We start from the raw sequence: 72,089 nt of genomic DNA, 5'->3' as shown, positions 1-72,089 counted from the left end.
CAGGATGGGGCGACAGGAAAAGGAGAAGTTTTCTGGGTGCTTCTGTTCAGACTTCTCGTCCCAAACTGATCGTGTTTATTCCTTACCTCCCTGGCTTGAGTTAATCTGAGGGAGTTGAAAAGACAAACAGGATGTCTGTGGGAGGACAGATGGGGGGCTAAATCTAACAAGGAAGTTTGTGTGTGTGCGTGAGTGTGTGTTTTAATCCCAGGAAGGACTTCCTCTGAGTCTTAGCTGCCTGGGAGTTCTGTGGGAGTTCCAGACGTCGACACGGGAAAAATGAGGAGGAAAGTGAAGAAAGAAAATCAAGGGGAAAAATCGAAGGAGAGGTACAAAAGATCAAAAAAGGATCAAGGGCAGTGCCACCGCGTCTTAAACGCCCAAGCTGAGCGGAAAACCACCCACGCTGAAAGGTTGCAGGAACAGCAGCAGGACTGCCATCATTATGAGCTGATGACGATGAACACAGCCTGAACTCACTCAGATGGTTTGCCTCAATCAAAGCTGCTCCAGGCCTTTGACTGAACAAACATGCCGTCTGACCCCAGCCGAGCAGCGAGCGCAATTAGGCCTCAGTGTTTGTTTTTATCATCTGTGTGTGCCAAAGGGGTGGAGGTCGGGCTCAGTGAGAGGTTTAGAGATTAGAAAAGCGGTTCTATTTGTTGCCAATAGAGTGACTAAGAATTATAGTGGTGTTGACATGAATGAAGCCCAGAGGAACAGCACCGAGTTCAACCTGAAAGGTAAAAAATGCCATTAGGAGAATGAAATCCAGCTAAGAACCACTGTTTCCTTTGTGCTGGAAGTGCCTCAAACAAGGCCTCCACGAGAACTTCAGGTCTCCAAACACATCTTAACACAAACATGAAAAAATCAAGACATTGGGGTGAACTCACTGAATAGTGGACCTGTGTTAGTGATCCAGGTTGTTATAGCCTCTCCCAAACAGAAAACACATGGCACGCGTGCTAACAGAAACACAGTCTGCTGCTAAGAGAAAAGCCTTATGCTTTTGTGGTTCCCTATTCTATAAAGGGGTACATAACATAGACAAAGGAAAAATGAAATCAGAAGATGACAATAACAGATGTTGCCTTACATTGTTCCCTATAGGAAAAAAGTAGAAGTACTCAGATGTGGTTTTCCACTTCTCATACTTTTGTGCAGTAAACTGCATTTCTTTTAGCTAGTTCTACTTGATTTGGCTCGACTCAGTGTTCTCAGCTCATTCTGATTTGTGTTTTCCACCACTTCATTTGGAGGAGTGCAGGAAGCTCAACCGCCTCCAGACACCATCTGGGCCACGATGCGGTACGTAGAGAACACACCTCAAACTGAGTGAAGCCCGACTGAAGAGGAAGCTGAAGCCGTGGTCACATGCACTTGAACGAGTGTTTGACCCTTACAGATGCTGCAGGTTTTTAGTTGTCCAGGTTGGTGGAGGGACATGTGGCTGCATCTTAATGAAAGCACTGGTGTGTCTTGCAGTTCCCCCAAGGCCTTTTTGGGAACGGAACATACAATTAGGGGTGATGCTGTCGTACGGTGCCCATACACAACACTCAAGTTGATAGTAAGGTGCACGCACAGGGTGTGCAGGTGATACGTAGGATGCTCATAGCTTGTCCACACAAACCCTCTGATTGTTTATTTCCCTCATTTCTAACAGTCAGGCTGCAACGTAACCAGAACTCACTTTTCACTTGAACAGCACTAAAGGCCCTTACACACCTGGACGAATATTCGCCAGTCGTTATTCGCCAGCGTTTTTCGCCACGTTTTTTGTGTTCACACCCAGGCGATTTTCGCTGACGATGAGCCGAGCGAACATGCAATTTCATTCCCTGACATTAGATGGCGCTTAATGTAAAACAGAAATACTCCTGTACACAAGGTGGCGCTGCGCAACTTTACGCTTCTTAGAGTCGCTTTTCCCTCAGAAGAACAGAGCAAGTATTTACGCGCTTGTCAGAATCATACAAAGCAAACATGAATATTTCAAGCACCAGTAGCTCCAACTGGTGCTTGGTTCGGGGATATTTTAGAATGGCCGTCATTATTTCTTCGCGACAGTGTAGATGCAACTCGTCTATCTTCTTCGCTGGTATGTGTGCTCAGCACGGCAGTTTTGTGTTTGAGCGCCCCCAAGTTGTGTTTTACTGTAACTTCAGAAGCTCCAGACACGTGTACAAAAGCGCCAAAAAAAAGCGTCAAAAAAAAATAAACGAACCCGAGGCGGGTTTTTTTTTGACGCTTTGACGCGTGGCGTTTTTTCGCGTCGGTGTGCACACTCTCATTGGTGCCCTTTGTTTAGTCACGAGGCGTTAAACGTCGGCGAAAATCGCGCGCGAAATTCGTCCCGGTGTGTACGGGCCTTTACAGGCACACTGCAGATTGCAAAGGGTTGAATTCTGTGCTTCACGTACAGATTTGATATTCTTTAAAAGTGCCACATAGTTTTGCTAATCCATCAGCAGAGTGTAAAGTCAAGCTTCACCGTCATCCTCAAAGGAGGGCATCAAACATGTCAAAGTCTGACAGAAAGCACTAAAAATGCGTACAGGGACAATTTCTATCAACTATCCAGTGTGGTATATGTGTCCTAACATAACTTCTAAATGAGGTATTCATCATCCCAGCATTTCTGTGAAACCCCCAGCAGACCTGAAGAGCACCCCCCCCCCCCCCCCCCGTGGTTCAATCATCCATTAACTAACTGCCAGTTATGATCTTACTGTTTTTTTTGTTTTTGTTTTTTTTTTAAATTGTCCTGTCCAACAGCTGGGCAGACAGATGAGAGCTGAGGGCCTGGACATATTTTACTCTTACAAGAGGGGTTGTTAATCTTCAGACAAACCAAAGGTATGTCTGAATAAACCCCTTTTGTAATTGAGGCCAAACTTTATTGATTTCAATCATGTCTGAAAATCTTTGGTGTTGGACCGGACGGAAAAGGAAAGAGGGGAAGAAGAGAGAGGGACGTTAGAGAGAGGGGGGGTAGGGGGTGATAATAGGAGGGGAAGGGGGGTAAGACCATGAAGCAGCATAAAGCAACAAGTTTACTGGTTGTTAATCATTATGGTAAGGTTCAAATGTAGTACAAAAAGGGCGGGGCCTGTCCACACACACACTCAAATGTTATAAACACACCTGCTAGCTGCAAAAATGTCCACCTGTCGACATGTACACAAAACAGATAGTGTTCACACGCATACTTATGCCTTAAAACCAACTAGTGTGAAATATTTCAGTCATTCAGTCATGCAAACTGTTAGTGCAAAGGTGAGCTAACACCAGTGCTCAGGTGAGTGTTTATGTTCTTCTAAAATGGATGGTGGAACGTGAAAAGAAGGAGGGAGAGTGCCCAGCCATCCCCACCCCAAGACCCCCACCGCAGCAGCAGCGGCAGCCGGAATCCCCCCCAACGCCACACGGGAACCGGCAGGGAACAACCGCCGCCCGGGCGACCAAGCCCGCCACCCAGGCCAGGGCCAGCAGGGCCGCCGCAAGGCCCCCAGAGCCAGAGGCCAGGGAGGCACGGAGGGAAAGAGAGGGCCGCCCCAGCCCAACCAGGAGAGCAGCCCCCCCGCCGCGCCGGGAGAACCCAACGCAGGGCCCCACCGGAGAAGGACGCCCACAGCCCCAAACGAGCACCCCACCACCACCCAGGAGTTCCGGGCATCCCCCCGCCCCAACCCCAGGTACGAGCCAGGACCCCCCAAGGGAGACCCGCCCCGCACTCCAGGCAGCCACCCGCCCGGCCCACGGTTGGTCCAGGGAGGAGCGAGGCAGGGGGCCCGCCGCCCCCGCCCAGGAGGGGGGAACCCCGGGGAAAAAAAGAGGGCCCACAAGGGGTGTTGTAAATATGGCCCGACCAGGCTCGGCCACAGTTGGAAATTTGGCGGGGCCCAGCACCCAGGAGCAAGGACCAGAACCCACCCCCCAGGGACCAGACACCCCCGGCTCAGATGTAGTGTGAACCCCCCCACCGCGCGGAGAGAGCACCGCCAGGCCCAGGAAGCCGGCACCCCGGGGACACGGCCGCCGTTGCAAAGGGGCCCGTACCCCCCACCAGGGAAGAGGCAGGGGACAGATGGACCCAGGTCCCACCTTCCTTGCAACATGTGTGTGCATGTATGTGTGTTTGAGAAGGTGTGTGTGTGCATGTGTGTGTGTTTATGTTGGGATGTATATATTACGGGGGGAGGGGTGTGTGTACTAAGGGGGGTGCAGTTAAAATTGGCGGGTAGGGCACTAAGGAGACATCTCCTGATTACTCACAGTGACGTCCCCTCACCCTCCCCACCAAGGGGCCCTAAATGTCTAAGGTGCGGTTAAAATTGGCGGGTAGGGTGCTAGGAGGACATCCGCTGCTTGCTGGCAGTGATGTCCAAGCACCCCCCCTACCAAGGGCCCTACATGTCTAAGGTGCAAATAAAACCGAAAGAGGGGGGGCCCACTCCATACGGCAACCATAGGAGGGGGGCCACTGCCTAGTAAACCCCCCCCCCAAGGCTCATCGCAGGCTAAGCCCCCCACCCCCTCACCCTATTATGAGGTTATATGAGGAAGGGGGTAAGTTGGGGACAGCTGATAGACTGTCCCCTGGTGGTCAAACAGCTGTCCCCCCCCCCCCCCCAGCAAGGGGGCCAGGCCCACCCAGCCCAGGGGCCCCACCCCCGGAGGCGCCGACACCCCAGGCCCAGCACCACCCCCCCACACAGAGAGAGAGGAGCCAGAAAGCGCCGCCCCCCCCCCCCCCCCCCCCGGAGCAAGCCAAGGCCCCCACCCCCAAACGCCGGCCCTAGAAGAGCTCTGGTCAGGCCTCGACGGGACCGAGGCAGCCAACCGGCCGGGGAAACCACCGATGGCCTCAGCGGAGACCCCGACCCGTCAACCCCCCCTGCCCTGTACCAATAGTGCCCCCCCCCCTCCCCCAGAATGCCCCCCCAAAGGACAGGGCCGACAAAACCCCCCACCCCACCCCACCCCAGACCCCGCAGCCGAAGCGGATGACACCCAGAGCGACCGGGGGCCCCAAGAGGGTTGTCCCGTCCCGCCCCAGAGCCAGGGAAGGGCCGATCCCAGCCCCAGGTGTAGATGGGAAGCCCATCCAGCGCCGCTGGGCCCCCCCCCCCGAGCAGCGCCCCCCGCCAACCCCCCCCAGCACAGGCAAAGGGACCACCCCCCCAAGCCAAGCCAGACCGCCACCCCCCCCCCACCACGCACCCCCACACCCAAGCCCAGAGGACCACGCAGCGCCCCAGCCCGCCCCACCCAGGCGCCGGACCCGACCCCCCGACCAACGGAGCCCCCACCACCCCCCGCCAGGCACCGGAGGCCCCGACCCCCACCCCGGCCCACGGCAGAAGGGCAAGGAGCAGCGACGACCAGGCCCCCCCCACCCCCTAAGTCATGGAGTTAGCTATGGGAGACCAGAGAGACCGAATTCTTTCAAAGTTACTTGAGCTTTGGGCTGACATTTTTTCCAAGCTGATATGATCAAGCAGCAGATTTCTGTGTTGACTTATATTTATATTTTTTTTGCTTTTCCAATTTATTAAAATAGTTTTTTTAGCAATGCAAAGAGTTATGAAAATGATAGAGCCTAATCCTCCTTCTACATCGATGGCACTCATGTCACCAAGCACACAAAGTGACGGTGAAGCTGTGATTGAAACCTTAAGCCAGACTGATAGATCGGCACATACCTGCTGCCAGAGAGCCTGGACAGGCGTGCAGAACCATAGTGCATGCATGTAACTGTCGGGTAGATTACTGTCACAGTGCTGACAAATGTCTGAGTTACTGAGACCCATCTTGAACATCCTCTGTCCAGTGTAGTAAATTCTGTGAAGAGTTTTGAAATGGATTAGCTGCAGATTTGGACTTTTTGTCATTTTAAAGGTGTTTCGACAAAGTTCTGACCAAAAACTTTCATCTGTGCTGATGCTCAAATCCGCATCCCATTTTGTTGTCGGAAGTGAAATATTGTTATCTAAATTACATAAAAGTTTGATCAATTTCTCAATGAATACAACTCTCTCCAAAATATACAGAGTGGTAACTACATCTGGTAGCTTTAAATCGTTGTCTCTGTATTTAAACTTTTTAGTAATAATTGATTTAAGTTGCTGATATTCCAAGAAGTTATATATTCCATGTTTGTCTTGAAGTTCCTGGGGAGTTATGAATCTTCTATCAATAATTATGTGCTCTAGTTGTTTTATGCCCCCTGCTTGCCAAGCTGGGAAGTGGATAATTTTTTTGTTTATGAGGATGTCTGGGTTGTTCCAGATGGGTGTCATTTTGCACGGATGAATTGATGATTTTGATATTTTGAGAAATTCCCACCACGCTGTTAAAGTGGGATTTATATTTATACTTTTGAAACAATCCTGTTTTTTAACTATTTGGCTAATAAATGGAAGATCTGACAGGTTGATCTTTCCACATAACGCCTGTTCCAAGTCTAACCACGAGTTGGTTTCTGGATTATTTTTTAACCATTTTAAGATGTATTGTAATCTATTTGCAAGAAAGTAATTGTGGAAGTTAGGTAATTCTAATCCTCCACAGCTTTTTGCAGATTTTAAAGTTTTTAGACTAATTCTTGCAGGTTTATTGTTCCATAGAAAGCTTGATATGGATGAGTCTAATGTTTTGAACCATTTTAATGGCGGTTGTGTGGCAATCATTGAGAAGAGATAATTAACTTTGGGTAAGATTTTCATTTTTACCGTGGCTACCTTGCCCATAAGGGACAAAGGCAGGTTGGTCCAGCGTGTTAGATCGTCCTGTATGTTTTTCAGTAATGGGGTGTGGTTTAGCTGCACCAGTTCTGATATTTTGGGGGAAAAATAAATACCTATATATTTTATATTGCCTGATTTAACTGGTATTGTGAGTCCTTGCTCCGCATTACTGTTCAGTGGTAATAAAACAGATTTATTCCAATTAATGGAATAGTCTGATATAGAAGAGAATTCATTAATGATTGTTGCCGTTTCATTTACAGAATGTATATTACTTAAAAACAGTAATATGTCATCTGCATAGAGACTAATTTTATGATGGCTGTGTTTGGTTTTAATTCCTTTAATACTATCATTCTGTCTTATTGCTGCAGTTAGAGGCTCGATAAATATTGCAAAAAGAGAGGGGGAGAGTGGGCAACCCTGTCTAGTTCCTCTTCCAAGAAAAAACCTGTTGGAAGTCTGTTTATTAGTTCTAACTGATGCATTGGGGTTGTGATATAATATTTTGATCCAATTGATGAATGATTCTCCAAACCCAAACTTATGGAGGTTAGCAATGAGGAACTTCCAATTTACTCTATCAAAGGCTTTTTCAGCATCCAGTGATAGTACCGTCATTTCCTGGTTTTTGATGGTGGCAAAGTCTATTATGTTAACGAGTCTGCGGACATTGTCATCCGAGTGTCTGCCTTTGATGAATCCAGTTTGATCAAAGTCAATTATGTGAGGAGTGACTTTTTCTATTCTCTGTGCTAGTGCTTTGCAGATAATTTTTACATCTGCATTAATTAAAGAAATGGGGCGATAGCTTGAAGGACTAGTGGGATCTTTGTCTGGTTTTAGAAGAAGGATAATGTTGGCAGAGTTCATGTTAGGTGGTAGAGATTGGCTTTCATTGATAAATGTTACCGTTTTATAAAACGTTGGTGCCAGTTGTTCCCAGAATTCCTTATAAAACTCTGCAGGAAAGCCGTCAGGCCCTGGTGCTTTACCATTAGGCATAAGTAACAGAGCTTCATGAAGCTCAGACAACGAGAGCGGAGAGTCTAAATTTGTGATTTGATCTTCGTTTAACTTGGGCAGGTTTATATTGTTGAGAAATGAGTTGATGCTTTGTTCTGATGGATTGATCTGTGGAGTGTATAAGTTTTGATAAAAGTCTTTAAACGCATTATTAATTTTTACCGGGTCATGGGTGACATTCCCTGTTTGGTCCATAATAGAAGTGATTGTTGATTTTTCTTTATTAATTTTAAGCTGATTAGCTAGAAATTTGGCAGATTTATTTGAGTTTTCGTATCTTTCCAGTCGAAGCCTTTGTATCTGGAATTGTGTTTGTTTATTGATGATGTCATTTAACTGCAGCTTTAAATTTTTCAGGTCGCCCAGTATGTGTTCCTGTGCAGAAGCAGCATAAGCAGTCTCCAGGGTTTTGGTTTTGATTTTATTTTCTAGTTCTAATAAATCTGCTTTCTCTTTGCGTTTTTTATGCGTTGAATAAGAGATGATTTTCCCTCTCATGACTGCTTTTGCTGCTTCCCAAAGAACACTTGGTGATATTTCAGAAGTATTGTTGAATTCTAAGAAGGTTGCCCACTCTTTTTTAAAGAATTCAATAAATTCCTGGTCTTTTAGCAGAGATGTATTAAACCTCCAGGTTGAACCCGAGGGTCTGGGTACTTCCCTTGAAATAGTAACAGAAACTGGTGCATGGTCACTGATAATAATTGGATGAATGTTGGAACTTTTAATTTCTTTCAAAAGGGAGTTACTGATTAATAAATAGTCTAAACGGGAGTGTGAATGGTGAACTGGAGAAAAAAAGGTGAACCCCTTAGTGCTTGGATGACATGAGCGCCAAGCGTCGCAGAGACCCAGATCATTCATGTGCTGCTTTAGAATACTTGCAGACTGCCATGTACGCTGGTTTGCTGCTGTGCTGAGTCTGTCAAGTTCAGGGTCCAAAACAAGGTTGACGTCTCCTCCTATAAAGATTGTGGAGTCAGAGTGAACTGAGAGTGAGGTGAAGAATCTGTGAAAGAAGGAAGAGTCGTCAACATTAGGGCCATAAACACTCGCTATACAAAAGTCCTTATTCTGAATGGATATATTAATGATTACAAATCTGCTTTCTGGGTCAGTAACTGTATCCTTATGAGTAAATGTAACATTTTTATTAATCAAAACTGCAACCCCTCTTTGTTTGGAGTTGAAACTGGCAGAATACATAGCTGGATACTGGGAACAGCACAGGAGATGACCAGCTGATAAAGATAAATGGGTTTCCTGCAGTAAAGCTATATCTGCTTTAAGATCATCCAGGTGATTTAACACTTTCAATCTCTTTGGCCCAGAACCAAGTCCACGCACATTCCAGCTAACGATGTTAAGACTGTTCTTAGCTGTTCTAACCGGGAGAGTGCAAGGCTAAATAGTGCGTGTGCCCGTCCGTGTGCGCGTGCCCGCTGTGCGTACCTGCTACACTGACAAGCGCTATGCGTTGTGGGTGAACGTGTCTTGGCTATGAGCTGCATGTTACGTGCGTCCTGTGTGAGCCTAAGTGAGGTTTTTGCAGTTTATCAACGTGTGTGTGCGGGATCGCGTGTGCATGCTCTTATGCACGCTAGTATGCGCGCGCGCCCGTTCCGTGCATAAATAAATACTCACCGTGGTTGCGTTGACTTTACCTGATTCACATATGAGGACATGGGAAGGGGGGGGGACAAGAGAAAAGAGAGAGGGAAAGAGAAAGAACAAAAAACAAAAACAACGAAACAACAACAGAAACATGAATGTGAGAGAAAGAAAAAACACTTTTCCTGAGAGGTGTGGATTATTGATGATCCGATTATTTCCTATTCAATTAAAAAAGTTTGTGGGTTTCTTCTGGGCGGCGCAGATGTCAGTGCGCCTCTGAACAGCACAGCCAGGGTGTTACATCTGGGTCCCGGAACAGCTTGCCGTTCACAAAAAGTTTATCAACGGCAACCACCGCGCGGGCTCCAGCAGACAGGTGCTTCCTCCTCAGCGGGAAGAGGATTTTCCGCCGGCGGAGGATCTCGCCTGGAAACTGGTCATTCACGCTGTAATGTGTGCCTTTCAGCTCTCGTCCTCTGCTTTTTACCTGCTCCTTTTGTTTATAATGTTCAAATTTAGCAACAATAGGACGGGGACGCTGATTGTCCGGCCTCTTTCCTCCGAGCCGGTGAACCCTGTGGAAGGAGATCTTCTGGACTTCTTCCTTGGGGAGCTTCAGGTGGACCTCTATGAAGGACTTAACAATGTTCTCCGGGACTTCTCCTGCCTCTTCTGGAATCCCTGCGAACACTAGATTGTCCCTCATGCTCCTCGCCTGAAGATCCAGGAGGGTTTCTTTGATGGATCGGTTTTCCTCAGAAAGACGGGCGGTGTCGTTGCTCAGGGTCTTCACGGTCTCTCTGAGGGCCTGGTTCTCCGCTGCGAGCTCCTGCACCTGCTGTTGGCTGAACTCCAGAGACTCTCGCAGACCTTGGAATTCCTTATGGAGGATCTCCAGCAGATTTAAACGGCAATCAAGGCTGGAGAGCTTTTTATCAATTGAATCCAGGATATCACTCATGTTGCTGCCTGGGGAGGAGGCAGCCCCCGGGGAGTCTTCGGGACGGTTGCGTTTGGTGGACGGAGTGGCGGTGTTGGATTTCCTCATGAGGCAGGTATTGAAACACTCGTCGATGTAATTCTCCAGATCCTCCAGGTCCTCCAGGTCATCCAGGCTGGCAAATGCTTGAAAAACTTTTTCAGATTTTTATTTTTTAACTTTCTGGATTATTTAAATATGGCGGTGTAATGAAATAAATCAAAAATGTTTGTTCACAACTTACGCGCCGCCAAGTAAACTCACCACACTCCTCTCGTCGGCTCTCGCGATACTACAGCATCACGTGTGAACAAATAGTTTCTGACATGATCTTACTGTTGACCTCAGATGCGGCACAGTCATTGTGCAAGCTCATACTCATGATTCACCTAGGTGCTGTATTATCATGCAGACAGTTGAGTCAGTGTGAGGTTTATGGACTGCAGCTTAACATGACAGGGCGATGCACAAAAGTCTGCAGACAGTCACTGAGAAACTGTAAAAGAGAGAGAATGGCACATTTCTCAGGTTTCTGGGACCTCTTGACTGAAATGATCTTAGATGCGTTTACATTGTGATGAAATGCTCTGATGTTGCGTCTACTCAGATGTTAGTCAGAGGAACCAGCAGCTCTGCACAAACATGCCTGTTCAATTCCTCTGTAATACACGTATCTGCAGGCTCTTTCCATGAATATCCGGACTCTGTGTCATAGTGGCCTGTCAGACTCCTCCCCCTCCCAGCTCTGCTCCTGACTCAGAGCTGTTTCTTCTCATCTCATCATCTCACCTGCCATTTAAGGAGGACCTCCACAAGCAGTCTTTGCCAGTTCGTTAAACCCGATGGTGCTTACCTCACCTCATGCCACGTCTGGCCCTCTATGCCAAGTTTTTGCCTCACTTACCTTGTTTTTGCTGTGCTTCAGGTCTGCCTTTTTCCACGAGAGAAACCCGAGTCCGCATTCCACCTCGAGCAGAAGCTGAAACCCTCCACGCTCCTCAAGAACTCCAGCCACGCCACCGCCAAGAACTCCTGCCACGCCTCAGCCTTTTACTCCAGCCACGTCGCGGTCTAAGGCACTCCATTCACGCCGCAGTCAAGAGCTCCAGTCACGCCACAGTAAAGTTCCCGCACTCACCGTTAGTCGAGGAATCCTCGTCAAGCTCCACGCCCCGTCCTGTTCCTGGATCCGCTGGCTCTTTCAAAATAAAACCAATTCCTTACCATTCACCTAACTGCCTCTTCCTTCTGGGTTGCAGCATCTGGGTCCGCCCTGTTCAGATCATGACAGAACGAACTGGCCCAAAACCCCGACCCAGCTGATCCAGAAGGTCTCCGTCTTGCTGTAAACCAACAGGGCATCATGCTAGGACGCCAAGCCGACGCCCTTTCTAAAATGGCTTCAGCTCAACAAGACCTTTTTTGCCGCCTCGATGGTATGACACAAACTTTATCAGAACTAACTGGACAATTTTCTGGTTCTACAGTGCCGGATCCTGCTCCACCTTCTGTTCACCTGGAAAACTACCGTCTCCAGCCAGAGCCATTTTTTGGGGATGTAGAAAATTGTGGGGGTTTTCTACTCCAATGCCAGCTTTTGTTCCAACAGGCTCCCAGATACTATCGCACGGATCATAGCAAAATTGCAATGGTTGTTAACTCCCTGAGGAATAAGGCGCTCCAGTGGGCTCAAGTCTTCCTTGCTGCTAACCCCATCTCCCACTTGCTGTTCGACCGCTTCATCGGTGAGTTCAGACTCGTTTTCGACCAACCACGTAAACAAGAAGAAGCCACCAGGCGACTTCTTAATCTGAAACAACGCAACCGTTCAGTCAGTGATCATGTGGTGGATTTTCGCATCCTGGCGGTGGAGGCAGGTTGGACAGATCCCGCTCTGCGAGGTGTTTTCTACCAGTCACTCAACGAAACTATAAAGGATCATTTATGTACTCAGCCTGAAGCCCCCTCTTTTGAGGAACTCGTGGCCGCTGCTCTACGCTCTGATATCAGACTAAGAGAACGCCAACATGAACGTCCACTCCCTATACGTAAAATCACCTTGACCAATTCTGCTCAACCATCCATACTGGAACCTCCACTACAGAATTTTCAACGTAAAAGCCTGGACGAGCCCATGCAGATTGGTCTCTCACGTCTATCTGCTGAAGAACGTTGCAAGCGTCGTAAGGAAGGACTATGTTTTTACTGTGGTGGTCAAGGACACCAAGTTTCTCAGTGTTCACTTCGTTTGAACTCCCGAACCCCGTTAAAAGACAGGCCGCGGGGGGGTCAGTCGGTCTTATCTACCCATAAAGACTTCTGTTATATTCCTGTCAAGCTATGTTTCCAGTCTAAGTGTTCCGATACCCATGCTCTTGTTGACTCTGGTGCCGAACAAAGCCTCATTGATCATTCTCTGGTTTCCCTTCTCTCTCTCCCCATAGAAACCCTCGACAATCCTATCAATGCCGCTGGATTGGGGGGTCAACATCTCTCTCTCATAACCCATCGCACTAAACCCCTGTTACTCATCACCTCTGGTAACCATCACGAGTTTATTCAGTTTTATGTCACCTCTTCTCCTCATAACCCTGTAGTTCTAGGTTACTCCTGGCTTAAGATCCACAACCCTCAGTTTGACTGGGCCAGGCAACGCATTACTAATTGGAGTGGGTTTTGTTTGGCCAATTGTCTTCAATCGGCTATTCCTCCTATTTCTCCTACTAATACTCCTATGCTTGAAAACATCGACCTATCTTCCGTCCCTTCTTGTTACCACGAGTTCAAAGCCGTCTTTAGTAAAAGTAAGGCTGGTTCTTTACCCCAGCATCGCCCCTACGATTGTGCCATAGAGCTCCTTCCTGGCGCTACGCTTCCCAAAGGCCACCTATACAACCTCTCCGGCCCTGAGAAGACCGCCATGGAGACTTATATTCAAGAGGCTCTTTCTTCCGGTCAAATTCGTCCTTCTTCGTCCCCTGTAGGCGCTGGCTTCTTTTTCGTTGAAAAGAAGGATAAGACCCTTCGTCCCTGCATCGATTATCGTGAACTTAATCTAATAACCATAAAAGACAAATATTCGCTTCCGCTCATCAGTTCCGCTTTTGACTCAGTCCAGGGGGCCCAGATCTTTTCTAAATTAGATCTTCGCAACGCCTATCACCTCGTACGCATTAAAGAAGGCGACGAGTGGAAGACGGCTTTTAACACACCTCTCGGCCACTACGAATACCTTGTTATGCCGTTCGGTCTTACCAATGCTCCCGCTGTTTTTCAAAGACTAGTCAACGATGTGCTCCGTGATTTTCTCAACCGGTTTGTGTACGTTTACCTCGATGACATACTCATTTACTCCCGTGATCCCATCCAGCACAAAAATCATGTCCGTCTAGTTTTGTCCAGGCTCCTCGAAAATCAATTATATGTTAAGGCTGAAAAGTGTCAATTCCACACTAACTCCATTCAGTTCTTAGGTTATATTTTCGAAGCCGGCCAGGTACGCCCCGATCCTGCCAAGCTGGAAGCCGTTGCCCAGTGGGAACCTCCCACTACCCGCAAAAAACTTCAACAATTTTTAGGGTTCGCAAATTTCTACCGCCGGTTTATTCGTAGCTATAGCTCCATAGCCGCCCCTCTCACCCAGCTCACCTCAGTCTCTAAGCCATTTATCTGGACCCCTCAGGCCCAGGAAGCTTTCGACACTTTAAAGGCTCTTTTCATTTCTGCCCCTATTCTTATTCAACCGGACACCACGAAACAATTCATAGTCGAAGTCGACGCTTCGGACACTGGGGTTGGAGCCGTACTCTCCCAAAGAGAAGAATCCTCCAGCAAAATGAAACCTTGCGCCTTCTTCTCCCGCAAATTATCACCGGCCGAACGCAACTACGACGTGGGAAATCGGGAACTGCTAGCCATTAAATTGGCACTGGAGGAGTGGCGTCACTGGCTGGAGGGAGCTACTCACCCATTTATAGTTTGGACGGACCATAAGAATTTAGCTTACCTACGCACAGCCAAAAGACTGAACTCTCGCCAAGCTCGGTGGTGCCTTTTTTTTGATCGCTTTGACTTCATTATTACTTACAGACCCGGAAGCCGCAATACCAAGCCCGATGCTCTCTCCAGACAGTACAGCCCTGACGATGCTTCGCCTCCTGCTCCCATCATCCCCACTACCTGCATCGTGGGCAATCTAACCTGGGACATCGAAACCCGCGTCAGAAATGCCCAAGGTGAGGAGACTTGTAATACCCCATGTCCTGATGGCACTCTCTTTGTTCCCACGTCCCTTAGGCCTGACGTCATTGCCTGGGGACACAGCTCTCAAATCGCCTGCCACGGAGGAGTTCACAGAACCCTCTCCCTCCTCCGCAAGAGATTTTTTTGGCCTCACATGGACAAGGATGTTCGTGAGTTTATTAGTGCCTGCACTGTCTGCGCCCGGTCCAAATCCGGTAACTCTCCATCTGCTGGTTTGCTCCGCCCTTTGCCCACTCCTCACCGGCCCTGGTCCCACCTTGCTGTCGACTTCGTCACGGGGTTACCCCCTTCTCACGGTAATACAGTTATCCTCACTGTGATCAGCAGGTTCTCTAAAGCTGTGCACATTCCCCTTCCCCAGCTTCCCTCTGCCACCGAGACGGCCAAGACCCTAGTTGACCAGGTTTTCCGTCATCATGGCATCCCTGCTGACATAGTCTCTGATAGAGGACCTCAATTCGTATCACAGGTATGGAAGGCATTCTGTACTGCGCTTGGTGCTACTGTCAGCCTGTCCTCAGGTTACCACCCGCAGTCCAACGGACAGGCAGAACGAGCTAACCAAGAACTCGAAGCCGGCCTCCGTTGTCTCGCTGCCCAGAACCAATCCGACTGGTCAGAATACCTTATCTGGATCGAGTATGCCCACAACACCCATCCTTCCACTGCTACGGGGTTGTCTCCATTTGAAACCTCGCTGGGCTACTCCCCCCCTCTTTTTCCCTCTCAGGAGCTCGACCTTGCGGTCCCCTCCGTCCAGGAACACCTCCAGCGCTGCCAGCGCATCTGGACTCAGACCCGTGAGGCTCTCCTACGGACTAAGGAGGCTAACTGCCGCATAGCTAACCGGCACAGGGTGGAGGGTCCCGTGTACCAGGTAGGGCAGAAGGTGTGGCTGTCGTCCAGGAATATCCCCATACAATCCTCATCACGCAAACTATCGCCCCGGTTCATCGGGCCCTATGTCATAGACAAGATAATCAATCCCGCCTGTGTTCGCCTCAAGTTGCCCGCGGCGCTTAAGGTTCATCCCTCTTTTCATGTTTCTCAAATTAAACCCTTTCTGGACAGCCCTTTGTGCCCGCCTTCCGTCTCCCCACCACCCGCCCGTATCATCGACGGCGCTCCGGCGTTCACTGTCTCCAAGATTTTGGATGTTCGCCGCCGTGGCTTCCAGTACCTGGTGGATTGGGAAGGGTACGGGCCTGAGGAACGCTCGTGGGTCTCCCGTTCCCTCATCCTCGACCCTTCCCTCATCGCCGATTTCTACCGTGCCCACCCGGATAGGCGTCCCGGACCACCTGGAGGTGGTCGTTGAGGGGGGGGTACTGTCATAGTGGCCTGTCAGACTCCTCCCCCTCCCAGCTCTGCTCCTGACTCACAGCTGTTTCTTCTCATCTCATCATCTCACCTGCCATTTAAGGAGGACCTCCACAAGCAGTCTTTGCCAGTTTGTTAAACCTGATGGTGCTTACCTCACCTCATGCCACGTCTGGCCCTCTATGCCAAGTTTTTGCCTCGCTTACCTTGTTTTTGCTGTGCTTCAGGTCTGCCTTTTTCCACGAGAGAAACCCGAGTCCGCATTCCACCTCGAGCAGAAGCTGAAACCCTCCACGCTCCTCAAGAACTCCAGCCGCGCCACCGCCAAGAACTCCTGCCACGCCTCAGCCTTTTACTCCAGCCACGTCGCGGTCTAAGGCACTCCATTCACGCCGCAGTCAAGAGCTCCAGTCACGCCACAGTAAAGTTTCCGCACTCACCGTTAGTCGAGGAATCCTCGTCAAGCTCCACGCCCCGTCCTGTTCCTGGATCCGCTGGCTCTTTCAAAATAAAACCAATTCCTTACCATTCACCTAACTGCCTCTTCCTTCTGGGTTGCAGCATCTGGGTCCGCCCTGTTCAGATCATGACACTCTGCGTCCTACAAAAGAAAAAACTATTTGTGTTTTTTCAGCACCAAGACTTTTTTTATCTTTAATACTAAAAATTTGAGCTCTAAAAATGTTGATGAATTATTTATGAAAAGTGATGCTTTTCATTTTTCTTAAATCTTTCTGATTCATTTTTAAATGACAGACAATGAGATGATGAAATAATTGCAATCTACAAAAATCTACAGCTGGAGTCAAATCAAATATCCAGGTAAAATAAATAAAAAAAACAAATTTCTATAAAACAGGGAGGTGTGGTGACACAGTAAAAAAAAACACGTAGTTTTTAAGTTTGTTTCAAGAACTGCCTTGAGCATGTGTCTCACCTCAGGATCTGGGAAATCTGTAACAAATGCTTGACCAGTTTAAATCTGCACATTAGCTGGGCTTACATGGACAAAAGTGATCGGAATTAAAGCCTGATCAGAATAAAAACTTCGTCATCTAAACACGCTGTTCGGAATACTCTGCCCAGATCAGACTCATTTGGATCAAAATTTCCTTCCGATGGAGATAGGTGGGTAATGCCGATCGTGGTGCATAGAAACAGTTTATTCTGATCGGGTCACTACTGCTCTGGCTTTTACGTCACACGTAGATGGTATGGCGCTCCAGAGAAGGCTTTGGAGCCCGAACAGGACCGAACAGCTGCTCTACGCAAGCAAACCATGTTCTTGGGCAGAGCAGACTTGTAGCTTCGTGTTTGAGGGCCTGGGGAGGGACTGCAATCTGGCTGCTCTGCGTGAGCGAGCTGCCGTACTCAGGAGAACCGTGTCTCCCGGTAGAATCGTGTCTCCCGGTAGAACCGTGTCTCCCGGTAGAACCGTGTCTCAGAGCAGGGGAGCGTCTGTGGGACAGAGTGTGAGCTAACAGAATGCAGAAATGCTGGGCAGTCTTGAGAAACCGTGTAAACAATCATGGGAATTTGTGTTTCCAATCGTGTCCAGACAAAATAAAGGCTGATGTTCTTCCCACATGTTTATGTGCAGCCAAGATGCAGATTGTGGCATTGAGCGCACAGATTTTTTTAAGTTCATCCAAATCTAAAAGTTGCTTTTGGCACACATTAGCCTAATCCTAACCCTTCTTTCGGGTCTGTTTGCCAAGAATAAAGCACTGGTTGCATGGATTTATAAAATTATGAGCGAACAGGCCCTTAATAAAAATCATACCAATGATAAAATCACATTTAGAAGATCATCTCGCTCTATGCCGCGGCTTAGTTTGTTTACAATGGAACTCCTTTTTTTCTTCTTCTACAGCCGTTTCCGGTATTTTAGAGAATTCTACGAATGTTCAAAGGATCGATTTCCATTAAAAATATGGCATGTGTGAACGTTTGTTATTATCGAATAAGGTTTTTCTGGGACCATGTACACGGTTCAATTCTAATCCAATCTTTGATCCCATCAAAGATAAGTTGCACATGGAATCATAGCTAGTGTGGCTTTAAAAAGGAAAAATCTTCAGGAAGTCCAGGCCATTTCTTCTTCCTTCTTCTATTGGTTCTGTCAATCATGTAACTTTTTCACTAGGAAGTCTTTAGCCCTGACATAACTGTCAGAGCCCACAGCTGCCCTTTAAGTAGACAGTGGGGGGACAGTAAAATGCTGTATAAAGCATAAACCAACCCCCTGAATGAATTCACCCACCCACCCACACACACACACACACCCACACACCGACACACACACACACACACTGCTTAGTCATCATCACAGCACCACATCACAGAGGCTCATGAACAATACACTTGTCTGCAGGCCAAATGTGGGGAAACCACAGCAATGGGGACCAAAGAGACCACAGAGCACCCCCCCCCCTCAAAAAACAAAATCCACCTTTTAAGTTTTAAACTTCAGCTGCTTCAGATGTTTGAGCTCAGAAATGAACCATCAGTCCCAAACCCCTGAAATGTATTGTGTCAGCTCTGAAGTCATCTGTCTAAAGGACGACAATGACAAAGAAATTACACAAATTTAGCACTTATCCCTGGCACTTTGAGGGGGTGACAGCCAACACATCCGATGTAAGACGATGACAAGGTTAATCAGCGTTCTCTCCTTCCTCTCAGAAACCTCAGTAAACAACATTTTTGCCAAAGCAATTATTTCTTTTGAATAAAGGGTGCTGGCCTATGAGGGGGGTGCACCCAGACGGGTCAAATACAATTCTAAATCACGCCACTTTCACATAACATATCAAACTGTTGTCGTTTCCATTTTCGACAGTAATGTCTACCTACTAAATTGCTTTACTCCCTTTGGCCGCTGACAACAGCTAATTGTAAATGTCAGAGTTATTCATGCGTGTCTCACCACTGTGCGTGATTAAAAATCACCTATGGTTTTCTGCAGATGTGTGACACTGAGTGTCTGGTGTAAAAGCTGTAAACATATTTCTGAGCTGGAGATGAGGAGTCTGTGTCAGGCTTCTTAATTTGATGTTCACATGTGTGATTGCAGCACGCAGACACCTTTCAGCGCATCGCTCCTTTTGGAAAACAGAGGTCACAAAAGAGTAAAAGGCAGATTTTTTTTCCTTAGGATTGGTCACCTGGGTCGGGCAGTTTGCCCGTGTGTCTGCACACTGCTGACAATGATTTGTTTTTCCTCCTGACCATGATTACAGGTTGTCAGCCATGCTTTTACCAGAGCTGATGGGTAATTTCACTCTGTAACGGGTTGGGGATTGGCACACACACATGAAACACGTTTGAGCGTGCGTGGATGCATTCACTTATACTCACATTCACTCCGACAAAACAAACAAATCAGGTCCTGCGTGACTCTGAGAGGACTAATCAACAAGATCAACATGTTCACCACTCACACAAAAGCATTAAGGATCATTTTTGGCTATAACATTGCATGCAATTATTCCTGCACACATTCCTATGTGCATGGCATTTAATGAAGATAGCTCATCAAATATGGAAATGAATGACATAGAAGGAAATTGGGAAAATGCATTTGAAGAAGCTGCTAAAAGCTTTTTATGGCGTTAGGGACCAGGAGGAAAACATGCCTTCTTCTAAGGAGTCTTAGAAGGAGTCACAGTGATTAGACTGAACACAATCCACAGACAATCCTCAATATAATGATGAACGTCACTTTACCATGAGTCACAAAAACTACAAAAAAAAAAATCACTGCTGGCAGTTTAGCAAGCGGTCCTTACATGTGTGTTGCTGAATCCAGAGGTGGTGAAAAGTGATTCAGCACTCGCTGCTGTTGCATTCATGCACTTCTATCTAAATGATACATCAGAGTCTCCCATCAAAGAGGCTGCTGGGTAAGAAACGGCTCCATCAGGGTGGGCTGAACGCAGTGCAGACTAAAGCTCCTCCAACCTCCACAGAATAAAACACAGTTTACAGACGAGACAACTCCCTCCTCAAAGAAGGCCAGCTTCAATCTGTCTGTGCTCAGCTTGAGGGAAAATGAGGAGAAAAGAACATTTATAATAAAGCAAGCAACCTCTCCTTTGGTAAAAAGTACCTGATGGGCAGTTTGGAGGACAAGATGCACATGTGACCTGCAAGTACAGAGCAAACCAAACCAAGCAGCTCCACCACCAGATCTTCCCCTTTAGACACATTTAGAGGTCATCAACCATCTTATATTTCCCATTTCCCATTTCCCTTCTTCTGCCTGCTATAAAGGCTTTTTTAATCTCTTCTCTGCATGTCATCTTCGACAAGAAGCAATAGTGGAAGGAAGTCGGAGGGCTTTAGCAAGTCCTCAATGACTCCTCCCACAAGGATTACCTCATCTTTCTTTCCATTCCCATCCCTCCCACCACGCTCTCCCAGTCTCTCCTTATTTATTCTGGACTTTTTCGGGATCTATGCCTCTTTCTTGGGTTTGCAGATCTTCTCCTTTGCAACAGAACTTAATGCTGTGAGGTTATTGTGTCATTTTTCTAAAAAAGCAAAATAATCTTTTTTGTATTGAAAACTGCACATTTAAAACAAACAAAACATGAATGTTGATGGAACATTGTTAATGTGTTTACTGTAATTTCATGGAAATCTTGACTCACAGTGTTTTTTTTTCTAAAAATAAAGTGAAAGACATTATTTTCATTTATAAAGTCAGTTTGATCTTTTTAACTTCAATCTGGATACTAAACACTGAATGACTGAGATCCAAAACCAAAGTCAGTGACAAAGTCAGTGACAAAACATTGGAGACTTTATAATCTGACAGATTTAACAAACTCCCTGTCAAATCTTCCAAATTCATTTCTTTGAAGTGTTTGATCAGGAATAGCTGAGCATGAAACTGGGAAAGTTGCACTGAATTTGATGTGACACAATCTGCTAGGATGGATGGAACATGCTTCTTATCAGACGTGGAGGTTCTTCCATCTCCAATTGTTCTTGTCTAATTCTTTACCATTACCTTCTCGGCAGTTGTTAAATATGACAGATTAATGCTGCTTGAATTGAGACAAGGGTTGGGGTCTCTGCTTTATTTTGTTGATAGGTTTACAGTACAAAATAAATTCAAATGATCTCCCCTTCAACCTCAGTAACTTACTTACTTACTCTCTATATATAATATGTTTTCTCCTCTAATGTATAGAATCTTGGATAAATAAAAGCTCATTTCATCTGAACAAACTTCAAAGTAATTTCTTTTAGTTGCAGAAGACAGCTGTCTCTGCTACTTAACTTTTTAGTGACGGATGCATGCATCCATTTGAAGGCCAGGAGATCCTCATACTATGGCAGTTCTGCTAAATCCTGTGCTGCTGATGGGGCTGATATTCCCCCCTGGCAAGTCATGCCCCACAGCACCAAGTAACATTTTGGAGGCTTTTTAGAAGCATTTCTTGGAACCTGGAACTGAATTTGTCTTCTGTTTTGACAACAAGTTTGCAGTCAGAAATCCCTAGGACAACCTGCTAGCTCAACCACACCTCAAGAATTCTGTCAACAATTATAAACAAGGACCCTGAACTTCATCAGTTTGCCTAATGGTCCTGGTGCCTGGTCAAGGACCAGGAACCGGTCTCTGAACCCACTTTGGAGGTGGTCTCGGTTCATTTCCAACTGGACTGAGTTTCAATTCGCTCTGAGATTCCTCAGTTTAAATAGGCTCCATGTTAGGAGTGGAACAACTGAACCAAAACAGCCACCATAGTTGACGTAAACAGAGTAGTTATTGTGTTTTCAAAGAGAATAAAGAGTCCAACTGTTTATCTAAGATAGCACAAGGTTTAAAACAATACCACAGCAGGACAACGATGAGACACAGCAACTCACTGACGTGGTCGATGAATGCAGGCTCATTAAAACAAGTTTTAATGTCCCACACATTTCTTCTCACTGTTTTCCCGACAATCTATAAGTCAGAAACACTTATCACTATACCTTCATACCTGATATCTCATCACTGCAGTTTCTGGTTTTCTCTAAGTTAAAGCACACGCCTTCTTGCCAGTATCCGGCTTGCAGCATGCCTCCGCCGTACCAAAGTAACAAGTAAAAAGCATAATTCCCGCCATTCCAAACTGGTAATTGAATTATGAAGTTTAAATATGTTAACTGTCCCGATAAGGATTTTAAAGCGCAAAACGTCCGTCTTCTCGTCGTCTCGTTGTTTTGACCCAAACTCGCAGTTCTCCAATGACTGGAGATGTTGGGTGTCGGGGCCGCCCTCACACACCTGCCTGAGGATTGGGCCTTATGCACCTGCTCTGCATCTAATCAGACAACCTTTATCAGTCATCCACGCCTTCCAGCCATTCTCGCTTCATCTGTTTCTCTATGGAAGAATTCATCAATCGCTGCTGTAGCCTTGCTGAAGCCAAGCTGAGCCAAGCCAAATAAAGCCAGGCCACATAAATCCAAGCCAAGCCAAACCACATAAAGCCAAGCCAAGCCACTTCAAACCAAGTCTGGTCAAGTTTCAGTCTTCAAACCAAGCCTAGCCATGTCAAGACCTTCTGGTTTCTTCTCCTCCACGCCATCAACCTCCCCCAGGAAGTACACTCTGGACCAACTGTCCTCCTGCTTCACCAGATCAACTATCCACAAACATTGCAACCCAGTCCTTCATTTCTATGTTTAATATACTGCACAAATTCAAACCCAACCCCTGTCTGCTTTTGGGTCCAACTACACTGACCAAAAATATAAACGCAACACTTTTGTTATTGCTCCCATTTTTTATGGTATGAACTCAAAGATGTGAAACATTTTCCACATACACAAAATAACCAGTTCTCTGAAATATTGTTCACAAATCTGTCTAAATCTGTGATAGTGAGCACTTCTCCTTTGCCAAGACAATCCATCCCACCTCGCAGGTGTGCCATATCAAGAGGCTGATTAGACAGCATGATTATTGCACAGGTGTACCTTAGACTGGCCACAAGAAAAGGCCACTCTGAAATCTTCAGTTGTATCACACAGCACAATGCCACAGATGTCGCAAGGTTTGAGGGAGCGTGCAATTGGCATGTTGATAGCAGGAATGTCCACCAGAGCTGTTGCTAGGGAATTGAATGTCCATGTCTCCACCATAAGCCGTCTCCAAAGGCCTTTCCGAGAATTTGGCACCCCATCCAACCGGCCTCACAACCGCAGACCACGTGTAACCACACCAGCCCAAGACCTCCACATCCACACATGCTCGTCATCCTCATCGAGGTCTCGACCTCACTCCAGTTCGTCGTCGTAACCGACTTGAGTGGGCAAATGCTCACATGCGATGGCGTCTGGCACGTTGAAGAGGTGTTCTCTTCACGGATGAATCCCGGTTTACACTGTTCAGGGCAGATGGCAGACAGTGTGTGTGGCATCGTGTGGGTGAGCGGTTTTCTGATGTCAATGTTGTGGATCGAGTAGCCCATGGTGGTGGTGGGGTTATGGTATGGGCAGGCATATGTTATGGGCGACGAACACAGGTGCATTTCATTGATGGCCTTTTGAATGCACAGAGATACCGTGACGAGATCCTGGGGCCCATTGTTGTGCCGTACATCCAACAACATCACCTCATGTTGCAGCATGATAATGCACGGCCCCATGTTGCAAGGATCTGTACACAATTCTTGGAAGCTGAAAACATCCCAGTTATTGCATGGCCAGCATACTCACTGGTCATGTCACCCATTGAGCATGTTTGGGATGCTCTGGATCGGCGTATACGACAGCGTGTTCCAGTTCCTGCCAATATCCAGCAACTTCGCACAGCCATTGAAGAAGAGTGGACCAACATTCCACAGGCCACAATAGACAACCTGATCAACTGGTCGCGGACGCACCCAGCCTGACTCTATTCCGGTGGTGGTCTGTGACGCACCACATCTTGTCTCTACTCTTGTGGGGGTGCCGGACGCACCTTGGCCAGACCCGCCAGCCGCCTGCTGGCCGGACCCGCAAGCCAACTGCTGGTCCGATCCACCTGTTGCGGACTCAGCCGATTCCGAACATAATTCCCCAATCCCTGGTTCCGAGCCTGTCCCGCCAGTACCCAACTCAGTGCCTGATCCTCTGGACTCACCTCGTCAGCCTCGCAGGCTGGCGCGGCTTCCCAGCCGACCTCCGGGGCCCGCCTCCCCAGACAACGCGGCCTCCGTCCTCCATGGAGTCTTTTTGAAATGGTTTTGATTTGAAATGGTTTATGTCAAGCAATCAAACCAAGAATAATGAACAAGACTGAACAATCTGCAGTTTTACATTCATACAAAAAAGTATCAAACTAAGGAAAATTAAACATTAAATAAAAGATTGCTTAAAAGGAAGTGGAAGGAAGCAAACCTATATAATCCTACCCCTGTTCTGCAGTAACCATTTTATTACATGATTTATCATTATCCGGTTCATAACTTTATCAGACAGAATTAAGAATCTTTAATAAATCATGACAAAGATGAATTAATTAATTGTTATGTAAAAATAGACACGACTCTATTTTGGAAATCAACATAGCAAATGCAAATCATTAATCATATGCAGATCAAGTATCAAAAATATATGCAGATTATTTTTTCATTAGAACAATCACAAATATAATTAGACATAGCACTATTTTCAATATCATCATAGTATATGCAGAACTGAGGCATTGCGCAACCTCTGATCAAGTCTGTACCGTTGACAACATTACAACTGAACACCTTTGCCATGCAAATTAAGTTTGGTGTGAAGACAGCTTTAGGATTTCAAGAAACACAAATACCAAGGGAGACTGACAAAAGTAAAAGAGTCACTATAAAGTCAGGCTTTGTGTTTTTAGCACTTCACAGTTATAACAAAAAACATTGACTAAAACATTAGAAAAAAAGGGAGAAACAACTGTTGCGTTTCTGCAACTGACGGCTGCATGCTGAATGTTATGATGGCCAATTTATTCTTGATAAATAATTGAAATGCTTCACCTGAAAAGTCAGCTAATTGTGCACTGAAATCCCAATTAGCATAAAACCTGCCAAGTGGTGGTTAGAATTTTCAAAAGGTATAAATATTAATTTTAAAAATTGTAGTGACAACAAAAACTGGTCATGTAGGCCCCCTTTTTTAAGATGCTTCTTTGATGGCCCTTGACAAAATGTCTTTAGTCTACGTTTAGTCTCCTTCCAAACAGTTCAAGCAAATGGAAAAGCCTCAATCACATCTGCCCTTGATACAGGCTATGTGGGAAAGTACTGTGAAAACCCCTATGGGACACGCAGGTGGCCCGCATGAAATGTAGGGATTATAGACCACACGGTCAACTGTAGAGCCAAAAAGTGCATGCACATTTTTCTATAGGCATGCTGCGGGCGTCAGGTCGTAGCCAACACTTAAACAAAATTTAAGCGTAAGCAAAGGTAAAGCAGGTGAAACACACACGCATCATACTTGTTTATGCTTTTACCAACCCCCACCACAACCTCCTGCATACTGTGGTAGCAGGTCCACACGTGCTGTTCAATAGGCCTGTAGGACCCCCGATGTCCTACAGGCTCTTACGTATCACCTGCACACAGTAAGCAGCCAGTGCACAGATATTACTAACAACAAGAGTGTGGCGTAAGGGCACCATACGACAGCATCACCTGTACATCATAAGTGTGTGCAACTTCCATTTTCCTTACAAATACTTGACGATACCCGTACCACACATGAGACAATATACTTTCCATTTTCATGACGTCACTTGAGGTGGCCACAAACATACCTGCAAGACACATTTGCGCTCCGCTTAAGATCCGGCCACCGTCTCTACGACTCTCCACCGCAACCAAATAACTTGCAGCCCCTGTTCAGTTTGACCCCCGCACGGGTGCATGTGACTGGCAAAAGCTTCTCTCTGTTTTTTTTTTTCTTAAAACCATCTTGTTCAGAAAAGACATGGACATTGTCACATTTGCATAGATAACAGAGGCAAACGAAATGAAAAGCAAAGTTGTTGGCTTCATAGCTTTCACTCTGTCAAAATGGAAAGTGCGATAAATGCTAACTAGCTACTTAACATAAACGTCTAATTAATACTATGCAAATGACAGACTGTTATCATTGGAGCTGTTTGATGCAGGGATGGACTCACTATTGAGTGCTGCTGAGGACAGTTATTCAGGGGCGAATCTGAGGATGTCTAACGTGTTAATTGTCAAATATGCAAACGTTTAAATTGAAGTTGTTACCGTGGTGCCAAACATTGTTTCTGGACCATCGATGTGAGTACAAAGCACCCTCTTATCTCATCAGCCCTTTAATGCTCTTGGTATTCATCTCCTCAGACACAATGCCCGCCGCTAATTATCAACTCCCTTGATAAGAGCATTGGCTGTAGAACACATCGGGAACGGTGATGTGCCTGTTACACCACAGCTACTGAAAACACACACTGTACGCTACTCTTATGTTTGGCCGTCAGTCAACACAGCATGGACACATTTTCCCATAAGCTTGTGCAGTCCTCTTTCAAGCTGCCACTGAGACAGATGCATTGACAGAGGACCGAGAACTGAAAGTTCAGATCATTTTCATTCTCCCCACGCAGCAATGTCTGGCTGAGGTCAGGTCCTGTAAAAGACCATAACACATCCATCAAGGAGCCAGAAACTGGGAAAGTCACCATAGCTTTGACCCTCTCTCACTCACTAAGAAGAAGAAGAAGAGGATGAAGCAGGAACACTCTCACACAAAAGACTTGTTTTCTTTTCTTCTTGTTTTTTTAAGCCATTAAATTGAATTGAATTTGTATGTTAATGAAAGCAGTGCATAGCTAACAAGCTCAGTGTGTGACCCATTACCATGTTAAATGATTGTTATGCCCGGAGTAACTTTCACCTGTGGCTGGAATCACCAAGACAAAGAGCCAATCTGAATACAATACAGTCATTTCCATGGTCATCCACAGTGTGTGCACGTTTCATTGATATTTTTCTTTCCAATGTGCCAAAATATAATTCTCTCTTTGAGCTGAGAGAGGAAAAAAAGGAACAAACAACAGTAACATTTTATGCATTTTATGAATAAAAGTAGGGAGAGCTCATTCAGAAATTCACACAGTAATTAGTTCTTTGTTTAGTGAGTGTTTTAGAACAGTCATAAGGAGTTCTCACCTCGTTAAAAAAAAACGGTGTGATTCTCTCACCCTGGCCTCATTACCATGACGATGCTCAATGACATCTCTCAACTATCGGCATGAAAGGAGACTGTAAAAAACCTCTAGATCTAAAAAAGAGAAAACATTTGTGTTTCATTTGTGTTGTTGGGGGTCTGTAATCTGTAGGTTAGCTCAGTGTTTGAATCCATTCAGAGAAGTCCATCCCAAAATACACTGCGCGAAAGCCCCCAGAATCAGGACATATATTTGTCTGGATATCCTCAGAAATACCCCATATCTGGTGATATCTATGGTGGATACTCTCCGGACATGACTGTTTCTAAGTTCATGTCCTGAGCATATCAACTCCGAGTATGGGACACTTTTATTCTGATAGAATCTGGAGATGAGATTCTCTCCATATATGAGATGCGTCACTAGTGATATCCAAGGTCAGGATATTTCCAGATTCTATCCATGTCATATCTGTTGATATCTGATGTCCGTATACCAGTCATATCTGAAGTTAGGATTTGGAACATATGGCCAGAAGGTAACAGAAAACCGGTATTACTCAAAAATATTTTATTACATAATAAATAAATAAGTCAAAAACCACAAACAAACATGCATCCTTTTTTTCTCTTCTGCCAGATAGCAGCTCTTGACTGGTGGTGGGTTTCCTTCAGTAATGCCAGCTGAGTGTCTCATGCGTAATTTTGGCTCAATTCCACTCCTCCAGTTTTCATCCCAGGCTTTATGGCATTTCAGCATCACCATGGTTAGCCTAGTGGAGCGCCACTTTGGCGAGGCTTGATAATAAGATGGTTTGTCCTCGTCACTTTCCTCGTCGCTGACATAGTTTGCATTGGCTCTTTTTATTTATGACAGATCCTCTTGATTGAGAATCTTCTCAGCAATTTTGACCCTCTTTTTGAAGAGCTGTGGACCAACAGGAAAGGAAAATATTATTTTAATTAGAGGAAACAACATACACACACATACACAGTTCAACTGGACCATGCACGACCTGAGTCAATGAAACAAGGTCACAAATAGGACAACTCACCTGATCATGCTGACTGGTCCTCCTTGCTTCTATCTCCATTCTCTCTCTTTGCACTTGAGACTGTCAATAGCTTGATTGCAAGCTCCTAGTCGATGGAAATATGAAATGTACAGAAGATGAGGTCAACATATTGCAAACATGTTTCCAAAGTGGAATATTCAAAATGTGCCATGCAGACTGTCACAGTGGCTTATCTTAATTATCCATTGTCAATGCTATATCGTTATTGTAACTTAGTATTTGGTCTTAAGACATGGAAACACTAAATGAGCTGTCTATCACACTAATACAATTGCAATCCTATTCAAAAAATCTCTGAAAAGAAAGTAACACTGATTATTGACATTGAGTCTCTCACATTATCTCTAACTTATGGCGAGTTGTGTAAATCCAACTTCATGTGCTTACTTCTAACTTGGTGGAAACTCCAATTTGGTTGCACATCTTTCACTGCTGCCGTCATCTCCTCATTGTGGTGTTCTGAAGCTAAAAAAAAAGACAATATTTTATAACTGACTGGAGTTCTTGTCAAGTTTCCTAAAACGATAGTGAGGAAGAAACATACTTATCATCTGCCCGGACCTTCCACTGGAGCTGCTCTCCGAGGTTCTTGTGTTTGTGATGGACAAGAATCTGAAAGAAAGAACAAGTCTGTTAGGTTACAGTAACATTGCTGTTCTGGCCAATGTTCTAGAATACAGGCACCTGCCCAACACAAAACCCCCCAGTGGCCGAGTGGCAAACTCAAGAACGCATTTAGCTTTAGGAAAGGAAGATCCGCCAACGTTTTCCGACCACGGTCAGAAAGAGAAAAGTCCTCGCAGGAAAGGTCCAACATAGGCTAAACATGAACAACCTTTTTTAAAGTGCAAAAAAAAAAGTGAACACGTGTTTGTCTGTTTGGCTGCTTTAGTGAATCGTGCTGCTGCTTTTATTCGTCCGTCTTCGTGTTACGTGACCGTAACACCAACATGATAACCGTGTCAGCTATCAGGGAGGATCTTAACGGGGTGACGATGTTTCCTGTCGCGCTGAATTCACGCTCCCATGGAGAGCTCGTAGCGCATTTAGACGTGTATTTTCCTGCTACTTTTGACAGAAGTGTAGAGACATCGGGGCGCCTGCGCTCCACCCTCGCCCCGCAGGCTCCTCGCCTCTCCTTTCCCTCCTCCGGCGCCCTTAGCGAGAGGGGAGCCGACGTTCGGACCCTGTGCAGCCGGTTCGGGCGCAGCTGCCGGTGGACCCCCGGCGTGTCTCCTTGCTGCCCGCGCTACACAGGCCCCACGGCGGTGGGGGACGACGTCTGCCGCTCCAGCGGGGGAATCGGGAGGAGTGACGCCGCGGCCGCCCAACACGTAGAACCTAAAAGAAACCTAATTGACATAGTGCCCAGGGTCTCCAACATTTGTCCATGACCGCACGAGAATACACAATAATTAGCAAAGATGAATATGTTTATAGTTCAAATCACACACCATATGAGTCCTCTGTAACTTCAAATAAATAAATAAAGTGTGGGTCCGCGGTGATGACGTCCCGCAGGTGATGCGGTTCACGGGTGATGAGGTTTTACGGTCTGACACCGAATCCCAGGAGAAGCTACTAGGCTGCGCGGATGATCCATGATCCATACGGATCACAGGCCCCGGTTCTGCACAGACGTGTGCCGCGGATTCCACCCCCCAAGCCCCCATCCCCTCCACGCACTTCATTTAATCTGTACGGTCACATCCTCTGCTGTTTACCGCGTTAAAGTCGCTGCTCGACGTTTGTCCGTTAGGTGATGACATGATGTTTCTGGGTTACTTGAAGTTTTATACAAAAGCAAAGTTTTTCAGCACAAAATATTTTTACACACGGAAGATACGTACGGAAAATTCGAGGGGGGGGGGTCGTATCCGGTGTTCTTGTAGCTTCTTCTTGGTTTTTTCCACGTCGTCCAGCCTCTGTGATTATGTTTCAATCGCTTCAGATGAAGACTCTTTTCCTGAAAAAATAGAAGGATGTGGTTTATTTTTGCTATTTAAAATAGCCCCCAGAATTGGTTAAATATAACCCCGTAGCCTCCAAGCCCCGAATATAACATGCCCATTAGATCAAAAGTTTTACCTGAACTTATCCGCTCGGCCGGGTCACTGCCGCCAACCCCCGGATCCTCTGAGGTCTTTTCGCTGTGAGGACGTGGTCGGCCTCGCTTTCTAGAGGGTGTCCATGTCTCCTACGGTCAACTTTTATTCTTTTTTTCCGTCTTCATCTTCGGACCTAACGCTCCGTGCCGTCATTGTTTTCAAACAGATTGCGTCATGGCGGCGCGGAGCGCTGTAACTCGACAGCAAATTTCACTTTACTGGAGCTCGGGTAAAACGCCACGGCCGTTCGTTCTCCTCGTGTTATTTTGCGGCTTCGAAACTACTGAAGACGTTTTGTTCCCGGCAGCATTTGGAGAAAGGGCTGGAGTGTGACCCAAAAATCTATGATAAATAAAATAAAAAATGAAAGAAGTTTCTTTTAAAATCATTCACAAAATTTTCCCCACTAATCAATTCATGCTAAAATACATTAAAAAATTGATCCTAACTGTCCCTTTTGCAAAGAACATCCAAAAGCAATTAACCATCTTTTTTGGAATTGTACTGAAATTCGAATTTTTTTGGAAGAAGTGTTTACAATTTATCAGTAATCATATTCACCCAAACTTCACTCTGAAATTTGAATATATAATTTTTGGGTTTTATAATAAAAACTTGGACTCAAATAAAAACTAATAATTAATGTTATTATTATATTTGGCAAATTGTATATTCATAAATGCTAATTCTATTCATTTTCTACCCCCCCCCCCCCCCCCCCCGTGTTAATCAAACAAATTGAAATGTATCTCAGTTAAATCTCTGAAAGCCTTAAGAAAGCTGTATGTTTGTATGAAAGTTGTGGAAACCTGAATGTTTTTGTGTAAAATGCATGTAAAATGTTTGCTCTCCTGGCTGTACCTACATTTTGAACAATAAAGTTAAAAAAAATAAACTTTCTTCACCCACTCCCTGAAAACACTAAACAGAGCAGCAGTTATCATTGATTTCTTACCAAAAACGATCCTAAAGTTTTTTAAAAGGTTTCTTATGGGTTTTTTTTTGGTATAATATGAGATACTGTTTTACAAAACAACACAAAAGACTTTCCTGCCACTTGATACATGCTCAGGAAGAAATTGGCTGTTGAAAATGACAAAATTTGTTGTATGCCCGAAGTGCCATTGTATTTATTACCTTTGATGAAGCAATGAGGAGATTACTGTATATCTTAATCAAACTTGGGTTGACTTGTCAATACTTTTCACACCTGTTTTTAAACATTTGTGGGAAAATATAAGTGCAGAGCAAACTCTCAAATATATGTGCTTTTGAAGTATCTTGTGCACATAAATTGCTAGGCAAGGCACCAGAGACAATACATGTCCTAATGCAGTATCGCCTTTGCAAAAATCACAAAATATGGTGTAGGTACCATAACCTTTCGGCCTGGAACTTCCGTTCGGGGTCCTTTCGACTGAGTATAACGTCACACTACGGTAACCCCATTTGGACAAACTACGTAGCGTTGACATCTGCTTGGGCTCTACGTATTTTCATTTCATGTTCCCTTTTGTAACCTAAAGGAGTTTTCCCCCATAAATTGTGTATGACAATATTCTTTGTCATTTTTATAAAGACATGTTGTCACAATCCGCTCGTTACTCCAGTTTAAGTTCAGCCGTGGCTGAAATTTTTGTCAGCACGGCTAAATGTTGCCCTTCCGGGTCCGTTCTGTCAATGATAAAGCAATGGGTGCACAGATTAAAAGAACTATAAGAGAACATGAATTCAATAATAATCATAACAATAATAAAGGCACCTTTCGAATACTATCTCGCAGCTCTGTTCGTTTACAACAAACGTCATAATATTATTCATTAATATTATTAATATTAGTATCGTAAATTGGTGAATAAGGGAAAGAGTAAGGTGATGAGGTGTACGAGGTTAAAGGGTGAACGTAGATTGAATGTGGCATTAAATGGGGAGTTGTTGGAAGAGGTAGAGTGTTTTCAGTATTTGGGGTCGTGTGTCTGTGTGGATGGTGGAATAGGGGAAGAGGTAGAGTTTAGAATGAATGAAGTACGAAAGATATGGGGGGGGGGATGAAGAGAGTGATTGATTGTAGATCACTGGAAAAGCATGCGAAACGGAGATTCTATGAGGGTGTGGTGGTGCCTGCAGCGTTATATGGGGCTGAAACAGAGTCTGAAAGTGGCGGAAAAGAGGAAGCTGAATGTAGTTGAGATGAGATGTTTGAGGAGTATGTGTGGTGTGACGCCTATGGATCGTATGAGGAATGAAGTTATCCGAGAGAGAACTGGTGTGATGTGAGAGTTGGCTGATAGAGCAGAGCAAAAGGCACTGGGATGGTTTGGACATGTTGAAAGAATGGAAAGGGAGCGTTTGGTGAAAAGGGTATATGAATCTGATGGGAGTGGAGTGAGAATGAGAGGAAGACCACGAATGGGATGGACGGAGGGTGTAAGGAGAGCGCTGAATGCAAGAGGGATGACTGTGATGCAGGGGAGAGAGGCTGCTCAGGACAGGGATGGGTGGAGAGAGTTTGTGTATGAATGAATGGATGGGTGTGGTAGAGGTCTGGTCTTGGGATGAAGCGGCAAGGGGAAACCAGCCTTGGCTGAGGCCCTGCTGTGGAGGTGCCCACACTGGAGTGTGCAGCTGACCCTGGTGCAGTGTGGTGTGGCTTAGACCAGGCCTTTAACCAGTGTCACACACACACACCAACGCACACACACACGCACACACTGAAGGCGGAGGGTTTGGGGAAGAGAAGGAGGGAGTTAAAATTGTGTGCCCTGTCTAGGCTACCCCACCTTGGTGGGACACAGCCTTGGTAAATAGATAGATAGTATCGTAAATTGTCCAGACCAATCACTGTCTGACACGTCATCAGACCAACACAAAGCCAATCGCATAATGTGACGTCAGCACTAGTCAAAGGACCCCGAAGGGAAGTTCCAGGCCGAACGGTTATGGTACCTACAGCGGCAATGGTAACTGCGGAGGATATGCACCAGAAATACCTCAACACTTAGATAAGTATACACTACAGATACTACAGGATGTTTACCTTCTTCAGTATCTTTACTCCAGATATTTCCAGATTTGACTTCAGGTCATATTCGAAACTTGGATATGACCAAAATAAGACACAACCAGTATCTTCTGCCCGGATACCTTCAGATATGCTGCCTGTCTGGATATGCACCAGAAATGCCTCAACACTTAGATAAGTATACACTACAGATACTACAGGATATTTACCTTCTTCAGTATCTTTACTCCAGATATTCCCAGATTTCAGTTCAGGTCATATTCGTAACTTGGATATGACCAAAATAAGACACAACCAGTATCTTCTGCCCAGATACCTTCAGATATGCTGCCTGTCTGGATATGCACCAGAAATGCCTCAACACTTAGATAAGTATACACTACAGATACTACAGGATATTTACCTTCTTCAGTATCTTTACTCCAGATATTCCCAGATTTCAGTTCAGGTCATATTCGTAACTTGGATATGACCAAAATAAGACACAACCAGTATCTTCTGCCCGGATACCTTCAGATATGCTGCCTGTCTGGATATGCACCAGAACTACCTCAACACTTAGATAAGTATACACTACAGATACTACAGGATATTTACCTTCTTCAGTATCTTTACTCCAGATATTCCCAGATTTCAGTTCAGGTCATATTCGTAACTTGGATATGACCAAAATAAGACACAACCAGTATCTTCTGCCCAGATACCTTCAGATATGCTGCATGTCTGGATATGCACCAGAAATGCCTCAACACTTAGATAAGTATACACTACAGATACTACATGATATTTACCTTCTTCAGTATCTTTACTCCAGATATTCCCAGATTTCAGTTCAGGTCATATTCGTAACTTGGATATGACCAAAATAAGACACAACCAGTATCTTTTGCCCGGATATCTTCAGATATGCTGCATGTCTGGATATGCATTAGAAATGGTCCTGTCACGGTGAGGTGGCTCGAAAGCCGGTTGGACCCAAATGCAGAGGCGGAGGCACACGGTTCAAGGGCAAGGGGTTTAATAGAAACAAAAAGCGCTGCAGAGCAGGATGACAAAACAAAACTAAAACTTACTGTGGCATGGCGAGGGACAAGGAACAAGGCATGAACACTATAACAGGGGTAATGGACCAACACAGGAGGAAGGCAGAGACAAGACTTAAATACAGACAGGGCAGACAAGACACAGGTGGACACGATCAGGGCTGATGGGGACCAAAGGAAGTAAAACTCAAGAAAACAGACAAGACAGGAGACTTTCAAAATAAAACAGGAAACAGAAACAAGACAGAACAAGGACCAAAAACAAGACAACAAATTCAAATCATGACAGGTCCAGATTCTTTAGATATTTAAGAAAGTATCCACAACAGATATTAAGGATTCTGGCTCGTTTCGCGCAGTGATATGACTCTATTATGGTGTGGCCGAGGTGGAGCAGTCAACTTCTGTTCTGTTCCAACCCTACCCGTCCATGTGCCGAAGTGTCCATGGCCAAGACACTGAATCCCGCTTTGCTCCTGGCAGTTACTGGACAAAGACTAAAATTCCACAAGCTAGTCAGTCATCCTTGTCAAAAGGTTTACTGATATGAAATCAATTATTAATTCATTGCGTCTCCAGTTCAATTCAATTCAATGTTATTTGTATAGCCCATATTAATAATAATAATAATGGATTGGATTTATCTGCGCTTTTCAAGACACTCAAAGCGCTTACAGTGTGTCCATTATTCATTCACTCCTCATTCATACTTGGTGATGGTAAGCTACGGTTGTAGCCACAGCTGCCCTGGGGCAGACTGACAGAGGCGTGGCTGCCATTTCGCGCCTACGGCCCCTCTGACCATCACTGGGAGCATTCATGCACATTCACACACCAGTGGAGCCACACTGGAGGCAAGGAGGGTGAAGTGTCTTGCCCAAGGACACAACGACATTTTTTGGCTGGTGGGAGCGGGGATCGAACCGCCAACCCTTCGGTCATTGGACGACCCGCTCAACCACCTGAGCCACTGTCGCCCGTATTCACAACAACAGTCGTCTCGATGGACTTTGTATAGGCAATTGAAAACGTTAAACATAAAATCAAAGGATTCTGAATACATAGAATTCAATAGGAAAATACTAAATTGAACTAACTAAACAGACTAAACTAAACTGGAAATCCCTGCCCTTAGACCCCCCCTTCGCGGACCCCCCAGTAAAAGAAGGTTGTATGATTTTTCGCCACGTTTTTTGTGTTCACACCCAGGCGATTTTGCGCTGACGATGAGCCGAGCGAACATGCAATTTCATTCCCTGACATTAGATGGCGCTTAATGTAAAACAGAAATACTCCTGTACACAAGGTGGCGCTGCGCAACTTTACGCTTCTTAAAGTCGCTTTTCACTCAGAAGAAGAGAGCAAGTATTTACGCGATTGTCAGAATCAAACAAAGAAAACATGAATATTTCAAGCACCAGTAGCTCTAGCTCCAGTTCCAGCGATGAAGAAATTATTGTTCTGTTGAATGATGAAAGATGCCGATTTTGGGTACATCCCATAGTTACGAGAAGAGAAGAACATGGGGAGTTTTATCGACTGGTACAAGAGCTGAAAATGTATCATGAGCGTTTTCGGGGATGTTTTAGAATGTCCGTCCTTATTTCTTCGCGGCAGTGTAGACGCTACTTGGCGTCTATCTTCTTCGCTGGTATGTGTGCTCAGAAAGGCAGTTTTGTGTTTGAGCACCCCCAAGTTGTGTTTTACTGTAACTTCAGAAGCTCCAGACACGTGTGCAAAAGCGCCGTTCTCATTGGTCGTATAGTTTTTGAGGCGGCGCGTCAAACCAAAAAAACGAACCCGAGGCATTTTTTAAAAAATGACCCTTTTACGCGTGGCGTTTATCGCGTCAGTGTGCACACTCACATTGGTGCCCTTTGTTTAGTCACGAGGCGTTAAACGGTGTGAACGGGCCTTTAGGCTGAGCCCCATCGTAGCTACTCTGCCCCAAAAATCTACATGGGTTTGTTCCTGTGGGGTGTTACACAAAACCTGATCAAACCAGAATTTTTTGTTAAATCAGATGAAGTAGAGTACTTTCAAAGTTCATTCCCTCTTTGTTATCTCTCACTCCCATCCCTTTGTGGCTTAGATGTTTGATGAATCTACTGTGTCTCCTGGCTGAACCTTTCTCCCTTTCAGCACTCGTTTCTGCAGCTTAATGGTGCAGTGTGTATGTACTGGCACAGCTCTTCAAAGCTACACAGAAGTGGGAGTCCAGCTGGGGGGTGGCTTCATGATAAGGTTAATGAGAGTGGCCCAGACTTCAGCATGCCTCCTCAGACTATAACAGGAAGGAGAAAATAGTAAAGAGAAAAGTACAGAAAGATTAAAAATAAAGGTTAAGTAAGGGGAAACACAGAGAGAAGAAGATGATGATTATTTTAGAAGCAAGAAAAAGAGAAACGGCAAAAAAAAAAAAAAAAAAACTGACAGAACCTTAGAGAGAAGCTAACAGTTTGAGCACAAAGAAAGAAGGAAATTGATAAACCATGTGGGGGGCTGGAGAAAAATATAAACTAGACACGCACATGCCTAATCATTCACATTCTGCCCCCCTTGGATTGTTTCCTGCTCTTTGTTAACTTGTGGGGGGATATGAATGAGCACATGTGCAACTTCATCATCATCCCAAAAGCTGGTAAGGAAGTAGTCATGCTTCCAACAAGCCAAATGCAGTGCCAGCTCCTTTCCATCCAGTAAGTTTGCCCCTGCCCACTATAGTCCTTGGAGTCCATGGGGAGATCAGCCCATTTCTGTCTGAATCAGCTCAGAGTACTGCTGATGTTCTTCTCTAATAGGACATTGTTTACTAAACTCCCATTCTGTGCCAGGTTTTAGAAGATTAACCCCAAGATGTCAGTCAGAAGTTGTAGTGATGTGTACTTATGTAACAGAAATCCCTCTGTCTATGATTTTTCCCTTTTTCATGTGTTGTGTAGATATTTTTGCTGATAAGCAGTTAACTACTATGAAGTAAAGCTTAGAAATAAGTAGAGCTGTCAAAAAGTTGAATGGGGCAGTTATGGATCTTTATAAGCTCTTTAGATCTAATAAGAGAGAAAAATTAAAGTCTTCTGAAATTTCAGTGAAATAAAAAAAAAAATCACTGCAAGGTTTTTTTTTAGCAGTAAATTGAGTTTGTAGGCGGACATTTATCTTTGAAGAATTATTCAAATACACTTTAATGTCCTCCTCCATGCAATAAGAGTTGTTTAAGAATGCGGTGTCTTCTGATAAAGTGTTAGAGAGATCGCTAATGCTGGTTGCCCACTCCTTCCTTGTCCAGGAGCTAGCATGAGTCAGGCTTGTCCTTGACCTCGGCTGGCACAGAAACTCACAAACAACTCTTCCTCTGTGATGAATTGCCCCACCACGCTCGTTATTTTCCGCTCCGATATGTTCAGTTTTCTCCACATTCTCCGTTTTAAACTCTGTTTTCTCTCTCAAGTTTTCCTGGAACACTTGAAAAGAATGAATAAAAAAAAGGAAATGACCATCTTCCACTGCTTTGTTTCACATTACTCACTTGATTTTTTGGAACCTGGGAAATTTTACTAATCAGTCTGTTTTTGCTCTCTAACTTGGTTGAAACTAACAGTAAATTAAAAACGAGGTGTGTTGGTCCAGAGGAATTTTGTCAGCTATTATTTATATATATCTATATCTATCGATCGATGTTATGTCTGGCTGCTGCTGTTTTGCTGTTTTGCTGCATCCCCTTTCATTCTGCTCACCTGGAAGGTGTGGCCAATGATCTTGATCAACACCTGCCAGGTATTTAAGTCAGAGGAAACCACAACCAGAGAGGCATGCAGAGCAGAGCAGAGCAGAGCAGAGCAGAGCAGAGCAGAGCAGAGGTTTTGACTTGGAGCTGTGCTGGTTGGCTTGTTTTCTCTTTTTATTCTCTCTTGGTCGTCAGCAGTCTTATACTGCTGGGTTTTGTTTATTTTTTGGTCATTAACTAGATTCTGTCAGGCAGCCTTAGCAGGGAGCTACTGACTCCGATGGTCAACGTGGCTGGGTCAGTCAAGGCTCCAATCCCTCTGTTTTGTCTTTTGTTGGGACCAGCACAGTAATTATAATATGTTTGTTTTACAGGACACAGGTTCTTCCTTCCTATTAATAAACTGTGTTCCTTAACTTATTGGTGTCCATCTTTCGTATGTTCTGGCCCTGTTGTGAATTCCCCCAGACTGGGACAGGTTTGCCTGTCGGGGCTGATGGATAGATATATGGCAACCTATGTAGTAACTGTTAAAGAGTAAAGTCTGTGCCCTGAATGCTGCAAGAGACAGAGCATTTAACCCTTTTGAGTTGTCAACACTGCTGTAACAATGTCCCAGTCAGTTAGTTCAATAAAGTTCAGTGTCTGTATTAACTGACAAAACCCTCTAGATGTCTTATACATGTATGTGAATGTAATCTTGACATTAAGTGGTACAATTCCAGAAAGCAAAGAGAACTTTGCACAAGACTGACTGAGACTGATTTATTAGGTTCTTCTATTATCAGACGCGCTTGTGTTTTTCATATACCTGACATGTTTCGATGGACGTCTTCGTCAGAGTTGTCATCAGGTGGTAGTAACACTGTTTACTTCCGCATTTGTGTTCAGATGACAGGTTCATGACGTTAATCTATGACATTTTTCCCGTAAATTTACGAGATTTCAGGTCGTAACTTTACAAGATTTTAAGAAATAAAGTTACAAGAAAAGAAATCTTGTAATTTAACAGTTATGACTTTCTTTCTCGTAAATTTACAACAAAAGGTCTCCAGGGGTTAAATTCTGTTGTACATCTTAACATCTCCTCCTTTTATTATCTTTGGCTCCAAAATATGACTATCTTCAATTAGTTTACCTTTTTTACCTAAAGATCAAAGGATGTTCCATGTACAGATAAAAGTAGAGATGGCTCAACAGGCTGTTCATCTGCATTTGAACGATATCTGCATTTACACAATAACAGTCAGCCCAATGCAGATGTTGATATCTGTGTTGCTGTTTTTCTGTACAGAGATAAATGAGGATATCATGCCAAACTTGGCTTTCAGACAAACTGAAATTCCCCAAATAAAAAATGGTAAGGACATGTACCAACCAAATGATGGACTTTTGTTGTTTCATCCCTGTTTTTTTTGTCTGTTTTGCTGTTGCTTGACACGAAGTACATGTGTTAAGAGTAACTGTCGTTTTTAATTTAACCCGAATGTAAGCTGCTTTTTCTTTAAATGGTCATCAGAAATGCTTGAAAACATGGCAGGATTGAAAATCTTGAAGGATTTTCCATCAGAAAATGACAGCAACAGTTTGTTTGAATGGTATCCTGCCTCTTCATGTTGCTGCTGAGCAGTAAGGGCTTGATGAGTGAGCTGGATAAATATTTATGGCTCCATTACCTTGTCCTACCCACTGTCCACCAGATGAAGTGGCTGTGTGGGCTTCACGTGGGAGGAAATTAAAAAAAAAATATTCATAAAGTTTACGAGAACAGACCTCCACAAAATGTGACTTTGGGGACTGATGTTAAGCCAGCTTGGATCTCATATCAGCTTTAGCTATTTGACAGGGTGGAGGGAAGAATAATGTTTGCTCTCAGTGAACTTTGTGGTGCTGAAATCTTCAGAGTGACACATTAAAAAAAGCTTTAAGCATAAAAAGACAGGTTTAGAATGGTGGGGGTCACTCTAGGAGAGGAGGAGGTGATGAATGACGTCGTTTTTCTCTGCACGGAGGATAACTGTATCCTCCTCTGGGAGCAGTGAAGCTGGAGAGTGCCAGTGAGCAGCAGTCATGTGTCTCAGAGACAGCCAATTGAAATGTCTGCATTTGGTTCACATGTGAGTTTACTGGGTCAGACTCAGAGCAGTGCAGGAAGCAACAGCCAATCAGAACACAAAACAGGGTCTGGAGGATTAGCCAATGAGGTTAGAGTCTGGTGTCTGGTACCAGTTGATGTCTGACAGTTAAACAGACTGTTTCTAATTACCAGAACGGAGGCTCAGAGAGTGTATACGTGTGTGTGTGTGTTTATTTGTGTGGAAGTATGTGGGTGTAAGTCAGGAGAAAGGCAGTGGGATTTAGAATTAAAAAAGGACAGTGGCTAAGGGCTTTGGCAAAAGTTTAAAAAAAGGAATGCAATGTGGACAGCTGCCATATGAGATGAAAGTGTGTCAGATGACACCAAATATATACATCTGTATTTTCTGGAATCTTTTAAATTAGATATTTTTGGAAGGCATACAATGCATCCCAGAGGTTCATAAAAAAACTCATTTTCACCACAGTGTGTAAACAAAAGAAAGATGTTGGATGTAGGTTCATGAATCTAGAAATGTGTGTGGACAGGCCCCGCCTTTATAGACTTGTATTACATCTGAACCTGACTGTAATGATTATAACCGTCCAGAAACTTGTTGCTTAATGCTGCTTCATGGTTTACCCCCCCCACCCCTATTATCACCCTCTTACCCCCCCCTCTAACATCCCTCTCTCTTCTTCCCTTCTTTCCTTTTCCGTACGGTCCAACACCAAAGATTTTCAAACATGATTGAAATTAATAGTTTGGCCTCAATTCCAAAAGGGGTTTATTCAGACATACCTCTGGTTTGTATGAAGATTAATAACCCCTATTGTTAAAGTAAAGTATGTCCAACACAAGAGGCCCTCAGCTCTCATCTGTCTGCCTAGCTGTTGGACAGGACAAGTTAAAAATACAAAAAATAAAAAAAAAATGTGTGTATTTCTCCATTTCCTGTATGAAAGAATGGACTGAAATAAGGGTTGTTCCCAGAGTGTACAGGTCTATTGTCTGGGACATCCCGACAGGCATCTTAACCTCATTCAGCCACTGCTTATGACTGAACACAACAGTCAGTTGTTGAAGGGACACACACACAGTAAGTATAATGTACATTCCTCTGCAACTGAGCTGAACAGCAGCCAGAGGTGAGCAGAGGTGACAGACGGGGGCAGCTGCTTGATGTTTTTTTTTTGTCTTGTTTTGACTGCCTCTGTCTGGAAACACACACACATGTTCACACAGCACACACACAAGACTTGCTCATTGTGTCACACAATAGTCGGTTTCTGCTTATTTCAGGTTGCATTGCTGTAAAGGGAAATGATGGTGCAGACTGGAATAAAATCATTTGAACCCAGTCAGATCACTTTTGCACAATAAAATATGGAAGTTAAACATCAAATCCATTTCTTTTTAATTGACAATGAAATCAATGAAAAGACACCTTAAAAGCAGATCTTCACTGTAGAAACTAACAAAGTGCTTGGTGTAAAAAATAACTGGAGATAAGAAACATGGTAAGACTAACACTAATGTGCATTAAGTAGTTAATAATAAAACTGCACACACTGAAATGTCGTTTTTATTGCTCTTTATTATTGCTTGTATGAACTTCACCAAATGCATGGCAGTACGTTTGTCTAATTCTACACTTACTGGCCAGCTGTCCAAATTCTTGTTAACACAAATGTCTCATTATCCAATCACATGGCAACAGGATTGGGTAGAAAGGAGATTGGTGTGACTTTGAATGTGGTGTAGTTGTTGTTGCCAGACGGGCTGGTCTGTGGATTTCAGAAACTGCTGAAGTGACGTCAGAACTAGAGGCTATTTTTACATTTTGCCCTTCCATCTGGAGGGCAAAATGTAGGAATAGGGAGAAGCCGCAGCAGTAAGGGAAGAATTTTGACGCGGCCTATCTCTTTCCCCCATGAACTGCCCCTTCCAGTCTAATCAGTGTTTCATCTTCACACAGACCCCTTATAATAAATCACTTAATGTTTGCCTTGAACTTCTTTATTTGAGAGCACAGTGAGGAGGCAACTGACCAAGTGTTCCTTTGTCAGAGAACTACTGGACCCGTTTTATAGACATGATGAAGATGCACTGAAATTGTTCTCCTCAAAAAGAATATTGGAAGAAAAGGAAGTGCTCTGAGCTCCTGGAGAAAAACAAAACAAGCCTGAGATGCTGCAAATGTGATATCTGTGTTTGCAAGGTCCACTCTGGCCTATGTGTCACATGCCATTCGTGCATGAATTCACATGCCCACTCACACATTACAGTACACACAACTTCATGCTAAATCTGTTCTTGGGTATTCCTTTTTTTATTTTACACTATCATTATGTAGTACAGTTTTAGTGCCAATGTGTGTTTTTCTCAGCAGTTTTTAAGTCTAATTTCATGAATACATGGTAAACACTACTTTGAAACTTTAACAGCTAAAAATTTTACATGTTTAAGAATGTTGAGAAAAAAATTGTTGATTAAACATGTTTTTGTGATCATTTAAAAAGCAGTTAAAACAGTTCAGTCAATTTTGTCTAGGAATGCTAAAGTAAAGGCTGGGAGTTGAACAGGACTGGAGAGTTAAAGGGGCAAAATAACAAAAAACTGTTTGAGTGCACATCTGTGTGGGCATGAGCATATATTTGTATTTGTGTCAACTTTACTAATCATAGTGTGGAAGGGCCTCACCCTGGCGTGACTGAACTGTATTTAAAGGGCCTTTACCAAGCAAAATATATTTTTTTAGCTTCTAAGTATACCGTAATTTCCGGACTATAAGCCGCTACTTTTTTCCTGCGCTTACAGCCCTGCGGCTTATTCAGTGACGCGGCTAATTTATGGATTTTAATTATTTTTCAACACACCTCTTAGCAGCCAAACAGCATGGACTTGACTTCAGGTCTTAGACACTTCAGTCATGGTTCAACAAAGCGAAACATGCATGCCCGGCCGCATCCCAGAATCCTTTGGTGCCATTAGACCCAACGTGCACGTGATCGTCATTACACTATGATGCAGCTTTCAAGTTAAAAGCAATCGTTAAAAGCAGCGTAAAAAAATCCACCATCACCAACGGGTTTTGAAAAGCCTGTCAGCTGCGTGACGGAGAGAACAGCGCATGCTAGGGAGTGAATTTACCTCTGAGTCATAGTGACTCGGCTGGCTGCACGTAAATATGTGGGAATAACATCAGCCTTTATTTTGTCGGGACACGACTGGAAACACAAATCGACGTGATCGTTTGTACGGTTTTTAAGGACTGAGCGGAATTTTGCTTTGAAAAGCTCACAGCCTCCGTGTGAGCTGGAGACATCTTCTCCTGCTGCTCTTATAGAGCTGCGGGGCCGATGGCAGTCTGAAGGCTCCCACACGTAACAACGCATCCGCCCCTCATACACAAAACGTACAGTATTAAGTCCGATTGCTTTGCACAGACACGATTTGCTCCGTTCACCGGCGCAATGGGGACAAAGTGCTCTGTCAGCAGGTAGTTTGTGACTGCTTGCACAGATTGCTGATGGTGGATGAAGGACACCTGTGTGGGAGGGCGTGGTCACATACAGAGCAGGGAGGCTGTCATTCTCTTATAGAGCACCAGTGCGCGGCCGGAAGAAGAGGAGGACTGTTGGAGCCGGTGCGTGGGGTTCCTGACACTTGGGCACAGCCTGCAGAGGAGGACTGTTGGAGCCTGTATCGTTTGAGTTTGGCCTGCTGCTGGAGCCAGAGACGCGAGGTCCGTGGCATTTGGGTGCAACCTGCAAGGTGCAGGCAGGAGGAAGGCTTGGAGCCGGAGGTGCGCAATTCAGGACGCGGAAGCGGCAGAACATTGGCCACAGGTCTTCATCGGGGCGCGGACCAGTAAATCGCTCGCGTGGAGGAGAAGGGAGGCAGCACACCCTCAGGAAGATCTCACACTGCCATTTGGAGACACAGAGGGGTGAACGGGCTTCACCCCTCCTAAAGTTAAGTGTGCCAGCTACACACCGAGCTTCTATGAGCAGCCTGTAGCTCAGTCACCAGTGGATTTTAATTGGGTTTTATATGGATTGACTTTTAACTCCTTTGCATGACTGTTTTTGTGTTTTTAAAACTATTTGTGGATTTGCCTTGTTTTTATTGCATGTGAACTGGTGGCTTGGAGTGCAGGCCTGCTCGGGTGAAGGACTTGGGTGTGGGACGAACATCAAGGCGGACACTTGGACAATGGCGTGATGTGGACAATTACTACCGCTGTTTTCCTGATGTGTTGGCTTTACACGTGTTTTATGTCATTTTTGTTTTTAGTTTTTTTCACCATTTCTGGTTTTAGACTGTTTTTATTAAAACATTTTAACTATCAGGGCTTTGGCTGTCTCTGGAGCAACTAGCAAACTCCCCAGCAGATCCCTAAAATTTTTGATTGCTTTGGGGCCTCACCCCCACCCCTCTGACAGATTTTTGGCGTTGTCGGCAGGATTCTGCTGGGTTGAGTCACTGGTCGCTCCAGCATGCAGCAGGCCCAGGTAGGTGCAGCTGGCCCTTCAGCAATGATGATGCCATTTTTCATGGGTTGCCCATGGGTGCAAAAGTTTAGTGGGGAAAATGCTCAATCCAAGTTTGGGGAGTGGAAACACCAAGCTGAATCTATGCTAAGTTTTCAGCCTCTTACAGACTCTCAGAAAGCTGACATTCTTTTAAATTTACTTGAAGGTGAAGCAAAGAGAGAAATATTAACTCTGGAGAGATCACTTAGAGACACTCCTAAGAAAATTCTTGATGTTTTGCACGTTCTGTATGGTGATAACACTCACGTTTCTGTGCTCAGGACTCGTTTTTTTAATTGTAGACAACAGCCACCAGAGTCACTCAAGTCTTTTTCCCTGCGGTTGAGAGAACTCTTTCTTATGTTGAAACAGAGAAACGAGGCAGGACTTGAGGATGGTGATGCCATCCTACGAGACCAGTTTGTCATGGGATTAAGAGAAGGTTCCCTTCGCCAGGAGCTACGACGCCTTGTGAGGAAGACTCCTACATTGTCCTTTGACGAAGTAAAGATGGAAGCACTCTCATTGGAAGAGGAACAAGCAGAACAATGGTCACCGTCTTCCTGTATGGCAATAGCAAAGCAGGTGCCCCACGCACAAACCACAACAGACTGGAAAACAGAACTGAAAAATGAACTGCTAAAAGAGGTGAAAGACCAAGTGGCTGAAATGTCTAAAAATATTTTGTCTGAGTTACAGGAAAACCGAACGGTTCCAAACACACGTATGAAGCCAGAGTCTAATTGGAGAACAGATAATAGAGCCAGACCAGCTAGTAGGGGTATTAGAGGGACACCACGATATGAGTGGGACCAACAGGGCCGCCCAATCTGTGCTACTTGCAAAGAAGCGGGGCATTTTAGCCGCAGCTGCCACTCTAGAGCCCCCCATCAGGATTTTTAGTCCCACCGGCCACCGTGGGTCAGGTGACCGGACCCCTTAGCGCTGACCCACCTAGCTCCCCACCCTCAACCAGGTTTACAGAGAGCTGCCCATATGTCACGGTTAAACTAGACGACGTAGAAGTTAAGTGTTTGCTAGACACTGGGTCGCAAGTAACACTTTTTTGTGAGTCTGTGTAAAGACCTCTTCAAGGAGAAGCATTTGGGTGGGGTCCTCTCTTGGCTTAAACTTCGAGCTGCAAATGGACTAACCATCCCTTATACAGGCTACATAGTAGTTGACTTCCAGGTGGGGGGGGTTCGGGTCCCGAATTGTGGGGTTGTGGTGGTAGAAGACAGCTATTTGGGTGAAAAGAAGGCCATCTTGGGCATGAATGTAATTTCTGAGTGTTGGGAAGAACTGTTCCAAAAGCACCGACCACCTCTTATAAAACGTCAGCCCCTTAGAAGGGCATGGGAGGATGTTTTTGCTGACTGCCAGCGTATCCAAGCTGTTTCAGCTATGGAGCCCTTGACCAGGGTAGCTCGTCCCGCCTGCCGAGCACCAGTGACTGTACCGGCAAACAGCGAGGTGATGCTGTGGGCAAAGACAGCGCCTTGGCCCTGTGGGCCAAAAGTTTGCGCAATGGTGGAGCCGTTCACCGAAGGCGGCAATATAGAGGTTGCACGGACTCTAGTGACTGTAGACCAGGGTAGATTACCTGTGAGAGTAAGGAACTTGAATCCCTTCCCTGTGATCATTAGTAGATTTCAGAAGCTAGCCAAGGTCTGTTCGGTCAACCCAGAAAATGTAAAAGGCTGCAAAGACGTTTCCCTTTGCGAGGTGAGCACAGGTGTTGTAGAGGTGGCAGTCATTGATGTTGGCGAGTGTCTGTCCGCGGTAGGTGGGGAAAACCACCCCCCTTGTATTAAAGGGGAGGACCTCACAGATGAGCAGCAGCAACAACTGGGGCAATTACTTCAAAAATGGAGTCATGTCTTTGCCAGGCATGAGGATGATTATGGACACACTAGTGTTGTGAAACATAGAATCCCAACAGGTGGCGCAGAACCTATCAAAGAGAGGTACAGGCCTGTTCCCCCCACTCTCTATAAAGAGATCCGCAGTCTTTTGCAGGGCATGCTTGAGCAGGGCGTCATTAGAGAGAGCAGTAGTCCGTGGGCTGCACCCATAGTGCTGGTACAGAAGAAGTGCGGTGCCTGGCGTTTTTGTGTGGACTACAGAAAATTGAACCGAGTCACTCATAAAGACGCTTTCCCCTTGCCTCGAATTGAAGATTCCCTGACCAGTCTCAACCAAGCAGATTGGTAGTCCACTCTGGACTTGGCCAGTGGATACTGGCAAGTGGAGGTAGAGGAGAAAGACAGAGAAAAGACTGCATTTACAACACCTTTTGGCTTATTTGAGTTTGACAGGATGCCGTTTGGACTCTGTAATGCCCCAGCAACCTTTCAAAGACTGATGCAGCGCTGTTTGGGGGACCAGCTTGTTGACTCTGCTCTTGTATACCTGGATGATGTTATTGTGTATTCCAAAGACTTTGCAACCCACCTGGACCATCTGGAGCGTGTGTTTGAGTCCCTGGGGCGTTATGGTCTTCTTCTTCGCCCAGAGAAATGCAAGCTGTTTCATAAGAAAGTCAAGTTCCTGGGCCACGAAGTCAGTGGTGATGGAGTGTCGCCTGACCCAGAGAAAACCGCAGCTGTCCAGAGTTGGGGCCGTCCTACCACAGTTAGGCAGGTAAGATCTTTTCTGGGTTTTGTGGGCTACTACAGGCGGTTTGTTAAAGACTTTTCCAAGATTGCTAAACCTCTGAATGAACTTTTGAGGGGCTCATCAAGGAGCAGGTGCAGAGAATCACCCTCTGTCCAATGGACTGATGAGTGCGAAGTTGCATTTCAGCAGCTCAAGCAATGCTTGCTACAAGCGCCAATTTTGGGATATGCAGATTTCACAAAGCCTTTCACTGTCTATACAGATGCCAGTAACTGCGGTTTAGGTGCTGTTTTAGCCCAGGAACAGGATGGAGCAGATCGAGTCATTGCATATGCTAGTCGGAGCCTGCACCCCTCAGAACGCAACGATGCCAACTACAGCTCTTTTAAACTTGAGCTGTTGGCAATGAAATGGGCTCTGGTGGAGAAATTCAAAGATTTTTTGTGGGGTGCGAAGATAACTGTTGTGACGGACAATAACCCCCTTGTACACCTGCAGACAGCAAAACTAGGGGCCGTGGAACAGAGGTGGGTTGCTCAGCTGGCCAATTTTGATTACACCATCCGGTACCGACCGGGGAAGGACCACACTAATGCTGATGCATTGTCTAGACTCCACATTGCCTCAACAGGCCTAGGGCCTGTTGGCACCCAGACGGTACATGTGATGGAGGTTTTGGATGAGACAGAAGAGCCCTTTAATGGTTGGGGGTGGAACCCTGGCCTGTGGAGACTGGAACAGCAGAGACACCCCACAGTTTGTCAGGTTCGGGACTATCTGACTCAAGGTGGGTTACCAGGTGCAGCAGAAAGGCGGGCGCTTTCTCAGCCAATAAAGAGACTCTTGCAGCAATGGAGAAGACTCGAAATTATTGAGGGAGTGTTATGCAGGAGAGTAAGAGACTCCTCAACCTACGAAACTCTCCAACAAGTTGTGGTCCCGAACAATAAAACTGCAGCCTTGGTAGAGTTTTGCCATCAAAACAGTGGACACCCAGGTGCAGATCGCATGCTTACTACGCTGCGAAGAAATTTTTATTGGCCCCAAATGGAAAAGACTGTTCAGGGTTATATAAAGGCCTGCCCCCGCTGCGTGTTGTACAAAACAAAGGCTGATCACAGGGCTCCTCTTGCCCCATTCACTGCCAGAGCCCCGATGCACATAGTGGCAATGGACTTTCTAACATTGAGCCGCCCTACAGACAGATACCAGAACATCCTGGTTGTGACTGACTTGTTCACAAAGTATGCATGGGCTATTCCGACCCCTGATCAGACAGCAGTGGCAACGGCTCGTGCCTTGTGGACTCATGTTATACAGCCATTCGGCTGCCCAGAGGTCATGCATTCAGATCAAGGCCCTGGCTTTGAGTCAAGACTCATAAAAGAACTGTGCATGATTTATGGCTGTCGTAAGTCCCGCACCACACCATACCACCCACAGGGCAATGGGGCATGCGAGCGGTTCAACCAAACTTTGCTAAGCTTGTTGGGGACACTGGAGGCTGAACAACAAAGGCATTGGGCGGGGTACCTTCCAGGCCTTGTCCAGGCTTACAACAACACCGTGCATGCCTCCACTAAATATGCACCTTCCTTCCTAATGTTTGGCCGCCACCTTAGAACCCCTGTGGACATGCTGACAGGAGCAGTGGCCTCGTTGAGTACCACTACCACGACAGAGTGGGTGAGTAGGCACCATCAACAGTTGACTTATGCTTACAACAAAGCGTCAACCTCTTTACTGCAAGCAGCCAGCACAAACAAGAAGATCTACGACAAGGCTGCCAAAGATTCCCCCCTGCTTCCAGGAGAGCGGGTTCTGGTCTTAGACCAGAGGAGAAGGGAAAAGGGTAAACTTAGTGATAGGTGGGAAAATGAACCTCAGGTTGTAGTAGCCCAGCCTTATCCAGATCGCCCTGTCTACAGAGTCAGGCCAGAAGGTAAAGACGGTCCTGAAAGGGTTCTGCACCGTAACAATTTGAGACCTTGCCTCCCCTGTCTCGTCCCTCAAGAGTTACCAAGCGAGCCAACAGCTGAAGAGCAAACACCCGCAGATGGCCTAGCATTATGGGGATTTGCCTTTCCCCTCCCAGTGGCAGAGGGGTACGAAGCTGCTCAAGCACCTGAACCAAGGCGCTCCCAGAGGCTTAATAGGCAAAGGCCCCAAAGGTACCGTGAGTAGTTCTAGGGACTAGAACGCTTTCAGTCGGGGGGAGTGTCAGCAGGTAGTTTGTGACTGCTTGCACAGATTGCTGATGGTGGATGAAGGACACCTGTGTGGGAGGGCGTGGTCACATACAGAGCAGGGAGGCTGTCATTCTCTTATAGAGCACCAGTGCGCGGCCGGAAGAAGAGGAGGACTGTTGGAGCCGGTGCGTGGGGTTCCTGACACTTGGGCACAGCCTGCAGCAGGAGGACTGTTGGAGCCTGTATCGTTTGAGTTTGGCCTGCTGCTGGAGCCAGAGACGCGAGGTCCGTGGCATTTGGGTGCAACCTGCAAGGTGCAGGCAGGAGGAAGGCTTGGAGCCGGAGGTGCGCAATTCAGGACGCGGAGGCGGCAGAACATTGGCCACAGGTCTTCATCGGGGCGCGGACCAGTAAATCGCTCGCGTGGAGGAGAAGGGAGGCAGCACACCCTCAGGAAGATCTCACACTGCCATTTGGAGACACAGAGGGGTGAACGGGCTTCACCCCTCCTAAAGTTAAGTGTGCCAGCTACACACTGAGCTTCTATGAGCAGCCTGTAGCTCAGTCACCAGTGGATTTTAATTGGGTTTTATATGGATTGACTTTTAACTCCTTTGCATGACTGTTTTTGTGTTTTTAAAACTATTTGTGGATTTGCCTTGTTTTTATTGCATGTGAACTGGTGGCTTGGAGTGCAGGCCTGCTCGGGTGAAGGACTTGGGTGTGGGACGAACATCAAGGCGGACACTTGGACAATGGCGTGATGTGGACAATTACTACCGCTGTTCTCCTGATGTGTTGGCTTTACATGTGTTTTATGTCATTTTTGTTGTTCCAAGCCCGGTTTGAGAAGGTTGCGTCAGGAAGGGCATCCGGCGTAAAACATTGCCAAATTTTCCATGCGACTCGTTCGCTGTGGCGACCCCTGATGGGAGAAGCCGAAAGTGGAAGTGTTTTTAGTTTTTTTACCATTTCTGGTTTTAGACTGTTTTTATTAAAACATTTTAACTATCAGGGCTTTGGCTGTCTCTGGAGCAACTAGCAAACTCCCCAGCAGATCCCTAAAATTTTTGATTGCTTTGGGGCCTCACCCCCACCCCTCTGACAGCTCCTCCTTGAAGCCGCCCTGGCCAGAGGTGTCGGAGTAGATAGGAAGGGGAGACAAGGAGTGCGCGGGGCGAGCGCGGAGCGCAGAGGCTTCTGACTTCTGACGCACGCGCCGCACTGAGGCGCGCGTATCGCGTATCGCGCTGAGGCGCGCGCTTTTCAGTCGCCGCTGCTTTATTTTACCGGTGTGTTTTTTTAACCAGTCCTGTTACTCCCATAACGCTGCCGCGACACAAGCGGAAGGAGAGCTTGAGTCACTGTACTCACTGTACTCACTGTACGTGTTTAAGAATGATTTGCTCATTCTTAAACACGTACAACAGTATGGCGAGCCGGGCGTTGGCCCCGCCTTTAGCCCCTAAGACTCATGGGAAATGGGGAATCGCGGATGTAAATTTCCTCATCATAACTGAGGGATGTAATGTTGATTATATGGTTACTGTTTGTAATTTTATGTATGATACCTAGATTGTCAATAAGTAAAAAAAAAAAAAAAAAAAAGAAATAAATAAAAACACCATGACTGAGGAACTTGTGAACAGAATAGAGGTCCATGCTGTTTGACAAATGTTGACATACTCAAATACATGAGCCTGAGGCAAAGCTGATCCCAACCACAGTGTGTTAATGAATCGCACTCACTCTGGGATTCACACATGCGCGGCTTGTACTCTGACGCGGCTTGTGTATGTATAAAAGTAATTAATCACGTGAAAACGGGTGTGGGTGCGGCTTGTACTCGGGTGCGCTTTGTAGTCCGGAATTTACGGTATATTATAATGTTCATTCTTCACAAAAAACAACCCCAATGCAATATTTTGATCCATTCACCCATCTCTGAGCATTCCTCCGCTGTGAGCACCAGCCCCTCCCAACCCATGACAACAAGTGGGTTCTCGCATTGTGACGTAGGCCAGTGAGAACAGCTTCTTCCAGGAAGAGTCTGCACTGCCAGCACCACCCCAGACTAACACATACACACACTTTCTCCGTGGAGCTAGTGGTGATCAGCAAAAATGCTTTCCTTTTCTATGTACAATATGCACATCCGTCTTTGCCAAAGTTTGGATGCTGTTTGTTTTCGTTGACGAAATGCAGACATGCTGCCAAGGTTGAAGCCGTGAAATGGGCGGCATCCCCAAGGAGCAAAAGGCGGTGAATCAGAGATCGAGTTGTTTTACTTCCTGGTTGGAAAATGAGCTGCAAAAATAACTCATTCATTCATTAGTTCATTCATCTTCTTAACCCGTTTTGTCCCATTCAGGGTCATGGGACTCATATTTGATTTAAAAAAAAGTTCTTTAGTGTGCCAAAGGTAACATATTATGATATACATTACAGACCAAAAGTTTGGACACACCTTCTCATTCAAAGAGTTTTCTTTATTTTCATGACTATGAAAATTGTAGATTCACACTGAAGGCATCAAAACTGTGAATGAACGCATGTGGAATTCTATAGATAACAAAAAAGTGTCAAACAACTGAAAATATGTCATATTGTAGGTTCTTCACAGTAGCCACTTTTTGCTTTGATTCCTGCTTTGTACACTCTTGGCATTCTGTTGATGAGATTCTAGAGGTAGTCACCTAAAATGTTTTTCACTTCACAGGTGTGCCCTGTCAGGTTTAATAAATGTGATTTCTTGCCTTATAAATGGGGTTTGGGACCATCAGTTGTGTTGTGCAGAAGTTAGGTGGATACACAACTGATAGTCCTACTGAATAGACTGCTAGAATTTGGATTATGAAAAGAAAAAAGCAGCTAAGTACAGAAAAACAAGTGGACATCATTACTCTAAGAAATGAAGGTCAGTCAGTCTGAAAAATCGGGAAAACTTTGAAAGTGTTCCCAAGTGCAGTCACAAAAACCATCAAGCGCTCCAAAGAAACTGGCTTACATGTGGACCCCCCCAGGAAAGGAAGACCAAGAGTCACCTCTGCTGCGGAGGATAAGTTCATCCGAGTCAGCAGCCTCAGAAATGGCAGGTTGACAGCAGCTCAGATTAGAGAGCAGGTCAATGGCACACAGAGTTCTAGCAGCAGACACATCTCTACAACAACTGTTAAAGGAGACTGTGTCAATCAGGCCTTCATGCTAGAATATCTGATAGGAAACCACTGCTAAAGAAAGGCAACAAGCAGAAGAGACTTGTTTGGGCTAAAGAACATAAGGAATGGACATTAGACCAGTGGAAATATGGGCTTTGGTCTGTTGAGTCCAAATGTGAGATTTTTGGTTCCCACCGTGAAGCATGTAGGAGGAGGTGTGATGGTGTGGGGGGTGCTTTGCTGGTGATACTGTTGGGGATTTCTTCCAAACTGAAGGCATACTGAACCAGCATGGCTACCACAGCATCTTGCAGCAGCATGCTATTCCATCCGGTTTGCGTTTAGTTGGACCATCATTTATTTTTCAACAGGACAATGACCCCAAACACACCTTCAGGCTGTGTAAGAGCTAATTGACGAAAAAGGAGAGTGATGGGGGGGGGGGCTGTGCCAGATAACCTGGCCTCCACAGTCACTGGACCTGAACCCAATGGAGATGGTTTGGGGTGAGCTGGACCGCAGAGTGAAGGCAAAAGGCCCAACAAGTGCTAAGCATTCTGGGAACTCCTTCAAGACTGTTGGAAGACCATTTCAGGGCCTCATTTATAAACGTTTCGCATAAAAGAAGGCGTACGCCACTCTCTACGCAATAGTTGATATTTATAAAAAGCAAACTTGACGGGAAAATGTGCGGTCCTTCACGCAAGCTCTGACCCAGGCGCACGCACAAAAACGGGTGAAATGAGAAACGGCAACACCGTCTGCAGATGGAAGAAACACGTGAAAGTGAAAATGACAATACTGCCTCTCAGAAATAACATGAAGACTTCACAAAGCAAGTCTTACAATTAACAGCCTACACGAACACCCGTCTGATCGATCAGCAGTGAAACAAACAAAAAAATCTATCGAAAATTACAACAGAAATTCAAATGAACACTCATTTGCAAAAAGAAAAGTGAAATATGTTCTGCAATATTGGCATGTTGTGCAATTCATCCTCATAAATAATATAGTTAACAGAACGAAATAATAAAAATAATAAAATAATAATAAAAAGCTGCGCTGCATTTAGAATCGATTGTGATTTATTAAGGGAAAAATCCGTAGGATGTGCGTGCGCACTGTTTTATAAATCCGGAAATTTCTGTGCGTACACACGTCCTATGTTTCATCCGTACGCCACTTCTGACGCAAATCCTACGCAAAGTTTTATAAATGAGGCCCCCTGGTGACTACCTCTAGAAGGTCATCAAGAGAATGCCAAGAGTGTGCAAAGCAGTAATCAAAGCAAAAGGTGGCCACTATGAAGAACCTAGAATATGACATATTTTCTGTTGTTTCACACTAATTTTGTTATGTATATAATTCCAAATGTGTTAATTCACAGTTTTGATGCCTTCAGTGTGAATCTACAATTTTCATAGTCATGAAAATCAAGAAAACTCTTTGAATGAGAATGTGTCCAAACTTTTGGTCTGTACTGTACATGGATATTGTTTACAATAGATGGCATAAGAAGACGACGGTACAGACCCTTTAAAACAGGCTAGAGTGGAGATCCATCTGGCCAAAGACCATTTCTGCTCTGCATCTCTTGTGCTTTCTACCATCCAAGTCCCTGATCAATGATCAATTCTACAGAGATAAAATAATAGTTTCAGTAGAAAGGATCAGCAATATACCAATCCAACCCAGCAAAGGACTGTTGTTCCTTTTTTTTTACCAAACCAGCAGGAATAACAATCCATAATTCATGATCTTCAGTCTAGTCTGAAAATAAAAGGCAATGCACCTTTAATTATTGATCAAACAGAACAGATTTCATTTCAATTGCTAAAGGGAGAAGTGAGCAAAGTAGGAAGAGAGGGTTAATCCTATGGGCTCTGCTGTCTCTAATAAAATCACGAAAGGAACACGACATGTGGAACACTGTGATGGTGGAATTTCAGCAGGAAGCCTGCCTTGATTTGAACAGGATCTATAGCACTGGCTCTCAACAGTTGAATGGTCTGATAATGCTGTTTTTTGATCTGGGCTATAGTTTTTTAAGCAACATCATCTCTGAGTGGTCAAACAAAAATGTGTTTTCTAAGTTCCAATGCAGAGCATTTCTTTCTGCTTATATAAGAGTCACAGAATCACATAAGCTCAAAGTTTGTCTGTTTGTTTGTTTGAGAAGGTCTGCCTTTGCGAACAGACTCACAGGGGAACTCAACAACCCCCCCCCCCCTCCTTTACTTTGTTGCTCATTTTGAGGACATTGCTGTCTTGAGATGTGAACTCAAGTCAGCATTTCCCATCCCATTCAAGCTTCTTGTTTGCTGTGAGGAGTCAGAGCTTTGTCTCCCCCCTTGGTCACTGGTGGGAGTCATCCACAGACTATTGACTCACTACATCTCCCAGCCGCCCAGTGCGCTGTCCCCGGATGCCGCTCACCTGACTCTCATACATGTGTGCAACATCTTGATCGGATCAATGGTCGGCTTAGAATTCAACCGTGTACATGGGCCCATAAAATCTTCTTACTGATTAGAAGAAACAGTTACATGCGCAGCACTTTCGGGCGGAATAAATCACTTGCATATGCGCAGTTGTGTTTAAAATACCGAAAGGGTATCCATGTGGCAGCTCCGTAATATACAAGATGATCTTCTAAATGTGCTTTTGTTAATGTTATTGTAACACTTGGCCGTTTCCGGTTTTGTGGTGTGGTAGGGTTGCTGTTTATGGTATGTGTTTGTTTTCACATTCGTATATAGTGTGTTTAATGTTTCACTGTTTTTTAATATATTTGTGTATGTCACATTATTGTATGTCATGAATGGCTGACAATAAAAGCATAGCTGCAAAACAGCCTTTTGTACGCCATTTGGTTTATTTGAGTTTACATGCATGCTATTTGGGTTGTGTAACGCTCCTGGGACCTTTCAGCGATTAATGGAGCGGTTATTCGGTGACCAGAGGTATCCGTCCCTTCTGTTATATTTGGATAATACAATCATCTTCTCCTCTACTTTTGAGCAACATCTAGAGTGTCTGGACCTTGGGTTTTCCCGTCTAAAACAGTACAATCTTAAAGTCAGACTACATAAGTATTCCTTTATTAAATCTGAAGTGGCATACCTTGGACATTTGGTTTCAGCTGCCGGGGTAGCCACGGATCCTGACAAAAATGTGAGGAGGCTTTTCAATGTTTGAAAAAGAAACTCACTTCAGCACCCGTTCTTGCATATTCTGATTTCAGCAAGAATTTTTTTCTGGAAATAGATGTGAGTCACCAAGGACTCGGGGCTGTTTTATCACAAAATGTGGATGGACAACTCAGACCCATGGCTTTTGCCAGTCAGGGTATTAGGTCTTCAGAACGGAATATGGAGAACTACAGTGCCATGAAACTACAGTTATTGGGTCTGAAATGGGCAGTTCTGTGATTATTTGATTGGTAACAAGTTCACAATCCTGATTGATAACAACCCTCTTTGTCATTTAAACAGTGTAAAACTCGGTGCTTTGGAGCAACAATGGGTTTCTGAGCTGGCCCGGTTTGATTTCCAGATCTATCGACCTGGCAGGCAGAACACAGGTGCCAATGCTCTTTCTCGGCAGCAGGTGGGGCAACAGGAGGTACACAATCGATGTGCCTAACACTAGCTCCACTACCAGTTTTCCCACTTTGGACGTTAAGGCTCTGGTGAAGTTGCAGTCGGTTGATGGTCTGATCTCTACCTTTAGGAGGTTTTGGGATCGGGGTGTGGGGCCAAGCCAGACAGAGAGGTGTCAATTATGTCCCAGGGCAGTAGAGCTATTAAGACGGTGGAAACTGATTGTCGAGGTAGATGGAGTGCTGTATCGGCAGTCTTGGGGACAGCGTGAGGGTCAGATAAGGCAGATCATACTGTCAGCCATTTCGAAGGACGAGATACTCAGTCTGATGCATTCCGCAGCTGGGCATCAGGGAGTAGAGCGAACCTTTAAGCTGGTCCCTTGTCAGGCTTCCTGGCCTAGGATATATAGAGACGTGGAGGCTTTTTGCAAGACTTGTGAGCAGTGCATTGTTTCTAAGAACCCTCACCCGGAGGTGGTTGCACCACAAGGACATTTGCTGGCTTACAGGCCATTGGAGGTTGCTTTGGACTTTACAGTGTTGGAGCCATCGTCAGACCGGCGGGAGGATGTTCTTATCATGACTGATGTCTTTTCCAAGTTTACTGTCGCAATACCAACCCATGATCAGCGTGCAGTAACTGTTGTTAAGGCCCTGGTAAAGCACTGGATCCAGCCCAATGGTGTTCCCTCTAGGATACACTCTTACCAGGGTAGGTGTTTCGAAGCAGATGTGGTGCAGGGTTTATGTAAAGTATATGGAATCGGGAAAAGCTGAACGACCCCCTATCATGCTCAGGGAAACGGGCAGTGTGAGCTCTTTAACAGGACCCTACATGATCTGTTGATGTTTGGGAGGGCCTCACTTAGGCCTTTCGATATTTGTTTGGGTCAGGATAGGGAAGACTTTGAGGGTGACGAGCATGCTTGGGTGGTGGAACATCAGGAGCGACTGCTTTGGGCTTATCAGCAGGCGGGCTAGAATCTGGACCAAGTGGCAGAAGCTTGTCGTGGTTATGCAGGTCGTGTAAGTGATGATGGATCCCTGTTGCCGGGCTGACTGGTGTACGTGAGAAACAGGCGGTTTCCCGGAAGGCATAAAATTCAGGATGTGTGGCTTCCTGTTCTCCATAAAGTCTTGGAGCCTCTGGGTGGGGATTTGCCTGTGTACTCTGTTGCGCCTGTCGACTGTGATGGTGCCCCCTGTGGCGGAGGGGGATGGTGAGTTAGATGCCAATGGGGAGGCTGATGGCTCAGTGATTGGTGTCTTTGTAACAAGCACTGGGTCTGCCATCAACTCAAACCTTGAGGTTCAGGGGCCTGGTTCTTGTAGGGGTGCGGCTGAGGCTTCAGCTGCTTCTTTTGACACTCCCGCATGGTGTGTGCCAGTTCCCACAGTGTTTCCCTCAGCATATGGGTTTGAGGTGGGAGCAGATGACCCACAGTTGACACCTGGAGTGTCTGGGCCTGTTGGGCCTCGCCGGACGGCTCGTTCCACTGCAGGGTTACACTCTAACCCTTTTCGTTTGCCCAAGTCGGTGTTACCATCTGATGGCAGATCAGCGGGGCACTGATCTTTTCTTAGTGGGGCATAAGTGTGGCCAATGGGGATTTGGTTCGGGGGCGTGGTGCGGTACATAAGGAGAACAGGTGTGTGTGTGGGATGTAACACTTGGCCGTTTCCGGTTTTGCGGTGTGTCGTTGGGTTGCTGTTTATGGTATGTGTTTGTTTTCACATTTGTATAAAGTGTGTTTAATGTTTCACGTGTTTCTTAATATATTTGTGTATGTCACATTATAGTATGTCATTTTCTTTTGGTTCCAGTGCCGCTGCTTTGGTATGGCAATATAAAAATAAAAGGGCTTGAACCTTTCTTTATTGTCTCCGCTCTTGTTTCCGCCGTCGTGGCACGCACCTGCAGAGGCTACATTATACTTATTATGAAACGCCTGTTGTCTCATCATTTTAATTTTTAATCTGTGTGGTTGGTGCTTTTTTTGTGGCAGAAGCAGGGTTAGGAGAAAGCTAACACACGCTAACAACATTAGCCAATCTGCATCTTGGCTGCATGTAAATATGTGGGAATGACATCAACATTTATTTGGTCAGGACACGACTGGAAACACAAATCCAGGTGATTGTTTGAACGGTTTCTAAGAACTGAGCGACATTTCTGCTTTGAAAAGCTCACACAAAGCCGCTGTGTGAGCTGGCGGTCTGATCTGCCCGGAGACGGGAGACATAGTTCTCCTGAATTTGGCTGTTCCTTCACATAGAGCTGCGGAACGGATGTCAGTCCGAAGCCTCCCACACGTAACAAAACATCCTCCCCTCCCCTAAAAAACAAAGTTAGAAGTCCGGCTGCTCTGCTCAGAGACACAGTTCGCTCCGTCCCCCGGCAGCTGTGCCCGGATAGCGCAGTCACGGGCACGAAGAGCTCCTCCCCGGCGCCCCCCTCGCGAGGGGTGTAAGAGAAGATAGGAAGGGAGAGGCAAGGAGCCCGAGGGCGGAGCGCAGAGGTGTCTGCGCTTTGCACCGGGCGTCCGCGGAGCAGCCGGTTGGTCCTGTTTGAGCTCGAAAGCCTTCTCTGGAGGGAAACATCCATCTATGCTTGACGTTAAACCAGAGCCATAGTAACACACGATCGGAATGAACTGTTTAAATGCACAACGATCGTATCAACAATCGGCATAACTCACCTATCTCGATCGGAAAGAAATTTTGATCTGAACGAGTCTGATCGGGGCAGAGTATTCCGAACGCCGTGTTTACATGACACATTTTTCTTCCGATCAGGCGTTCTTTCCAATTACTTTTGTCCATGTAAATGCAGCTTCTGACTATCCCCCACCTGAGTCTCAAACAGTGCACCAAGCTTTACTCAATGCATAGTATCGTTTGTGCTGTTTTGCTTGCCTTACTGAGCGTTACTATCTGGACCTGATCTTCTGTTTACCTGTCCCTGATTCTGCTCAGACTCCAACTCTGATTGCCTGCTGGCTGCCCCGGCCTACACCAGAACTTCAATCTCCAAAGTCTGACCTCTGGAACTCCTATGCTCATGATTGACCCTGGCTAAGCTTCACAGACTTTTAGTTGTGTTGATGCCTGTCAAAAAACCTGCTGTACTTGGATCCAGTCGTCTGCCTGCCTGTTTGTTACATTTGTCTTTCAGAATCCTCTGGGTGACTTCAGATGTTATAGCCCCGGCATAAATACAGTGGTGGACAAAATAGTTGGTACCCCTCAGTCAAAGAAAGAAAGTCCACAATTCTCACTGAAATTACTTGAAATGTTCTAAAGTAACAATAAATTAAAATTTATTGAAAATTATATTATCAAAATCAGCCATTACTTTTGAGTTGTTGATTAACAGAATTATTTAAAAAAAATATAATGAAATAGGTCTGGAGAAAAATGATGGTACCCATAACTTAATATTTAGTTGCACAACCTTTTGAGGGAATCACTGCAATTAAACAACAATTTTGTCCACCACTGTACATTTATGGGTACGCATATTTAAGCTTTCTGACCACTGTAAGCATGAACAGGTAATAGTCAGCCCACTTTGAAACAAATTCATGACAGGAGGAATGAAAAAAGGAAAGCAAGGGTTTTGCAGCTTTGATGTTTGATTAGAAAAGTACAGTGAGAATACCTGTGGCTGCTGCTAACTTCTGTTTTTGTCTCTGTGTTCACACATAATAGTTTGTTTTACCAACAAAAATAACAGCAAAAAAAGTCTTCTGTTGGCGGCCATGTTGCAGAGGTAGAGCAGCCGAAGATTGCAGGTTTGGTTCCTGTCCTACTTTCACATGTGTCAAAGTGTGGGAAAGACACTAAACCCCACAATGCCCTAGGTGGGTGAGGTTGGCACTATTTATGGCAGCTCTGCTGCTATATGTGTGTGAATGTTTGTGTGCGTGGGTGAATAGGACTGTAAAGCACTTTGGGCCGTACAGAAACAAAGAAAAACCCTACAAAAGTACACAGCATTAAAGGAGAACAAGTCTTAACACCTTATACTCAAAAGAAATCCTGATGAAAAGCTATAAGAATAAGTCTGTAAAGTCTATGTGAGTCAATGGAAAAAGGATGGTATGGTTAAATCATATCTAATTAGGATTAGGTGACCTCAAAATACTACAATGATACCATCATGAAGCCACATTTTTGTTTAGAAATTCTACCCCCATAATGCTATCCTCCTGGCGGAGGAATCCTATGAAGAATTTAAACAGTGGCAGCTAACTCTATTTTCGAACTACATGATCTGCCTGAAACAAACAGAAGTAGTCTGGGAGGTCTCAAAAACGTACTTTAGAGGTCAACTCATTTCTTTTATTTCTAAAAGGGAAAAGTGTACAAGTGTCGTACAAATTTACTTCTGAACAACATCAAGAACACAGACCAATTATTGGCTTTTAGTCCTGATCCAGACCTACACAAGAAACAAATCTCACTACAGACGGAGCTTGATCTCATTTCAACAAGGGAGGTCAGAGCGTTGATACTTAAATCCAGACAACAAATCTATGAATCAGGTGACAAGGCTGAGAAGCTTCTTTCACATTAGGCAAGGGCTGCGGCATCTTCCCAGCTTATTCCAGCAATATTATCTACAGCAGGCGAGACCCTCACAAACCCAGTTAGTATAAATGAGACGTTTGCAAAGTTCTACTTGACTCTTTATACATCTGATTGTCCACACTCCCCACATCCTGCACTTGATAAAATTAAATTTCCATGAATGGCTGATGAGGATGCTGAAACTCTGGGCAAACCCATCTCTATTGCAGAAGTCTCTGAGGCCATTAGATCACTCCAAAGTGGTAAGTCACCTGGTACTGACGGTTTTACCACTGAATACTAGAAACCTTTTCCTCTGTCCTTAGCCCCTTACAACAAAGCCTTTCGCTCGGGCTGCCTTCCAAACACTCACGCCACAATATCTCTTCTACTTAAGAAGGACAAAGATCCCTTACTTTGCAGCAGTTACAGATCTGTTTCTCTTCTGAATGTTGACTTTCAAATTCTAGCTTCGTGTTTACAATGCGCTTTGTCTACCATTATAGATTTGGACCAGACAGGTTTCATGCTGGCTGTTATTGTGCAATACCAGACTCCTTTTGAAAATTATTACTTCTCCCTGTTCTGCAATGCCAGAGGTCGTCTTCTCTCTTAAAGCAGAAAAGGCCTTCAACCGGGTTGAGTGGAGTTTCCTGTATGTTTCCTGTATAATGTCTTATCCCAATTTAGACTAGGGAGAGGATTTGTCAATTGGGTCAAACTGCTTTACTCTTCTGCCAAAGCATCAGTTCGTTCAAATAACACGTTTTCTCTTTCCTTTTCTTTATATCGTGGCATAAGAGAGGGCTGTCCTCTTTCTCCTTTGCTGTTACTCCTGGCTATTGAACCGTTGGCCATTTGGCTATGCTCAGAAACAGCTTTTACTGGCATCAAACGTCTAGGCACGGTTCATAAGGCTTCACTATATGTAGATGACCTTTTGCTCTATGTATCATATCCTATCTACGCCGTTCCCATCATTCTTAATATCCTACAAGAATATAGCAATATATCTGGCTACAAACTTAATTACTACAAGAGCGAACTTCTGCCTACCAATGATCCAGCCCAATTCTCACTCATTCTATTTTACCATTTCGGTGGTCACCTGGTGGTTTCAGATATCTAGGCATCCAGGTCACTCCATTGTGGTCTGACCTGTATCGTGAAAATGTACCCCTCTGATTGACAAGACTGAGAGGGACTTTTCACTTTGATCAACTCTGCCACTCTCGCTTGCGGGTCGGGTTAGTCTGGTCAATATGGCCGTCCTTCCCAGGTTTCTGTACCTATTCCAACATCTTCTAATCTTCCTTAGCAAATCATTTTTCGACAAGCTAGATAGGACCATGTCAAGATTTCTACGGTCAGGCAAACCGGCTGGTATTCACAAATCAGTTTTACAATCCCCAAAAGATGAAGGAGGGCTTGTCCTGCCAATTTTTAGATATTATTATTTTATTTTATTTTTTTTACTTGTCCTGTCCAACAGCTGAGCAAGCAGATCAGAGCTGAGTGCCTCTTGTATTGAACAGATTTTATTGTTACAATTGGGGTTTATGGATCTTCAGATAGACTGAGTGTATATTTGGATAAACCCCTTTTGTATTTGAGGCTAAGCTTTATTTATGAAAATTATATTTGTATGCATTCCTTGTTGGACCGGACGGAAAAAAGAAACGAAAGAGGAGAAAAAGAAACAGAGTGGGATGTCAGAGATGGTGGATAAGGGGTTAGAGTGGGGGGTAGTCGATATCACAAAGTTGAAACATAGAAGTGTCGTAAGTAAATTAAATTACATAACGTAGTTCACACAGCATCAAATAAATACATGAATAAATAATTAAATTAAAAAAATAGTCTGCACACAACTATTTACGGGTGGTGCAGTGGTTAGCGCTCTTGCCTCACAGCAAAAAGACCCCCGGTTCAAGTCCCAGCTGGGGGACTTGAAGAACAACATCAATGGGGGACTTTTCTGTGTGGAGTTTGCATGTTCTCCCCGTGCATGCGTGGGTTTTCTCCGGGATCTCCGGCTTCCTCCCACCATCCAAAAACATGCTACATAGGGTGATTGGCAACTCTAAATTGTCCATAGGTGTGAGTGTGAGAGTGAATGGGTGTGTGATTGTGGATGTTCTACCCTGCGACAGACTGACGACCAGTCCAGGGCATCCCCTGCCTTCGCCCAAGTGGCTGGGATAGGCTCCGGCAACCCCGTGACCCCAAAAGGGAATAAACGGTATGGAAAATGAATGGAAAAAAAAGTGTAATCATGCAGTAATCATTATTGATTTATCTCCCAAGATTTCCGCAAATAAACATGAACACACAGCATTCCTATTACCGATATTCATGAAGAGGGGTGTAGAAGAAGAGAAAAAAACAATACCCGTGCCCTTATTTGTGCTAAAGTGAATAAGCTGGTGGGTTGAATGAATGTGTGCCTCTTAGAGTGAACCTTGATCACACTGAATGCTCCACCAAAGGCAGGAGGCCCCCCACCCCACACCCCAGAGCTGGGGGCAGACAGCGCAGAAACCCGGCCGATCCAGGCCTCCAAGAGCCTCACCGCCAGACAAAGATCCAGGAGCAACCACCCTCCCGTACACCGGACCCCCACCACAGAAACAGAGATGGAGGTCAGGACCTAGCAGCCCCCCGGCCGAGGAGCAGGAGGAACAGAGAACACGCAGAGTCAATATAAATAGCACAGTATATTGACAGAGTACGTTTTTGTGATATTAAAAGTGGATGAAAAAAGTCACAACTCTCTCCTGGATTTCTTCTTATGAACCCAACAACTGAGTTGTCTTAAGAGGTTGAGTAGGAATTTCAGATAGAGCTATTCTTTTAAAATTCCTGAATGAATGAAGCTTTATTTATACACCACTTTACAATACCTTTAGGGTACAAAGTGCTTCACAATAAAAGGAAGAAGAAATTAGGCATAAAATCACAAAAATAAGTCAGCAATAAAATACATAAAATATAAATAAAAATGCAATTTAGCAAATAAAAGAAAATAAAAATGTCACAGACAATTGAGTGTTAAAAGCCATTCTAAAAGGGTATGTTTTTAATTGACATTAAAAGCTGAATTCTAAAATGAACAGGGAGTCAGTGAAGTGAACTGAGTACCAGAGGGATGTGTTCTCGTCTGGATGTTCCAGTTTACAGTCGTGCTGCTGCATTCTGGACTAACTGTAGACGGTTCAGTGATCACTGGGTGACACCAAAGTAAAGAGAGTTGCAATAATCTATGCGGGAAGTAATCAGGCTGTGGACAGCTGTTTAAGATCACTGCGACTCAGAGAAGGTTCAGCTTTAGCTAAAAGGCGCAAGTGATAAAAGATCATTTTGACAACATTGTCAATCTGTTTGTCAAATTTAAAACAGCTCTCAAAGATAACAAAGATAACTCCTAGCTGACTCTGACAGCAGTAAAGTCAGCTGCAGAGCTGTCACCAAAAACATTTCTCTACGTTTGTGACTCATTCAAATACACAAGATTCTGGCTCAATCACTGCTTTATGTTAGCAATACACTGTTAAAATGTTAAGTTAGCTCTGTTTTCTCAAACTGAAGGGTAGATACGTATTTGAGCATCTTCGTAACAATGAAAAGAGACATCATGCTGTGCAACGACAGAAGAAGTGGCAGCACATATAAAGAAAAAAGAGCCGAATCTAGGATAGAACCTTGTGGTACACCACAGGTCAGAGGAGCCACAGATGAAGAGGCCTCACAATCCTGACTGAAGAACTCTGTTAAATAGGACTTAAACCTTGTGCTATCTTAGATGACCCCACCCTCACATTGAGGTGTTCTCCCTACCATGACTAAGGTGGATAAAGGTGGAAAGATTTCATGTAATCCATGGACACCAGTGAAGATCACAAATCATTGAAGAAAAAAGGTTCAGAGCACTGTCTAGTGGGTCTAGATGACCCAACTCCCAATGTTAAAGTACTTAAGATAGCACAAGGGTTAAACCAGTCAAGTGCGGTGCCACCAATGCCAATGTGATGTTCAAGATGAGATCTAAAAATCCACCGAAACTTCTCCAAAATAAAATTATGTTCTAAAAAGCCACTGCTTAAAAACAACTTTTCTAAGAATGTGGATTAAAAAGACAAATGGGAAAAAGGTCTAAAATTAGATAAAACAGAGGTATAAAGGTGAGATTTTTAAGAAGAGGTTTAACCACAGCATGTTCAAAGGCAGATGGAACAACTACAGAGCTGAAGGACATGTTAATAAAAAAGTCCAGGCTCTACAATATTGAAAGCTTCCTTTAGAATTTTAGCAGGAATCACTTTAAGACAGCAGTTTGTGGGTTTGAGTGATTTGACTATTTGAGGAAGAGTTGGAGGAGAAATCAACTGAATGTGATCAAACACATTTAGAAACAACAGATACTATTGAAAAGTCTCTGTTAACAACTGGAGTTATGGTCTGTCTGACAGAATCCACTTTACCAATGAAGAAAGTAAGATAATTCTCACAGGAAGCCCTGAAGGCGTCTGTGATGGCTGAAGGTTGCGGATCTGCATTGAACGACCCTCGATTGTTCGTGGAGATGAAGTCTGAAAAACCTGGGCTTTGGCCTTTTTTGAACCAGTTCTGATATTCAGATAAGTAATCTGGTAAAATCTCAAGGAAGATGTGCAAACTGTATTTTTCTAAGTCCTGTCAGCCTGTCTGCAACATTGCTGCATGGTATAAAAGTTGTTATTCAACCAGGGATTGGCTCTTGGTGTGGACAACTTCTTTTGTATCTGAGAAACAGAGTTCAGGATCTGCGAGCAGGTGGAATAAAATGAAGACGGCATGTTATCAGGATGGAGGAGGGAAACCATGCCATTCAGAGCAAACCACTGGGAGTCCTGGTATACAGCGGACAACTCTCCTACAATACACAAATTTTAGCTACTCTCCTTAATACACATGTTGAAAGACTATTTTGATGTGAACGCTCATCTTACTGCACTGAACTCACATGTTCAACATCACTGCAGCTCTGCATCGGGAGAACAATGGTTTAACAAGGCAGAAGCGTTTTAGTCCACTGAGTGAGAGAAATGTGCAGCTGGAGAGTTCTGATTACACTGGGCCTGTAAGTAGCTTGCAGCTGTAGAAGGAATTGACGTTTCTCTCTCTCTCTCTTTCTCTCACACACACACACAAACATACACCTACTATGTTTCCAGCGTCCTGCTTTTTATTGTGGATTGTTAATTTCAGTGACACGGTACCACAGGAGCTTTCTCAAAACTCAGAGTGATAACAAGTAAACTTTTTCTCACCGTCATGACAGACAGAGGCTAAAGTTTGCACCATGAAAGGTCCTTGTGCTCCACTCATTGCAGGAATGCAAGGAGAGGGGAGAGCGACCGGGACTTTCCCCAGGATCTCAGAGAAAGGAGGGAGAGGAAGCAGACAGTGAGAGCCATGGAGGACAGGAACAAATACAGGAGGAAAAATGGATGGTTTGTCTTGTACATGGGGTCATTTCCCTTTCCCACAGTAGAAATAACCAAATTATTATTGCACACTGTCTGAAGCAGACTTACTTCAACAAAGATAAGAATTTGAAAGACCATTTGGAATTGTCTTTCAGTTGCACTAACAGTTGTTTGTGAGATGTTGGACGTCTCTCTGTGCTGACCATCATTGAGATCTCACTCCAGCTTTGGTCTTCCAGACATCCCACACTCCCAGTGTGGGATGTCTCCCATGAGTCCCTGCTAAAGGTGTCAGTGTGATCAGGACCAGTGGTCTTGACTGTGACTCAGTTTTAACCATGTGTGCAGTATAAGTGGGTGTGTGGTCTTCACAGAAAGCCAGCTGTTGGCATTCAGTGTTGTGTGTGTGTGTGTGTGGGGGGGGGGGGGGGGGGGGGGGGGGTAACATAAGAGGAAAATGCCTGAACTTGTCATTTGAATCCAGGAAGTTTGTGATTAAAGTATCTGTGGAAAATGTGTTCATTTCAACACGGGGGCACAGGTGTAAGTGTAATGTTACACCATGCATATCTGTGCCTCTCGCAGTGTGCACAGTTGTTATTGTAGGTATGGTTCATTTGTTATTATGCTTTTGCCTGATCTTATTTATGTGACTGGATGTTCAATAGGGTGGTCTCCACGTATGGATTCAAATGTCAACAGTCATACTATCTGTATGTATTAGGTGCTAACATCCTGGGGTATCCAATCACAGAAGGGGCCATATGTAGATGTCATTCATTCCTGGTCCGATCATTCAGGCCATGTTCAGAGGTGTGTGTCATATTTGTAGCAACATTCTTTCAACACAGTGAAAGGAAATGAGCTCCGGACAACATTGAAGGAGTTCCTGCTGACCTCATGTGATCTTAAACAAGTGAAGTTTCAAATAGATATTTTGACATCAAGCAACTCATGCATCCACTAATACTGTTAGAGACAGCGAGTGTCCCAGAAATCAGAGAAGTCATTTTAAGTAAAGCCATTCGTAACATTTTAAACCCAGAATTTCAAATACACAAAAACATAAAAACAACACTTTTGTTTTTGCTCTCATTTGTCATCTGATCTGATCTGATCTGATCTGATCTGTAAACAACTCTTGAAAGCTGAAAATATCCTAGTTGTTCCATAGCCGGCATCCTCACTGGACATAGCGCCCATTGTGTGTTCGGGATGTTCGGGATTGGCATATACGTATACAACCTGATCAACTCTATGCAAAGAAGCTGCGTTGGACCACACAAGGCATTGCATGGGCAAAAAAAAGGAGAAAAGAGCTCAAGAAAGATGGTATATGAATAAGTTAAAGTGTTATAGCCAATGCTTTATCCACTCAGTGACCATCTTTGATCACTTCAAACCACCTCCAAGCAACAGGTCTACTGAGGTCCAGCAAGTCCTTTCTTTGAATTCTTCTTTATGTTCAGCCTCCTCTCAACCATAATGCATGCTTTCTTTCCATCCATCCTTTTTTTCTACTTATATATTCTTGAAAAACTGTAAGTCCCACTAGCAGTCATGGACCTAGATGTGTGACATGTGTTCTTTGATTTGACCCATCCCGTGGGGGGCCGATGCCTTCCTACAGGCTTTACTTCTCACCAGTAAAATGTCCTAATCCATTTACATGTCCCTTTTTCAACTCCTCTCATTATTTATTGTACTTGTCTGTAGACTCTCTTTGTCCATCCATCTCCCATCACATTTCCTTTTATTTCTCCCATAATTGTGTTTGGCGTCCTGTCAGAACAACCTGATCAGGACATACAATAGAACCCCCCTACACCAAATCTTCATTTGATGCTGTCGAGTTTGAATAGAAAAACCTGTTCCATTTTCCAGTCATAGTTCAGTTTAAATATGATTAAGAACTAAATTATTCAACTTTTTAATAACTATGTCCTTGCTAGAGAGTCACACTCAGACTTAACCTTTTCACTTTTACTGGGGAATACTGTGAAGTTCAGGCTTTAACTAGCGCTATGTCCACCTAAAAATGTAATAGAAATTATCTTTAATTTGTATCAAACTTGGATTGGGACATAAATGTCACATGACAAATGCAATAAGATACTCTATACTGGTGTGTGCGTCTGATATGCTCCAAATGAAATAAGGCAGCCTCAGATTGATTTAAAGGAGGTGTCAAGAGAGCCAAAGGCCCCAAATCTCATAAAGCAGTCAGATGTGAGTTAAATTTGGTAGAAAGGTGGTTTATAACAAAAAGGCATTTTAATTTCATAAAATATAGAAGGCATTTGGCTGTTTAGCAGCTAATCCAGGCATTGGCCATTTTCAGTGATCTAATTATACCAGGAACACTCTGACAGTGCATTTGACAGGGAGTGTACCCGGAAATATTTGCGTTGGTCTTTAAAAAAGCCTTATTTAACCCCAGCTGGCGCGTGAGAGAGAAAATGACTAAGGCTGCAAACCACATCTTATCCTGCCAAAACTCACATTTCCCCTCTAGAGTATAGCTGGTTTACATTAACTCTCACACATGCTCGGCGAGGCTTGAGTCCACCCACTTCACATTTTATTACCAAGAAAAGTTCTAACTGCTATACCAGCCTTTCCCATAAAGCTGAAGTCCTGAATGGGATTTTATCTCAACACTAAAACTGAACTTTTTAATGTGGCTGAGTGCTGGGGAACGTTACGACTGGGAGAAAACTGAAGAATTGCTCCCATGAGATCAGAAACTTTGGAAACTGTGAAGGCTTAAGCCAAAAAAACAGCTGCTGGTGTATATGTAACATCTAATTGCAAGAGATGTGCATCAGCTCATGTCAGTGGAATGCAGTATCTCACACTGTCTTGTTGCATCACTACTCCCTGATTAAGGGTGGTCTTTGGGGTTGAGATGACAGTAGAAATAATTTCAGAGTAACATGAAGTGCTGACTACAGGGGTAAAACTACTCAAAAGACAAGCATTCAATGAGTTAGTCCAATTTCTGATGTAATCCCAGACATAGTCCAATAAAGACATCCGGTTGTAGGCCAACCACCTTGGGGTATTCTTCATGTGTGACTTTGAGATAGGTGGACATGATGTAACAGCCCAGTAACTGGTTGAAAACAGTCCATTATAAAAAAGAACACCAGTTTGAAAGACTGGTGATAACAGGTTTATGGTTACAGAAAACACAAAAAGTGCTTAGACTGAAAATAAAAAGAGTGAAAAGCAACAAAAAACTTGAAGAAACTAAAAATACAGTATGATGCCAACACCTACTGCTTACAGTCATCAAGGATTGCCTTGAAAAGATTTAGTCCTTTGGGAAGTTCCCAATGCCAATCACTCTTACTCAGTCCAAACAAATGCCTTTTGCTGGTGCTTCACTTTAGACAGAAATATCATGAGTGAGTTCAAATAACGGCTGCACCTCACTGTGTTGCTTTTTGTGTTTTTTATGTAGTCATTTTTAGTTTTTTTTTGTGGTTATTTTCCAATCTGATTGTTTTACGTTGTATTCAGACTAAAAAAGTCCTTTGGTTCGGATCAAGTCTGCTTAATTTGGTCCAGATCAAGTCCTGAACCTTGCGTTTGGCCTGCATTCAGACTGCCATCTACCAAACCACAGCTTGGAAACAAAACCATGTGACTGAAGACCTTTTCAGTCATTGGCCAGGAATTACAAGAGCGGGGCGAAGCAAAACATTGAAGAATAATAGAAATCCTGCATTTTGCGGTCCTTATCGGGATAGTTCACAGATTCAAACTTCATATTTTGCTCATCAAATTTGAATGTCTGTCTCAACGTCAGTTACAATACTTTTTACTGCTGCCTTGGTACAGTCGGGCTACTAGGCGTTTACTGAGGAGAAGACAGTTAAGAAGGTACATTGATAAGTGTTTGTGACATATAAATTGACGGGAAAAAAGTGTGAGAAGCAATGTGGATCCCGTAATGCCTGGCTATGGTGACCGTTTAAGTTCAGTTGTTCTGCTCTGAGCACTGAGTCTATTCAGACTGACAGATCTCAGAGTGAACCGTTGCTCAGTCCATTTGTACCAGATTATTGGCGGACACGAACTCTGTGATTATTGCATTCTACAAGGCACTTTAACATTTACGTCAGTCAGACCCTAACAAATGATGTGGAAACAATAACTCTCACTGGGCTTTGACTAAAAAAAGAAACTGGACCGAGAACTTTTTAAACCGGTTTTGGTAGAACTGTGCCATTGTGAGGAAGATGTCACAGATGTTTATTTTTTATGTAGAACTGGCCAGCAACAGCGTTCTGGTTACACTCAACGGTTGTTGTGCTTGTGGCTTCCCAAAGTAACTGTAATGTTTATGAGAAAAAAGCTAGAGAACATTCTGTTTTGAGAAATGGTTTTAAAGGTAAACACTTCCCAAATGACCAAGTTTTCTGAGCATGCGCACACGCACACTTTTTTAAAATGACAACCATGTCACTGAAAATGTCCAGGATTATTATAGATCATGTAAGCCTTAATGTAAACCTTCACAACACAATACCTTTACGTGCCCGACGTGCAACACAAATCTAAAAACAAACCTGAAAAACTAAAAATAAAAAAACATTTAAAATAAAAGAGAAGCAATGACAACTAAATCTGATTAAATAAAAGCTCCAAAAATAACGTTTTTAAAAATAATCAAAGAATTCAAAAGAAAACTAAATAAATAAAATAATACAAAGACATAGGATTGAAAAATATCCAGATTGTAATAAAAAGTACAAGTTAAAAATAGGGGTTACATATAAATAAAAACCATTTTAAAACTTGAAAATGGCACTATGAAAGTAGGTAAGATACGTTAGAAAAAGGGGTTTCAATTAGCTTTAAAAACGCCCACAGAAACAGATCTCACAGATCCTCAGGGAGGCAGTTCTCTGCATGAGAACCATAACAGAGAAGAGAAGCCTCCCCATGGATTTGGTTCTCACAGTGGGAACTGTTAGCAAACTAGCCTCTGAGGACCTCAGAGTTCTGGGGAGTCTGGAAGGTAAAAAGTCTGAAATATTGAGTAGGCAGAAAGTATTAGGAGTTTTAAAAACTGATTAAAAAGTTTTCAAATCATTTCTGGAGCTGACAGAAACCACAGTCATATGACCTCTCCTTTTGGTCCCAGATAAGTTCCTAACAGGGACCAAAAGGAGAGCACTGCAGTGATCAGGTTTACGTGTAATGACAGTATGAATGAATGTCTCTGCACAAACCCTGCAGAGACAAGCTCTTTTCAATAAAAAAAGGTCTTAGGAAGCAAACAAAGAAAGATTTATATATGATACAAATAATGTGCATGGAACAAGTGCATACTGTTTAGCCGTTAGGCTCTGGGCCGATGACATCTTGCGTGCTGGTGGGATAAGGTCGGACCGGTCGGACCGTCCGGTCCAACAAAAAATATTTAAAATTATAATTAACATGAATAAAGTGTAGCTGAAATTACAAAAGGGGTTTATTTAAATATACATCTGGTGTATCATAAAATTCATGACCCCTGTTGTAAAAGTAAAATATGTCCAACACAAAAGGCTTTCAGCTCTCATCTGTTTGCTCAGCTGTTAGACAGGACAAGTTAAAAAATAAATAAACTCCCAGGTTTCTTACCGGTTAACATGAAACTATTTTTACACTGACCAAAAATATAAACGCAACACTTTTGTTATTGCTCCCATTTTGTATGGTATGAACTCAAAGATGTGAAACATTTTCCACATACACAA

General features: G+C 44.5%; 1 protein-coding gene and 4 long non-coding RNA genes across 5 annotated transcripts; 3 read left to right on the top strand and 2 right to left on the bottom strand.

Annotated features, from left to right (window-relative positions):
* Positions 1-11,116: 11,116 nt before the first annotated feature.
* On the top strand, positions 11,117-11,604 carry LOC111948252. The gene is made up of 2 exons (XR_002874210.1): positions 11,117-11,202; positions 11,300-11,604. It is a non-coding gene; the product is annotated as an uncharacterized LOC111948252 (long non-coding RNA).
* Positions 11,605-15,749: 4,145 nt separating this feature from the next.
* On the top strand, positions 15,750-16,489 carry LOC110013888. The gene is made up of 2 exons (XR_002874209.1): positions 15,750-16,087; positions 16,185-16,489. It is a non-coding gene; the product is annotated as an uncharacterized LOC110013888 (long non-coding RNA).
* An 11,526-nt stretch (positions 16,490-28,015) lies between these two features.
* LOC105357958 lies at positions 28,016-29,164 on the bottom strand. The gene is made up of 3 exons (XR_002874206.1): positions 28,753-29,164; positions 28,188-28,673; positions 28,016-28,060 (listed from the first exon to the last, which is right to left on the bottom strand). It is a non-coding gene; the product is annotated as an uncharacterized LOC105357958 (long non-coding RNA).
* Positions 29,165-30,122: 958 nt separating this feature from the next.
* Positions 30,123-30,818, bottom strand: LOC111948192. The gene is made up of 2 exons (XR_002874139.1): positions 30,297-30,818; positions 30,123-30,174 (listed from the first exon to the last, which is right to left on the bottom strand). It is a non-coding gene; the product is annotated as an uncharacterized LOC111948192 (long non-coding RNA).
* Positions 30,819-45,820: 15,002 nt separating this feature from the next.
* Positions 45,821-46,937, top strand: LOC111948237. Its single transcript, XM_023960238.1, has one exon. It carries the CDS (start codon positions 45,996-45,998, stop codon positions 46,935-46,937), a length of 942 nt encoding a protein of 313 aa, XP_023816006.1. The 5' UTR covers positions 45,821-45,995.
* The last annotated feature ends 25,152 nt before the right edge of the window (positions 46,938-72,089 follow it).

This window comes from Oryzias latipes, chromosome 11 (assembly GCF_002234675.1).
Source record: "Oryzias latipes chromosome 11, ASM223467v1".
NCBI classification, from domain to species: Eukaryota; Metazoa; Chordata; class Actinopteri; order Beloniformes; family Adrianichthyidae; genus Oryzias; species Oryzias latipes.
The sequence above is the reverse complement of the archived record's forward strand: the minus strand, read 5'-3'. Positions and strand labels throughout refer to the sequence as shown.

What these genes read in the sequence shown, in the direction of transcription:
- LOC111948237 (XM_023960238.1), top strand. Translation starts at nt 45,996, where the DNA reads ATGAATGTAATTTCTGAGTGTTGGGAAGAACTGTTCCAAAAGCACCGA.